The sequence below is a fragment of the Panthera pardus genome, unplaced genomic scaffold (genome assembly GCF_024362965.1).
Source record: "Panthera pardus isolate Hobbes unplaced genomic scaffold, ASM2436296v1 HiC_scaffold_27, whole genome shotgun sequence".
In the NCBI taxonomy this organism is placed as follows: Eukaryota; Metazoa; Chordata; class Mammalia; order Carnivora; family Felidae; genus Panthera; species Panthera pardus.
The window spans coordinates 23,977,667-24,049,755 of NW_026526843.1; the positions used below are offsets into that span (position 1 = coordinate 23,977,667).

At 35.4% G+C, this 72,089-nt stretch overlaps 1 pseudogene; it reads right to left on the reverse strand.

Moving 5' to 3' along the window:
- Window positions 1-23,840: 23,840 nt before the first annotated feature.
- Window positions 23,841-24,647, reverse strand: LOC109250700 (transcription factor BTF3-like; annotated as a pseudogene).
- Window positions 24,648-72,089: the final 47,442 nt, after the last annotated feature.

Sequence of the window (72,089 nt, forward strand, 5' to 3'; positions counted from 1 at the left end):
TAAGTTCTGAGTTTCTTATTTAGTAATTTCACCAACTCTCTTTCTGTCCTTACTCAAATTATGGTTGGAGGAAATCTGCTTTGATTTTTCTCTCTTCATAAAATAGAAATTTTCTTCTCAGCCTCCTCTTCTCCTTCTTTTCCCTTCCCCCACTTTCTACTGACCTAAATTCAGCCCAAAGGGAAATATAAGAGTCCTTGAGCTTCTTTCCAACTTTTAGAGTACATTTTCTTGGCAGAAAACTATAACTCTTGTTTATATGGAAAATCATTTAGCCAAATGAATATTCCTGACCCATTCTATAAAAACAGGATTTGTTTTTTGCTTATATTTTTTTAAAGACTAATTTCTATAAGGTAAAATTGAGGAACAATCTCTGAAAGGGTCTCACAATTATAAATTGCAATTTACATAATTACAATCTTAGTAAGTATCTTATTTTTTAAATGAAGTAAAAAAGACATAAAAAAGTACACAAAATATTGTACAGTTCAATGAATTATCGCATAACTGAGCACCCGTGTCCCTGCTACTCAGGTTAAGAAATACAATGTTGCTAGGACACCAAGTAATTTGACTTATGTTTCTTTAGAGATTGTTCTAGTGTTTCAGTAGCCACCTAGTAGCAGACCATCATTTAAATTAAGTGCAATGAATTTACATGCTTTAAAACTATCTACAGAAGAAGATGGAGCATCTACATGTGATTGTCCTTCATAGCTTTTATAGTCCAACTTAATGCATGGGTGACTTGCTTTATCCCATAAATGTCTTCCTAAATACTGTGTGTAAGTGAATTTTACCAAATATAAAGCATTTAAATGCGATAAGCAAGGAAATGGGATTATTTCAAAGCTGTTGCAAATCTTTTGTAATAGGGCAATTCTCTTTACAAAATAACCACCACTAATTTATCTGTTTTAAAACTGGATTTGTGTACTTTAAGTTTCCTTAAAGTGGAATATATATATTTCTAATAAGGCAAGTTTAACAAACCTTCAGTAGCTTTGATGGAACTGGATGTTCTATATTATTAAAACCTGAGCTTGTTGTGGGTCTAATAGAGCATAGAACAGATATATTGGATTTGTTTAAAATTCTTGTCTATGCCACGCAAGAAGTTATTGTAGGTTTCCTCACTTAAGCCCACTTAAACAAAATGTCAAATTTAAATCCTATAGCAACCCTATTTTTTTCTAAGTTTATATTTATACATCTTAGTTAAGATTTGAACATGTACTGTAACTTTGAATAGAAATACTTTTGAGGATTTCGTTTTAATTAATCTAAGTCCCACAGTATCTTGAAGTTTGCCTCATGCTTATGATTTCTACTGAGAATGTGGTAAATCACTGTAGGAGAAATATATTTAATTGCCTTATGCTTTTGTAAGCTCACGTATAAATCTGAACAAAATCCCTCTCTAAGAATTAGCTATAGTACCCTGTATACTACAAAAACCTTATTTTAAACACCAAAAATTCTTATCTGGTCTGAAAATTCTAGATATGAAATATCCATCAAAGTTTCCTATTGTGAAAAAAAAATCCTAATTTCTCTCTCTAAAGTTACATACAGCTCCACATAATGTTTTTTCTTTAATGCTGTGAAGATTCCTTCCCTCGCCCCCCGCCAAAGGATTTTTAATTAGGCATTTATCTAAGACAAGATAAGCATAATTTTACACATACATTAGCTAATATGCATTTAGAAATCTGTGATTAACAGCTTGAAATTGTGCCAGTTCTCTGTGCACCAATTAAATATTCACAAGTAAATGTGCAATAGCTTTCTTTAATTTTGATAACTTTTCCTTGAAGTTAAATTGTTACCACCTACTGAAACTAAAAATAGATCACCCCTTTTTATTGAAAATGGCAATCACTCCATATTCTTTTTTTTGGTAAAAGTCCTAGTCTAGCTAGAGTTCTCATTAGTCTAGATTATAGGATGCAAATTCAGTTAGCGTTAAGTTAATGTCAGTATGTTTCATGTGGTTAAAATGATCTTAACAAAATTATAAAGGCTGTCTTAACTTAAAACAAAAGGTATTTTATTATTTTTAAAATGTATATTTTTACCACGAATACTAAAATTGTAAAATGCAATTTATAGTATGCATATATCAAAATTATGTGAAAATAAATTTTTGAAATATATCTCTGCTCATTCTGTGAAAGGTGTTTTGTCTCATACAAGTAATTCAGTTGTCCTTTTCTATCCTAATCTTGACAAAAATATCAAGTTATGCATTTTTCATGATTTAAAAATAATTTCTTATGGGATCCTTATAGCTTTTGCATTAATTGATTTGTGTTTTCTTGATATCTGAATGTACTATCCTGTGTCATGGTAACTTATATCAAATATATTAGTGTGCCAGATTTGGGGAGCAATAATACCTTACAGAAATATACTACTTTAAAATTGTCAAAGTGTCTTCACATCCATTATTCATTTGATATTCATAACAGTACTGTGAAGTAGTTATGGCACATGTTACTTCCCACATTTCAAAGATAGGTAAACAAAAATCTAAAATTACTTGACAAGTTATTGTCAGAGCTTAGGGTTTCCAATCCTCAGGGTCCACCATCGAAATGTCAGAGTTTGCCCAGTGACTTGGAGGAGGCAATAAAGACTTTTTTAGATTGTCGCTTGCCTCCCATCACCTTTTTGCAATGCATCTTATCTTTTAGATTAGGACCACACTTTGTTTTATATTCTGCTAAATCACTGTTCAGTAAAATTCAAGTCCTAATCTACAAACATAAACTATGTATACACATAATTATTAGTAATGTCTCAATTATTGTTAAACAGTGATTGGAGTTTATAAACAATTTCTTAGATGAGCCATTTAACTCCCCATCATCATTTTCCAAATTAATATTATTTTATCAAACATGAATAACCAGTGTAAACAATTACTCAGCAAAGCTGTTAAGAACAAAATTACCTTACTAAAATAAGCTCTAAATTATCAAGAATGCCAAGTCAAATTTTCACAATCCTTTTCAAATTTATTTTTTAAACTGCTAATTTAATAAGCTCATGGGCTACTGTATTCAAAACACATCTATCAAGGGGCGCCTGGGTGGCTTTGTCAGTTGAGCCTCCTACTTCCGCTCAGGTCATGATCTCATGGTTGACAAGTTCGAGCCCCCCGTCGGGTTCTGTGCTGACAGCTCAGAGCCTGGAGCCTGCTTTGGATCTGTGTCTCCCTCTCTCTCTGCCCCTCCCCGCTCACACTCTCTCTCTCAAAATAAGCATTAAAAAATTTAAAAAAATAATAAAACACATTTATCAATGGAAATCTTCATTTTGTCCTTATAAATGCTTTGGGGGGGTAGAAACTAAACCTTATAATTACACAAAATAAGAACTAAAATATGTCAGAAATCATGTAGTATCTTAGTGGCCTGGGAGTAGGGACATTACAAAAATGTGATTGGGAATAAAAAGCAACTGAAATAATGGACTCTTTTTAAATAAAATCCCTTCGGTTCTTTGTTCTTGCATACTATTGTTCTTATCATCTTTTCTTTACTCTTGCATCTTCCTTTGTTTCTATATTCATTCATCTTGGCTTGGATCATTTAAAGTAACCTATAGCTCACACTATACATTGACTCAGTGCCAATGTGCATTTGTGATGACTGGATTTACCCTTAATACCTGACAGTGTACTCTTTATTTACCATTTATCCTTGTTATCTATTACCGATCTCATCCATCCTGGCCTCCCAAGTTTTATTTCCTACTATTCTCCCAGGGCTGCAAAGTTGACTGAAGAGGTGCTTACTCCTTTTCAATACCCACAATCTCTAAAACACCCTGACCTATTTGTAAACTAAAATAATAGACACATTTAAATTTTCCTGCATTCTATTTTAGAAGATTATAAACCATGATTTTTTAAAATTTATTTATTTAAATTCAAGTTAGCTAACATACAGTGTAGAACCTTCAGTGTAGAATTCCTTCAGGAGTAGAACCTATTGATTGATCACTTGCATATGACACCCAGTACCCATCCTAACAAGTGCCCTCCCCAATGCCCATCACCCACCTAGCCTATACCCTCACTAACCCACCCTCCAGCAACCCCCAGTCTGCTCTCTGAATTCAAGAGTTTCTTATGGTTTGTGTCCCTCTCTGTTTTTATCTTATTTTTCCCCTCCCTTCCCCTATGTTCGTCTGTTTTTTGTTTCTTAAATTCCACATATGAGTAAAATCATCTATTATTTGTCTTTCTCTGACTGACTTATTTTGCATAGCATAATACACTCTAGTTCCATCCACATTGTTGCAAATGGCAAGATTTCATTCTTTTTGATCACCGAATAATATTCCATTGTATATATACACCACATTTTCTTTAGCCATTCATCAGTTGATGGACATTTGGGATCATTCCATAATTTAGCTATTGTTGATAGTACTGCTATAAACATTGGGGTGCATGTGCCCCTTTGAATCAGCATTTTTGTATCCTTTGTATAAATACCTAATACAGCAACTGCTAGGTCATAGGGTAGTTCTATTTTTAATTTTTTGAGGAACCTCCATACTGTTCTCCACAGTGACAGCACCAGTCTGCATTCCCACCAACAGTGCAAAAGTGTTCCCCCTTTTCTGTATCTTCACCAACATTTGTTGTTTCCTGAGTTGTTCATTTTAGCAATTCTAATAGGGGTGATGTAGTACTTCAGTGTGGTTTTATATTTCTCTTATGATGAGTAATGTTGAGCATCTTTTCATGTGTCTGTTAGCCATCTGGATGTGTTGTTTGGAAAAGTGTCTATTGATGTCTTCTGCCCATTTCTTCCCTGAATTATTTGTTTTTTGGGTGTTGAGTTTGATAAGTTCTTTACAGATTTTGGATACTAACCTTTTATCTATATGTCATTTGCAAATATCTTCTCCCATTTTGTGGATACCTTTTAGTTTTCTTGATTGTTTCCTTGCCTGTGAAGAAGGTTTTTTTTCACCTTAAAGTCCTAGCCTCAGTAATCAGACAACAAAAAGAAATAAAAGACATTCAAATTGGCAAAGAAGTCAAACTTTCACTCTTCACAGAAGATATGATAATGTACGTGGAAAACCCTAAAGTCTCCACCAAAAACTGCTAGAACTGATACATGAATTCAGCAAAGTCACAAGATATAAAATTAACATATAGAAATCAGTTGCATTTCTATACACCAATAATGAAACAGCTTATAGAGAAATCAAGCAATCGATCCCATTTACAATTGCACCAAAAAACATAAGATACCTAGGAATAAACCTAATCAAAGAGGTAGAAGATCTGTACACTGAAAATTATAGAAAGCTTATGAAAGAAACTGAGGAAGACACAAAGAAATGGAATAACATTCCATGCTCATAGACTGGAAGAACAAATGTTGTTAAAATGTCTATACCACTCAAAGCAATCTCTAAATTCAATGCAATCCTTATCAAAATAACACCAGCATTCTTCACAGAGCTAAAACAAACAATTCTAAAAGTTGTATGGAACCAGAAAAGACCGCAACTAGCCAAAGCAATGTTGAAAAAGAAAACCAAAGCTGGAAGCATCACAATTCCAGACTTCAAGCTGTGTAATAATGTTGTAATCATCAAGACATTATGGTACTGGCACAAAACAGGCACATAGATCAGTGAAACAGAAGAGAAAACCCAGAAATGGACGCACAAATGTATAGCCAACTAATCTTTGACAAAGCAGGAAGGAATATCCAAACGAAAAAAGGCAGTCTTTCTAGCAAATGGTGATGGAAAAACTGAACAGTGACATGCAGAAGAATGAACCTGGACCACTTTCCTACACCATACACAAAAATAAATTCGAAATCACTTAAAGACCTCAATGTGAGGCAGGAAACCATCAAAATCCTACAGGAGAAAACAGGCAGCAATCTCTTTGACTTCGGCCATAGCAACTTCTTACTAGACTTGTCTCTGGAGGCAAGGGAAATAAAAGGAGAAGTTAACTAGTAGGAACTAATCCACCATCTTTTTACCAGAATGTGGTTCATTTTGGTTAAAGCTAAGTTGCTGATGAGGTCTCAGTTGCAGGTGGAATCCTCAAAAACCTATTAATTTCACTATTGGAAAAAAATATTTATCTTTGTTTCTGTACCATTGATCCCAGTTTATATTTTTTCTTTAGAAGGATAAACAGAATAAAATTGAATCAATAAGATCTATCTCAATTTATAGAATTCAAGGTGTCATCTTCATATTGTTTAATAAGAAATTTAACGTTTCAAGCTCAACTTCTAAGGTAGCATAAATTAGGTACTGTTCAAACTGAACACTTATATAAAGGAATAAGAGGAAAGGTAACTAGGCTGATACCCGCAAAACAGATAATTAAAAGAAGATGAACCCTAGAAAGCACACCAAAAATTGATTGCCACAAAAGAGAGGCAGAATACTGTGGAAGCTACCAATGAGCAAGTGCACAAACCCAAAGTATCTTAACTAGAGAGAGACATGAAACATCTATGGAGAGAAAAGAATATAGGACTTTTAAGTATTGCCATATTTTGTTAGTTGGGAATCTTTTTGGAAACACATTTGGCAGGAGACATAAAATATTAAAATGCTTTTATCCAATAATCACATTTTCAGAAATTTACCATGGGGAAATGATGCACAAATACACCAAGATGATCATTGTATTTTAATTTATGTTTATGAAAAAAGTAATCAACAAAAATCTTCAATATTATACGAATGGTTAAGTAAACGATATTTCACATGTTATATAATCATTAAAATAATATTATAACCATTTAAAAACAAAGGAAAATGTTAAATGAAAAATATATGTAATATTATGCACACAGTTGTTTGCTATTGAGCACATATATATGATTATGAAAACTGGATTAGAATATCTCAAAAGCAGTTATTTCATTAGAGTTCTGGACTTGTAGGAAAAAAATTTTTCTCCTTTCTTGATGAACTTTCTATAATACTCTGTGTATATTTTAACAAAGGTTTTAAAAGCTGCCTGTACTATTGATGCCTCCACATGACCTTTACCTAGTCATAACTGCATTGCAAGCCAAACACATTTCCCACACTGCTTCTATAGGTCTTCAGTGTGCCAAAGAAAAGAAATACTGGAACCAATGAATTACCATAAAAATGCCTCAATATTATCTAAGAACTATGATATAGTCTATATACAATCTTCTTTTCTTGCCCAAATCCTTCCAAGAACATCAGTTATGCCCACTGACTCTGTTTCTGCTTGATAATGCTATGGAAACTTGTCATATTGAAAGTCACAACCTTTCCTTCAGTTATCCAGTAATGTAGCTGAACTCCTGTCTCTTAGCTATTTGTTAGGTCCTCATCATCCAATTCCATGAGAAACTCCACTTTGTATAGAATGCTCTTAGGTATTTTACATTTATTACCATTTAACCCTCATAATAATTCTATGAAGACTAAAATATTGTCATTAATGGAAAGAAGTTAAAGCTCAAGTAAATAAAATAAATTATTTAAAATTACACAGTTTAGTAGAACTATTTTTTTTAAACCCAGAACTGCCCTAGTTCCAAATCAGTTTTCTTTCTAATACAATTTGCTGGCTATCCCTTAAATCCCCTCCTCATCTCCATTCATTTACTGAGTATCTACTATGGTATAGACACTGGTGAACTCAGGATACATGAATAAATGAAACCGTCTTGTTTTCACGGAGGTTTAGTCTACCCTGTCCTTTGCCATTCATTCACTCTTTCATGTATTTGCACATTATTCAATAAGCAAATACTATGTGACAGGTACTTTTTGTAGGAAATATAAAATATAACATAAACTATTGCTTCATTATAACAGAAGATAAAAGAGTAAAAAGTATGCAGCCACAATAAAGACATAAACATGTGGATAAAGCTGTTCTAATGCCAGACAAATTCCTTCAAATGAATTAGAAATATCTAAAAGCAATAAAACATGTAATCACAAAGAAACATTCTTAAAAGACAATGTGAGGCGAGGTTGATAATAATCCCAAGTAGGAAAGCCTAACAGCAGAAAGCCCTACAACTCATATCATTGACATAGGACTTCATACATGTTTATTACAGCAAAACCCAGCTGACCAACCAATACACATGCAGTGACTTTAACTCTGCCTTGTGTTTTTTTTTTACCTTATGCTCCTTTCCTCACTGTCTTCAAACATTTGTCTTGACCTTTAAATTTTACTTTCTGCAAAATAATACAGTATTGGATCCTATAAAAAGAGAAGCCTAACTTTTCAACATATATGATCCTCTTACTGTATTTCATTATCACTAGAAAAAATGTGTATACTTTTTCATCTCCAGAAAAATATATAAATAATAATTTCTCAGCAGAGTGGTTGAGTTGTGATTTTTATGCTTCTTGTCTGCTTACAGGTGAAAAAGAATAGTAGAAAAAAAAAGAAAAAGAAAAATAGGCTGAACAGTATGCGTTAAAATCTCTCATTTGCACACAGCTGGCTATAGGTGGAAAATCTCATCAGTAGCAGTGGGCCATAATGTTTTTTATTATCATATAGGAAACATAAAATTTGTAAATTTCTTCACAACTTTTGCAACAAGTGTATCATCATGGCTCTGAATAACAGAAGCTGTACACTAATCTGATTCTCCTGTATGTGAATGTTCAAAAATGAATCTTTCTCTTCCTCACTCTCACTCTTACTCTCTTGTTCCCCAATATTATGGCTATTTTGGTAGACAAGGTCAAGATGAACCATCAGAAGTAATAACTAGGTTAAATATATAATGTGATAAAGATCTTTAAAAGTGAGGGCTATTCCAACTCTTTAGATAAGGTAGGACCATTTTGTTATGATGTTTATTTCTCACAATTTAATTGTTACCAGATCTACTAATAAGACTCCATCACAATTAGATTATTCTGCTTACTTTCTCTAGATTATTGTTTTTGAATCAGCTATAACTCTTCATGTTGTTTAGGTGTAACCACCTCATATTGCTCTGAAGGAGTGTCTATACTGATCTGACATAGTTAGCACTGATAGACAGCTTGGTGCATTGGAAAGAGCTTCAGATTTCGGGACAGTTTTGGCCAAATCCTGCATCTACCGTCATCAGCTGTATTCTTTTAAGCAAGTGTGTCAGAGATGGATAGAGTGACTGTCTCCCAAAGTTGGATGCAATGGCTGCTGTTACTTCTTGTTTCCTCAACTGGGGGGAATACGAAATCATCTTTGATTTTATAAAAAATAGTTGCATCATGTTAGTGCTAGAAAGAGAGCTGGTTTTTTTTTCAGTGTATATAAGTTCAAATATGTGTACAAGGGTATTTATAGATGCCAAGTAACTAAAAAGGGGGCTGGGACAGTAATCAAGCTATTAACTCTCAGCTTTAAATCACCCTTCTGTACTCTGTAATGCTCACACCAGGACTCTGCACACCACATTTCTGCTTTGCTAGCTGTTTATATGTTGAGTTTTGCCAATATGGGCATGACTGGGAGACTACAAGGCTGACAGAAAAAGAAGTGACATGCTCCCTCCTGCTTAATTTCTGTTGGTTTCATGTTGATTCCTGTTCCTTTGAGTCTCACACCTCTCCCCAGCAAGCTTCTGCACCTCAGAAGCAGCAGGTCTTTTCCATAGTCACAGATAAATCCAGTATGCCATTTTTCCAATACTTACAGAATCAGCCTCATCCCATCTGCTTCCCTTTCCCCCAAGTAACCAGTACACTGCATACTCTTCAGAGGTCTGAGAATCAGCACCATGGGGCCCTTCCTCTAGGTTTGTAGATTTACTAATCCCAACTTCTTCTACATGTGGTAGCTGTTTCCTGTAGTTGCTAAATCCACAATAATTTAGTATTCTTTTTACTTTTTATACCTGTTATTATTCCTTATATTCAATTGACTCTGCTCAAATAACTAGTGGGGTTTTTGTCCCTTTTTTGGACTCTGAATGCTACAGCAAGGTACTATATTTTCTGGAAATTCAGTTTCCTCATATAAACATAGGGATAATAATGCAGGAAGTCCTCATTGTCCAAGAGTAATTAGCACCAGAAAAATCCACTCAAGTGAATGCACTGTAAAAGAGGACCAAAAATACATTGCAAATTGTGAATAAATAAAATGTTTGCTTGGGACTAACCTTGAAAAAGTAATTGAAATTATATAAAGCATTACCCTACATTTAACAAAGCTGCATTTATAATTAGAACTGGGTACTATTTCTCAGAACAAAGATTTATTTATTTTTACTTTTCTTGTACGTACATGCAATTTTTCTGAAAAATTGTATAGTAACATATTATACCCTGATTTTTTTAAATTTAAATTCAAGTTAGTCAACATATTGTGTTGTCTTGGTTTCAGGAGTAGAACCCAGTGATTCATAACTTACATATGACACCAGTGCTCATCCCAGCAAGTGCCCTCCTTAGTGCCCATCACCCATTTAGTCCATCCCCCTGCCCACCTCCCTTCCAGCAACCTTCAGTTTGTTGTCTGTATTTAGGAGTTTCTTATGGTTTGCCGCCATCTCTGTTTTTATCTTATTTTTCCTTCCCTTTCCCTGTGTTCATCTGCTGTGTCTCTTAATTTCCACATATGAGTGAAATCATATATTACTTATCTTTTTCTGACTGATTTATTTCACTTAGCATAATACACTCCAGTCCCACCCACATTGTTACAAATGGCAAGATTTCATTCTTTTTGATCACCAAGTAATAATATATACATATAATATATATTATATATATATAATATTCAATTATATATATAATATCATATATATGTGTATATGTATATCACATCTTCTTTACCCATTCATCAGTTGATTGGCATTTGGGATCTTTCCATAATTTGGCTATTGTTGATAGTACTGCTATAAACATTGGGGTGCATGTGTCCCTTCGAGCCAGTATTTTTGTATCCTTTGGATAAATACCTAATATAGCAGTTGCTAGGTCATAGGGTAGTTGTATTTTTAATTTTGTGAGGAACCTCCATACTGTTCTCCACAGTGGCTGTACCAGTCTGCATTCCCACCGACGGTGCAAAAGTGTTCCCCTTTTCCGTATCTTCACCATTTGTTGTTTCCTGGGTTGTTCATTTTAGCCATTCTAATAGGTGTGAGGTGGTACCCCACTGTGGTTTTGATTTATATTTCTCTGATGAGGAGTGACGTTGAGCATCTTTTCATGTGTCTGTTAGCCACCTGGATGTCTTCTCTGGAAAAGTATCTATTCATGTCTTTTGCCCATTTCTTCACTGAATTATTTGTTTTTTGGGTGTTGAGTTTAAGTTCTTTATAGATTTTGAATACTAACCCTTTATACTATATGTCATTGCAAATATCTTCTCCCATTCTATTGGTTGCCTTTTAGTTTTCTTGTCTGTGCAGAAGCTTTTTATCTTGATGAGGTCCCAATAGTTCAGGGTAACATATTATACCTTGAACTTTTAAAAACTTTTTCTGTGTACTCATTAATAGGGTCATTCTGAAAAAAATATTCAAGGATTTTATCAGTTTTCCATAGGACTCTATCTTCATTGTTCTGGTCAATGTTCCCTTAATCAACAGTTAGCTGGTATATCTCTGCAAGATTCCCACTTGTCATTGATTTTACTAGTAACTGCCAATATCATTTTCATTCATTTCATGACATTTTGCATCTTTTGTACAATTTAAATTTTATTTTTTTTAACGCTTATTCATTTTTGAGAGACAGAGTGTGAGTGGGGGAGGGGCAGAGAAAGAGGGAGACACAGAATCCAAAGCAGGCTCCAGCCTCTGAGCTGTCAGCACAAAGCCTGATGTGGGGATCGATCTCATGAACCATGAGGTCACAACCTGAGCCTAAGTCGGACCCCTAATTGACTGAGCCACCCAGGTGCCCCTTAAGTTTTACATTGTGATAAATTTGAATGTGTCTGCATTAATATAATGGATTATGACTAGGATATAATGGAAAGAGAGGGATGCTACTATTTTTCGTAGAGGGATAATTAAGTGGGTGTTAATTTTGTACAGTTAATTAGTGAATATTTTTGCATTTTTGTTATGTTTGATTCTCAAGAAACCTTGAATTCTTGGCTAGCAAGGATTACCTATATATAATTGGTAGGATTGCTGTGTCAAAAGAAATCATGTATAAAATTATTTATCACAGTGCCTGAACCACAGTTGGTCATAATAGTTGCCATTATTACATTTTAACAATTGTAATAACATATATTTTATATTATTTCATATTTATGCCTTATTATACCTGACTTGATCTGATTCTTTAATGAGAAAAGGTTTAGATAAGAAGACAGAAAAAAAATGTGGGTTTACCAACCTCCATCAAGAAATAGAAAGTACACTTTTATTGGAGATATGCTATGGTTACTTCTTCACCTTTAAAATAAAATAAGACCTTTATTGAAAAGCCAGTTTGAGACAGAAACAGTGTCCAGGTATTTAGCTGTAAAGATATATCAGTTTTTGGAAACTGAAACTCCTATAAGGGGACTTAAGATTATGTTTTCAGTGCTCGCTTCGGCAGCACATATACTAAAAAAAGATTATGTTTTCAATTCATGGATAGAGTTAAAGAGAAGTAGCAAGGTAATAAAATGGAGTTAGAAACATATTGCCCAATGTTCTAAGAGAAACTAACATGAGCCATAATGTTTTTACTTTGTTTTAAATGGAAACAGGTCTGCTTGAACTTTTGACATAAAAACACTTACTATCCTTACTGCAATTCTAGGGGTTTGCTCATGGCCTGCTGCTACCTAATAAGAAGAGGTTGAAGAAAATTGAAACATGAATCTCAGGAGATGAGTATATATGTCAGGTGTGTTGAGTTAAATTTGTATTTCTGTCAATAAAAACACGTTAGCACATGTGAATGATTTCTTATATCTAAAATTTTTCTTTACTTTTTTTAAACACAGAGCTGATGATTTCTGTAACAGCTTCAGCCTTATATTTCAAAAAAAATATCTCAATACACTAAAATACTGTGTGTTACTAACATCAGTTTGTAATCATTGTGGTTTGGTTTGCCTCCATTTTATAATAGAAATGTGCAAATCAGGTTTACTAAGGACATTAAGCTTTGACAATATAGCATATTTATCATTTATTGTCTTCTAAATTATTATATTTTTCCTAATTTAAGTGGGTTGTTATCAAGATCAGACTTAACAACTGAGGCTGCATCTATATGATTAAAGTGCCGCATGACAAATAAATTCAGTCAAATATGTCATATATACAACAAACATAAAATAAACCATCAGCTGAACCACACTTAATATTATAAAAGTATCAACACAATACCAAAGACATTCCACAAAACTGTTGCATAATGACACTCAAAATAACTGGAAAATATAATGAGTTGAATTGTTTCTTCAAAATCAGTTTCCCTCATGGACACAAGCATTTCTTTATGAAATTATCCCTTCTCTCTGTCCTCAGGCCTATATATTAAAATCATTCTGGATTCTTTTCTTTCTGGAGAGGCTCAACGATAATCTGGCTATGAAATTCATGACTTTGCTTATCATAAATGTTGATTTGCACCATCTCTCCTTTGCATTCCATCAGTCACCAAGTCCTCCTTTATTCCCCTTGTCACAGCCTTGTTCAGACCCTCACCACTGCCTCCTTGGATAGTTGTCATGATCACATGATCTCTTAACTAGTTTTTTTTTTTGCCTTCAGTCTTTCCCCATTTACTAGCCAGTAAACTTCATAAAACACTATTTTGTACACATTACCCTCTCTTTAAGTCCTTCAGTGGCCCCTAATTGCCTAACAAATAAACCTGTAATTCTTCAGTTTCACATTTAAGGTCCCTCACAATCTGGTCAAAATCTTCCTATACGCCTCTGCTTTGCAGAAGTGCTCTTCTCTGCTGTCTTATTTCACTTCTTACCCTAGCCTGAAACCTCTAATGAAACTACAAAGATTCTGTGAAGGCTAACATGTTTGTACCACTGCTTAGTGTTTCCCCCAGTTACCTTTCAGCAAGTAAGGGTAGTGCTGTCAAATCCTATTGTAAAATTAACATTTACTACCTAGCACATTTGTGGACCTTTGTATGATACTTAATTCAATATATCATTTCAATACAAGTACTTACTATAGATGCACAAGTAGTTTAGACTGCAGCTGTCAATAGCAACTGTTAAACCGTTGGTTATTTTGACCTCTATAAAACCTTGATACACTGGGTGCCCTTTGATTCAAGGAAATATACTGAAGTTCAGAAATGTTTTTCATGGCACTGTAGCAAATGCATTTCATGGCACTGTGTCAAATGTATCTCTCTTATGTTTTGTTCTGTCATTTCTAGTGCCAAGTTGGAAAGCCAAAACATTATTTTACAGATTTCTTACTACCAAGCAATGCCATAAACCTTTTTTTCTTTATGTCTTATGCTGCATCTTTCTTGCAGGCAAAATTAGCATGAGTTTTGAGGTTTACCAATGGTATCAGTACAGTCTAATCAAAGTTGTATTTCCTCTGATGCATAGTCGTCTTTATAGCAATCCAGCTCTGCAACAGTCTTATAAATAGTAGTGATTGTGTTTTATTATAATTTCTCCAGTCCAGATTGATTATTTAATATCCAAAATTTACAATGAAAGTGAATCATTTAAAAGTAAGCTGACTGTTCAATGCATGTTCACCATTTTCTTTAAATATAGCTTGGTGTAAATTTTTCCACGAACTGTCAAATAAAAATATTGCAGTGAAAAAAATCATTTTCTCTGTGCTGTTAAGATATTGTTTCCTCAAACTAAAACACTAGAAACCTGACTTTTTTTTCTTCTTTCACTTCATAAAACAGTGAGAACAAAAACAGGATAAAGCCCATAGCAACAAGATATTTCTTTTACCATCTGTTTGATTTGTGTCGAGTTTAAATTGCTTGTATTTTAGAAAGGAATCTGTTTTCTATCTTCAAAAGGATGCAGTCCAACATCCCTCAGCTGCTAATTTTTAGCACTTAGAGGTCCCCTTGGGCTGCTGTCAACTACAACTTATTGCACAGGTACTTTTCACTAAACTCATTATAAAGTGATTAGCCTCCAGCAAGATAGTGCAAGGCTACAGCCTGCTTGCATTATATGTGGCTTTGCAACTGAATTTTGTACTGTCAAATCTCATCAGATAGTGAGTAGAGAATGACTCTTGGGATTCAACACATAGAATGTGGAGAGGGATCTTGTCACTTCTCCTTTAAAACATAGCTTTCCCAAAAGATACGCGCACACATACACAAATACACAGGCAGGCACATGTGTGCACACATGTACGTAATGTACATCATTAGTTTAAAATAGATGCCATTCTCAGCTAGCATCAAACATACTTTTAAAACCCATGAATTATTTTTCAGTTTACTCTTTATTTTTTTAAGTGTTTTTATTTTTATTTAAAAATTTTTAATGTTCTTTTCTAATTTATTTTTTGGAGACAGACAGACAGAGTATGAGTCGGGGAGGGGCAGAGAGTGGGAGACACAGAATCTGAAGCAGGCTGCAGGCTCTGAGCTGTCAGCACAGACCCACAAACCGCGAGATCATGACCTGAACTGAAGTCGGACACTGAACCGACTGAACCACCCCCAAACGCCCCTCAGTTTAATCTTTAAATCCAAAAGCTAATTAAGTAGTTCTACCTTGATTCTATGAATAGTTATTAATTTATGTAAGGGAGCTGCTTTTTTATTAGCACATTTAAGTTGGCAGTGCTTCTTACCTTAAGGTTCCAGTGTTAGTCAATATTTGGGTCTGATAGGCTGTCTCAGTTTCTCCATTGAAACTAAAATTAGTTATGCAGAGGCAAGGATTATTAGAAGTAGAAGGTTTAGTTGGTTATTTATTTCCAAGCCTCGCAAACGAGGTAGGTGTAATCCCAGCTCTCATATTCACCATTGCCTGAAACTAGTGTTACAATGTAATACTGAATAGTCTACTAGAAGCTACCTCAACTACATTGTCCAGTTTATATTCTTTAATTCCTGTCCAGCTCATATGGTAAGGTTAAGCTCATAAGGCACCCGTAGAAGTTTCCAAACATAAGAAGGAAGCTTGTACAGTAATTGGAAAAAAACACATAACTTCACATTCCAAATTTTCTCATGCTATGACAACTTCAAGTGTAAAGGCTAACTCAAAACAAATGATCTACTTTACGTATAAAAATCTAAAGTTATTTCCTTATTTGCTATTTTATCTGTGGCTTAAGCTGAACCATTTATTTTATAGATGGGACTGATTTTTTTAAATGCATAGATTATTTGCATATGGGTTTCATTTTGCAATAAAATTCTTTTGCATATGGAATTCATTTTGCAATGAATGGGTTGCATTTTGCAATCTCTCACTCTTGCTCAAAGATTCTGACTCACTAGAAAGTTCTTATACATTGTCTTTTCACAAGGTACTATGTGAAGAAAGCAGGATGTGGTAGATTAAGCACACAGATTTTAGTATCAGACAGATTCCTGTGGGCCGTTGTTCCTTTATTTTCAATATGAAGGTAATGCAACTAACACAGGTTGTTATTGTGAGGTTTCATTTTATATATATATATATATATATATATATATATATATATATATATTTCAACATCTATAAGTATATATATGCATGTGTATATTTTTTTCCTGGTACACAGGAAACACGAAAACTATTTTATTATTACATGTTAATTTTATAATTATTGGACTATATTTATTTATTAATATTTGCATTTGTTATGAAATATATTAATCCAAAACAAATGATTAGTGATGTAATTTAATGTGTAAAAGATGCATCCTAGATACAATATATATTTTTATTCTCTACACTTCTGATACACATATCAATATAGATATATAGATATACATATGCCCCTAATAATGTTTTGATACTTATAAAAAGTGAATTATGGGAGTAATTACTTTCTCAAATGAAATAGAATATTACTGCCTTCTAATATAAAAAATGAAATAAAAGTATTCTTTAACTCTCCTGTTGGTTAGAATCACAGATATTTTTGGCATTCACTATGTATAAATTCTTTCATTCTTTCATAGGTTTCCAATCTATCTTGCCAACCTCATCATCTACCACCTCCCAATGAACCCTAGGCTCCAGCCACACTTTTATAATTACTGTTCCCTGTGTACTGTTAACAGCAAATTATTTTAACTATTTTCGTATACTGAACCATCCTTGTATTTTTAAAATGAACCCTGGGTTTGATGACTAACTCATAATTGACTTAATTTGATTTTTAGTTAATGCTTTTGCTTCAATATTTGTGAGTCAGACAAAGCTATTGTTTTCCTTACCAAGCTCTCCTTGTTAGTTTTCAGGTATTAACATGTGTTGTTTAAAAGAAGAGGAAGAAAAGAATGTGGAAGCTTTTCTTCTCACTTTATTTTTGGGGGCAGTTGAATAATACTGGAATTATCTTTTGCTTATAGTGTTAATAGAATTTACCATGTGAAGCTATCTTGGCTGACTTTTTGTGTGGGGGGGGGATAGGTAATCTGACAATATTCTCCATTTATTACAACATTATATTTCACTCTTTTTAGTAGGGATTTATAAGTATATCATTTGAAGTTAAAATGGAGAGTTCAAAAGTATTAAAAGCCAGAAATTATTCATAATTTTGACTCTGCCAAGTGGAATTAGAGGTAGAGGTTTGGACAGTAGGATGAATTTTTTACTTTTTCTTTAAATCTTTTTCTGTTATTTATTGTTTTTATATAAAAAGTAAAAACCACTGTTTTAATTTTAATAAAACTAGTTTAAATATCTTTAAAAGATATTTTCACCAGCTGTATGAACATAGTTACGAAATTGGACGTACTTACTTCATATGTTCTATATATCTGTATTATTTGAATGTTTATGGTGAATTTGCATTACATTAGCTGTCCAAAAAAGCTACAATATGTGGATTAAAAATGTAAACTTCTTAGAATACAAAATTCTTTGTTATCTGGCACTGCCCTGCCTCCCTTATTTTTATCTCTTACCTATACCCACCCTCATTCGAGTCATGTTTACCTATGTACATGCAGTTTAACAAAGCATATCTTCACAACCTTACACAATATGTTTCTTTTATCTGTAGTACCTTCCCTAGTCTCCCTGCTTTTTATTCTAGCTAACTCTAACTCAGCCTTGAAACTTCAGCTTTTGAAATACACCGTTTAGAAACTGGGGTGCTGTACACCTCTGTGTTCCCATAGAATGCGATATCCTAACAGATTATCAGACTCTACTGAAATTGTCTATTTACTTCTCTGACACTCATTTGATTTTGAATTGTATGTAGTCTGGTTCTAGAGCACAGAGATAAATGTTTGGTTAATCAATGATATATGTTTGTTTTATACACATACCTACATGTATATATATATATTTCCAAACCTCATTCCAGTAGAATCTTTGCTTTTAAATTGTTACATGTTTATTTTATACACTAGCCAATAAGAAAAACAATGTCTTAGGTAGCTTTGTGTGTTCTAATCCCATAACACAATTGCTTTCACATGTTAAAAATTTTGTTGACATACATATAGTATTTTTAACCATCATTTCATGCCTTGATTCCCCACTGTATATTCATATCTCATAAATAAATAAAAGTTTATTATTTTACTGTGAAAAAGACCCTAATATTCACCATTAATGACTATTTCGTTTGTCCTTCTACCAAGTCCTTATAGGAATGTTATAGTATTATAAATTATATCTTGGCCTTCACCCAGGAAATAATTATAGAGGGAGTTTTGAGAAGGTTCAATGTTTCCCCCAGAGAGAAGAAAAAAACATAATGACTTTGTAACTCTGTGAATTGATTCTCCAGAAGTGGAGACTAGTTTCCATTGAATTTTCAACATTTCCCTATTGTTTCTCATGTTAACAAAGAACACATTCAGTTATTCAATTTACATTGAGCACGAACTATGTGTCAGGCTACACTAAGCCTTGGGAATACATTATTGAACATTAAAGATCATTTATAAAATACAGATCACCATTATTGAAACAATCTTTTGCTATAAGTTGCATAGCAACAGCAGCAGAAATATTAGCAGCTAAAACATATTGAGTACTTAATACATACAATGTGCCATTTATAGCAGTCTAAAGATAAAGTTGGCCCTACCTTCACCGAAACACAGGGAAGGAGTCTCTGCCATCTTCCCCATCCCATACAAACTCTCAGGTACTATCTTTGACATGTTTAGGCTCCTTACATTTAAAACATAGTTAGTCCTTATTTCTCAAGTCACTTAATTTTGAATACATAGTTTCCTTGAACTATTAGAAATGTTAGGACCAAGAGATGGGGACCAGACTTAAATATTCCAATTATATGGGATAAGCCAAAGAGAACTCAGACATTTATCCAAGATTAGCTTCCTATTTCAACCTCAAATAACATATTGCCTAAAGCAAGGCAAATTTTGCAAGTACAGTAAAACCTTGGATTGCAAGTAACTTGTTCTGCAAGTGTTCTACAAGATGAGCATACATTTCTAATAAATTTTAACTTGATAAACAAGCAATGTCTTGCAATATGAGGAGTAAGTGATGCCAAACATTGCATGATCACAGCTAAGCCACTTTTATATAGTGCTTCTATCTCTCTCATGCTGAGGGATTCTGGGTATTCATCTCCCATGCTCAGGTGCTCAGTCTCAGGCCATAGTGTTTGGCAGAAATCAGTGATTTTTCAGAACATTGGAAAGTGTCCACAACTGGCACTAGTGTATTTTTTGTCACTTCAAAGCAACAGTACTTTGCTTTTCCATACAAGAGTAAGCTTAGGAATGCTTTGCTTCATTCTAGGTAAAGCTGCCTGCAGATATAGACCCTTTCCTCTGCTGCCTTATTGCCAGTTACTTAAACACAGTATATGACAAGAGTTTATCAATACTGTACTGTAGTCAACATCTGTGTGAGGTCCCAATAGTTCATTTTTGCTTTTAATTCCCTTGCCTTTGGGGATGTGTCAAGTAAGAAATTGCTACGGCTGAGAGGTCTTTTCCTGTTTTCTCCTGTAGGGTTTTGATGGTTTCCTGCCTCACATTCAGGTCCTTTATCCATTTTGAGTTTATTTTTGTGAATGGTGTGAGAAAGTGGTCTAGTTTCAACCTTCTGCATGTTGCTGTCCAGTTCTCCCAGCGCCATTTGTTAGAGACTGTCTTTTTTCCATTGGATAAAAAGCTTCTGCAAACCAAAGGAAACAATCAACAAAACTAAAAGGGAACCAACGGAATGGGAAAAGATATTTGCAAATGACATATCAGACAAAGGGCTAGTATCCAAAATCTATAAAGAGCTCACCAAACTCCACACCCGAAAAACAAATAACCCAGTGAAGAAATGGGCAGAAACATGAATAGACACTTCTCTAAAGAAGACATCCGGATGGCCAACAGGCACATGAAAAGATGGTTAACGTCGCTGCTCATCAGGGAAATACAAATCAAAACCACACTCAGATATCACCTCATGCCAGTCAGAGTGGCCAAAATGAACAAATCAGGAGACTATAGATGCTGGAGAAGATGTGGAGAAACAGGAACCCTCTTGCACTGTTGGTGGGAATGCAAACTGGTGCAGCCACTCTGGAAAACAGTGTGGAGGTTCTTCAAAAAATTAAAAATAGACCTACCCTATGACCCAGCAGTAGCACTGCTAGGAATTTATCCAAGGGATACAGGAGTACTGATGCATAGGGGCACTTGTACCCCAATGTTTATAGCAGCACTCTCAACAATAGCCAAATTATGGAAAGAGTCTAAATGTCCATCAACTAATGAATGGATAAAGAAATTGTGGTTTATATACACAATGGAGTACTACGTGGCAATGAGAAATAATGAAATATGGCCCTTTGTAACAACGTGGATGGAACTGGAGAGTGTGATGCTAAGTGAAATAAGCCATCCAGAGAAAGACAGATACCATATGTTTTCACTCTTATGTGGATCCTGAGAAACTAAACAGGAACCCATGGGGGAGGGGAAGGAAAAAAAAAGAGAGATTAGAGTGGGAGAGAGCCAAAGCATAAGAGACTCTTAAAAAATGAGAACAAACTGAGGAATGATGGGGGGTGGGAGGGAGGGGAGGGTGGGTGATGGGTATTGAAGAGGGCATCTTTTGGGACGAGCACTGAGTGTTGTATGGAAACCAATTTGACAATAAATTTCATATATTTAAAAAAAATAAACATAACATTTTTTCCATAGTATAAAAAATGATGTTTCAAGGAATAAGATACAACTAAAATGTAAGACATTTAGGGAGAAATAGAACAAAAATTAAGGAAAACATTGAAAACAATTTTAAAGTATTTTTTAAAAACCTAAAGAAATAAAGTAATACCATCTTTATGGAAAAAGAAAACATTTGTGTGAGCATATACAATGGCTCTCTGCAGAAAAAGTTTGAAAAGAAAAGCAGTAAGAAGATGATTATGGTGGAAGTTAAGAAGGAAATCATTGAGAAATATGAACGAGGTATACGAGTGGCCGAAATTACAAGATTTTGTAAGAAGTCTATGTTGACCATTTGCACACTATTAAAGAAGAAAGAAGAAGTAAGGGGGCGAGATGCAGCAAAAGGAGTCACAAGAATATCAAAGCAACCACCATGTCTTCTGGACGATGTAGAAAAGTTGCTTTTGGTTTCAATAAACGAGAAGCAACTAGCAGGTGATACTGTGACCGAGAACTTTATCTGCAAGAAGGCAAATGCCTTGTACACCAACTTTGTAAGTAAACTGCCAAGTATGTCAACAGAAAATGAAGAAGTCTTCAAGGCAAGAAGGGGATGGCTTGATAACTTTAAGAGGAGAGGTGGCATCCATAGTGTTGTGAGACACGGACAAGCTGCGAGTTCGGATGCTAAGACAGCTGAGGCATTCGCTGAGTTCCAGAATATCAACATTTCCGAGTTTTACCTGCCAGAGCAAGTCTTTAACTGTGACGAGATGGGGCTTTTTTGGAAAAAAGATGTCTAAGAGGACATACATTACAGAAGAAGAGAACGCAATGCCTGGTCACAAGCCCACGAAAGACCGTCTCACCCTCTTGTGCTAATGCAGGCAGGGATTTCAAAGGCAAGCCCCTGCTCCTGTATCATTCCAAGAATCCATGAGCCTTCAAGAAATGCAAGGTGCAGAAGAGTCAGTTAAATGTTATGTGGAGGTCCAACAGCAAGCTTGGGTCACTCATATCTTGTCATTGAGTGGATCAATGAGGTCTTCAGTCCTGCAGTGAAGAAATACCTTTTAGGAAAGAATCTGCCCCTCAAAGCCTTGCTGGTTATGGATAATGCTCCTGCTCATACTCCAGGCTTTGAGGATGACTTACTGGAGGAATCTTAGTTCGTTAAGGTCAGGTTCCTTCCTCCCAACACCACTCCAGTCCTCCAATCCATGGATCAGCAGGTCATTTTGAATTTTAAAAAGCTTTACACCAAAGCACTATTTCAGCAATGCTTCAAGGTGACTGAAGGAACAAATCTTACCCTCCAAGAGTATTGGAAAAATCATTTCCACATCGTGAACTTCCTCAAGATCATCGATAAAGCCTGGGATGGGATCACCAAGAGAACCCTCATCTGCTTAGAGAAAACTGAGGCCTGATTGTGTTCTCAGACATGACTTAGAGAGGCCTGCTCATGAACAGGAGCCGCCAGTTGTCGATGAAATCATAACCCTGGGGAAGATCATGGGACTAGAGGTGAAAGAGGATAAGATTCAAGAGCTGGTGGAGGAACATGGCCCGGAGCTGACCACCATCAAACTGATGAATCTGCATTGTGAGCAACAGCAAGAGGTTATAGAGGAGATCTCATGTGCAGAGGAGGAGAAAAAGGTGGAGGAATCTCTCACTCCAAAGGAGATTAGGGAGATGTGTAAAATGTGGGAAACAGTGCAAAATTTGTAGAAAAGCACCACCCAAATAAGGCTGTAGCACTGCGAGCAATGAATCTGTTTAATAACAATGCAATGTCACACTTCCGCAAAATCCTCAAAAGGAAGCAAAAGCAAGTGTCATTGGATAGGTTCCTTTTTAAAGTGGTATGAAAAGAAAAAGATTCCATTGAGCCAATAGATAGCAGTGATCCGTTAGTGATAGTGAAAGTCGTCCTCCCTCACAGAGGGAAAGTCTTGTCTCCCTCACACCAGCCACGAAAGTTTTCAAAGGTAAATGCAAGTTATTTATCTTTTTTTTATATTTTACATTTTCTTTATTATTTTGTATTATTTTACAGTATTGTAATCATTTTATATGAATATTTTTGGGTTGTGGAACAAATCATCTGAGTTTCTATTATTTCTTATGGGAAAATTTGCTTAGATACACAAGTGCTTTGGATTACAAGCATATTTCCTGAATGAATTATACTTTGCAAACAAGGTTTTACTGTATTTTCTGTGATCTGTATAACAGAAGATACCACACTTGAAGGGAGAACAAGAAAGTAGAAAACAAAATTACAGTGGAAGTTAAAACAGACTCTCCTCAATCTAGTAGGATATGGAAAGGGAGAGGCAATGTTTAAAATGATTTCAGGGGTCACCTGGGTGGTTCAGTCAGTTGAGCATCTGACTTCAGTTCAGGTCATGATCTCGTGGTTGACAAGTTTGACCTTGCGTAGGGCTCTGTGCGGGCAGCTCAGAGCCTGGAGCCTGCTTCAGATTTTGTTTCTCCCTCTCTCTCTGCCGCTCCCCCACTCATGCTCTGTCTCAAAAATAAATATAAACATTAAATTTTTTTTTTACTAGGCAAAGAACTTTATTAATCTTGTTTCAAACTTTATTCCCAGGCTTCTTCAGCTTAATTAGCTGCAAAGAATGAATTGTATATAAGCAAAACTGAAAAGAGCTGCAGTGTCCAAGGGGCTTGGGCTTAAAATATTAAAGATCTAGATTTTATCAGATTCATGAACAAAATTTTTAAAAAGCAGTCATAATATAAAATAGCAGCTCCCAGTAACTTCTTCAAGTTTTATCATCTTCAGAAGTTGACTCAATTCAGTTTGCTTCATTTTTGGAAGCCTCACCAAAATTCTCCACAAGATCTGGAACCTCATCATCATCATCCTCTCCGTTAGAAAGTGGTGCCTTTCCATCCACAGATTGGACAGAGCTTCAGCCAGCTTTCTTAAACTTTTCAGACTGCACCAAGTTGGTTTAAGATACTGGGTAGCATTTCTGTCAGCTGCTTTGTCTCAGCATGGCCTGTAATGGTGAAAGTGTTCGCTGCCAGGGATGCCTAAACTTTAGGGTTGTCAAAGTGGACCACTGTTCCTTGGTTTGTGCACATACTCACTTCTTCAATACCAGAGATATTGTTTACCCCTAACTTCTTTAAGGAGAACTGAAGTTTTTTATCATCTGCTGTAGCTGTTGTATGAACCACCTTCTTTCAGCAAGCAGTTCCTTTCCCACCAATGTGTACTCGTGCTTGCAGTTAGCGAGTTTCTCTCGGTTCATGATAGTTTCTTTCATCTTGTTGGAGCAGAAATGGGACCGCGTGGGAGACTAGGGTTGGTGCTCAGGGGGTCTCGGGTGGACCAGCTGAGATTCAACATTAAAAAAATTTTTTAATGATTTCAGTAGTCACTTTTTCTTTAACCTTGCTAATAATTATCAGGAACATGTGATTGATATTTTAAAATATTTAAAGAACTAGTCTTTTTCCACTTAAATTTATTTTTGTTGTTCAGAAGTTTCCAGGTTCCCTGAATTTTTATTCAGAATTTTGAATATATGTTATGTAATAATATGTTATATTAATAATATATGAGATCATTGTTACCAAAACCCGAGTTCAGCTGCCCATCACTCCAAAGACCAATACTCAAGAGATAAGTTTTGGTTGGAAAGGAATATGAGTTTTATTCAGGAGGTTGGCCACCTGGGAAGAAGGTGACTCTTGTCCAAAGGCCAACTCCAAGGTTTCTGCTTGGCCCATGGGTTTTTCTTTTTAAATGTTTATTTATTTATTTTTAAGAGAAAGAGATAGCCAGCAGGTGGGGAGTGGGAGGGAAGAGGGAGAGAGAGAATCCAAGCAGGCTCCATGCTGTCAGCACAGAGCCCGATGCAGGGCTGGAACCCAGGAGCCTTGAGGTTTTGACCTGAGCTGAAACCGAGTCAGACGCTTAACTGACTGAGCCACCCAGGCACTACTGGCCCACGGGTTTTTAAAGGCATTTAGGGTAATTAATCAATAAAGAGAGTACGGGAATACCTAACATTTCTTGATTATGTGCAGACTCAATGGTGCCAGCTACAGATGTTATCTCAGTGCTTGGAGCAAGGTGATCTGGTTCCTTGTGCCTGAGGGTTGTACAGAGGTGCTCTGTTCTTTCTAGGAAAGAATGCAGGTCTATAGATATAAAAAGAAAGGTTAATCAACCATGTGGGCTAAAGGTGATTGCTAAAGCTTAAAAGACTACTAAGTTGGCCAGAGGGTCCTAGGAGGTTTCATCATTATATACCAGTAAATACGATCTTAAATCTATCTATCTATCTATCAACAAAGTGGTTCCTCCACAGCCTCTTAGGCAGGAGCAGGATCAACACCTGTTTCAGGGTTCCAAGCAGTCTGCATAAGGCACCCGTTGATAACAGGTTCAAGATCCAGGCAGTCACTCAGAGACTGGGCACTGAGCAGAGGCCTCAGATCCAGCAAGTGTCCACACTGCAGGCTTCATCCAGAAGCAACCACTGTGTCATTCCCGCCAGGGTTCCCAACCAGGTCTGAGCTCTGGGGAGGTTTGCTCAGAAAGCAATGGACCAGGCTTGGTGCCCAGGGCCTTTGTTGAAGGCCTCTGCTCACAGTCCGAATGAAAGCTCCCGCCCTTCGAGACCACCTGGAACAAATGTGGGGCTACCTGGAGCTAAGTCACCAGGAAAACCTGGGTCCTGGAGAAGGGCCTCTGACCTCTGTCCCATGTCTCCACTGGTCCTCCAGTGATTTGGGATATTTTGCTAACAGTTTTCAAATTAGCTCTCAGTGGCATGAGGCTGGAGATAGCTACTTCATAGCTACTTCTGGAAGATTATGAAGATAGAAACAAACATTATTTTGCCATGAAGTGGAATTACAGATTCAACACTGAACTGGATCAAACACAATGAGTAGTAACATTTCAGCACAGAGGGGAAAAACTTACAAACAAGCAAAAAATCTTGACTGAAATGAAAAGAAAAATAACTTCAAAGGCACCTGGGTGGCTCAGTCTGTTGAGCTTCTGACTCTTGATTTCAGCTCAGGTCATGAACTCAGGGTTTGTGAGTTTGAGCCCTGCATGGGGCTCTGTGCTGGCAGCGCTGAGCCTGCTTGGGTCTCTCCACCTCTCTCTTTGTCTTTCTCTCAAATAATAATAATAAATAAACTTAAAAAAAAACTTCACTTCAAACTTGAGCTTTCTGCTGGGCTATAGTGATCTCATTAGCTGAGCAGTTGCACTTTAAAGTAGATGAAAATGCAAAAAGTCTACAGCCTGGTTACTTGCTGACTGAGAAATAACACTGATACTTGAAGACAATTGAATTGGCATACATATGTAATTTTATTTAAATAACGATGAGGCTGGTTATTCCCAGGGAGCCCATTTTGTCTGGGTAAGAAAGTTACTATTCTGGAATTTAATGAAAGTGAAAGTGTCAGGAGTATGGAGACAGAGAGAGAAAATGTACTTTGTGTGACTTTGCAGGACAAAGAGAAGGAAAAAGTCTGCACCAAAGAATCAAACAGTGTTGCAATTTTTACTTTTTATCAGACAGAATTCCCAAGGGAGGCTTGGGAAAACAATGATAAAATACGTGTTGTAATTGGTACTCTGTTGGACCAAATGGTCTCTATTGTCCAGGGGGAAGATCCCAAGTTCATCTCCTATCAGATCTCTGTGGTAAGATCAATATTTGACTGTATTTTTAAAGCGAGAGACTAAAAGGCTAAAATTATTTTGGACAATCTGTTTCCTGAAAATTAAAGAATAAGAAACAATCCAATAGCAGTTGTTACCTATATTTCTTAAGAGTAATGCTGAGTTAACCAAATATACAGAGAATGTGACTCTCCTCAGGGCATGATTTTAGAAGTACCAGATATGCCTCTTTTGTAAAACAATCCCTCAGTTTTCTTTTGAGGTAATCGTTTTGAATGTTTTTTCTAGTATTATTTTTCTGATTCTAAAGTTAAAAGTTTCTCAGTATACATAATGTAGAAGATACACAACATTTTAAAAGGCAAATAATCATTCATCACCACATGCAATATGCTAATTTCCTTTAAGATTTCCTTTGTTGTCGCATTAAGAGGTGTTCCTCACTCCAATATTGCACAACTAGTTCCTTATATTTTCTTTTTAAGATTACTTATTAAACATTTGTCTTTAATCTGTATTTTGGTGACTGGTGATAAGTAACTATGTAAAATTTGGTAAATAACCAATTGCTCTAGCACTGTTTATTGGCTTATCTTTTCTTTTCCTAATATAATATAATGCCACGTGTATAAATTAGTGTTTGTACTTACATTGGAGGTCATTGGGAACTATTTTTTCCCATTAAACTATATTCTTGCATTAGTAATAAGCTATTATACTTTTTTAAGCATTGTAGTGTATCTTCTCAGCTATTCCAAAAGTTTATTCTTTTACATGGATGTTAACATCACATTCTCACACCCTCTTCACCCTCCAAAATAATCATTGTTATTCACATTATTTTCATAGCAATTATCTATAAACCAGAGAATAAATGATATCTTTACAATATTTAGGAGTTTTGTGTTTTTTTCCCATCTATATAAAGGGTACAACCCTCCCTTGCCCAAGTCTTTGTTACTGCTTCAGCTGAAAACATCTTTTCTTCTGCTCTTCTATAGCTCGTTTTAAAGTCTCAGTTTAAATGTTTCATTGTAAATGTTCAAGTCTCAGTTTAAATGCCACCTCTTCAGAGAGGAAATCATTCTTTGAACACTCAATTTAAGTAACTATACCCCCAACAACTACACACTGAATCACATTGCCTTGACTTGTTTCTTTTGTAGCACATGTAACTTGTAAAAATTATCTTATTTCTATATTTGTTTACCTGTTTGTTTCCCCAGCCAAATAAATAAAAATCATAAAGGATTTTGTCTGTCTTTTTCAGTGCTTTGCCCCCATCATCTAGCACAATGTCCAGTAAACACTGATATTCAATAATTATTCACTAAATGAACAATGAATGAGTGAATAAATTCAGCTCAGACAAAACTCCCTCTGCTTTATGCTTGATGTATACTCTACCAAGCCTAGCACTGCTACCATTGGTTGTTGTGTAGAGTGTATCTAGAGCATAGTGTGGTATATAGTGAGTGGTATCCAGATTTCCAATGGCTCACCATTCCCCAACTCAGACTCTATTATTGACACTATCAAATCATAATTGTGATCTGGCCCTTTATGAGGTCCTTCAGTCTCTTCCCACTTCAAGATATTTCACAGAGATCTCTCAGAGTTTGTGTTGTAGTTGGCTCCTTGGATGTGAGGCATCTCCTCTACTATTTTGTTTTTCTTTCACTTCATTTGAATTCTAGAAAAATGGCTTCTGGGCCATCTTTTTGACAAGACCACGTATTAATTATAACATTGAATTCCTCTATACCCCAACTTATTATTTTTTAATTTATTCTGTTTATGTGATCTGTAAAATAGTTGCAGGGCAACTTAAAATGCCTTTCTATAAATATGGTGGTTTTCTCGATTTTTCCTATAGTTCCACTTATTTAAAACTACATTTAAAATTATATTTCACTTGGCGCGTTACAGCTCTTGAGTATTGAACATTAACATTTATTTTTAAATTTTATTTATTTTTCTGGCTTAGTGTGATCAATGCCTTTAGAAATTCAAAATTTTTCTAGAGATTCAAAATATTTCTAGGTGTTAAGTCTGTTTTACCTCTCTGTCCCTCTTTCTTTTCTCTCCTCCCATCCCACAATAAATTTGACTATTAGGCCATCTTTTATTCTTTTTAATGTCTATTTTTGAGAGAGAGAGAGAAAGAGAGAGAGAGAGAGAGAGAGCGTGTGCACGCAAGTAGGGGAAAAGAGGGGGAAAGGGAGAATCTCAAGCAAGGGCTTGAACTCATGAACCACGAGATTATGACCTGAGCAGAAATCGGACACTTAACTGCCATCCAGGCACTCCTAGTCATCTCTTTTAAACAAAAGTGTCAAATATTAGTTCATCTCAGGAAATTTTCTCTCCACTGTTCTTTGATTTTTGCTTCTGTTACATCATGTCTATTCTCTTCTTCTAAAATTTCTATTTTGTGTGTCTTGGATTCCTTGAATTTGTCCACAACATATGCCATATTTTTTCTTACTCTTTTTCACCAATTTGCCATTTCTTCAGAGTTCCGGATGAATTTCTTGAATCTGTGTGCTACTTTTAAAATTCAATTATTACCTTATTATATGGCACTTTCGTTAAAGTTTTAAATTTAATAATCCTACAATAAAAAAATCTGTGTATTTAACTCCAATTTATCTCTCATGATTACTTGCTCTAGCATTGTTTGATTTATTTTTGGACCAATCATATTCTTAAATCTTGTGAAAAATATCATAAAACCTCCCTAGCATTCTTCTGTTACTTAGAATACCTGTGTTTCCAGTGAGGTATCTCTTCTGATTCTTGATAATTTCCTTTGTTTGAATTGAAGTATATCTTCACACATTGGGTGGTTGTTCTCCCTTTTTAAAAATTCTCATATCAGAGTATCTATGGTTGCTCATTACTTTGCCATAGTTAAGTAGAGATAGGTTCTATAAGAAATTGGCATAGATCTTTGCATGAATCTTTGAGATCGAGATGCAAAGAAGGGGGACATTTTATAATTTATCATAAATTTATATCGTTAGTGACTTCATAGTCTAGAGGGATTGAGAAAGGATTCAGAGTTCTAAATAGACCAAGTAGGAAACTTTGCCACTGTGTTATTTCTTCATTTGTGAGAGCAAATAGTGCAAACAAGCCTAGAAGCAAGCCCACAATAATCAGTTTCCCTGTACCAAGAACAATGGCAATCCTCAGCTTCCTTCTTAGTGAGCTGCCTGTAGCATTGACCTTTGGCTTCTAGTAGCCTTCACTGTCAGTTAAGTTACTCTCACTTCTCCACAGGTCTAATTATAGGTGTAGATGCTGTGCATGAACACAGGTCAGGCAGTAGTAATGTGATATGCCCTTTAAAGTTCTTTGGCCCTCTCTAGCAATTAATTCAGCCTTCTTTAAACTTTAAGAAGCACTATTCAAGTTACCTCAATTTACTTCTCAGACATTATTTTTTCACAGGAGGCATTTTTCTGTTCAGGGCTCTAATCTTTCCTTCACTTGGCCTCTTCTTATTTAAACTAACAGGAAATCCTCAAAGTTTGTGGTACATCAATTGGCAGGTTTCCACCCTGTTTTTACATCTTCTAGCCTTCCCAGTGGAAATATGGAGAACTTTGGTGCTATCACTGCAATTTTACTGAAAAGCATTTCCTTCATTTCTTCTAGGATTCCCTTCTACTTAATTTCTTTTGAAATCTTACACTTGTTTAAAAAATGGGAACTATGCAACAAATACAGTATTGACATTCTGACTTGTTAAAATAAAATAATCCTGGTAAGGTAATCCATCAAGGCATTATCAGACATTATACTTTTTAAAATTCAACAAATATTTATTCATAAAAGTAAATGAGATACAACCCCTCTTTTAAAGGTGCCCACAAAAATGAATATATTTGTTGTCATTTAACAGGAAGGGGGGATTAGGCAAGGAAAATAGTTTTATTTAAGGATTATTAATAAGAAACGTATGATACCATGAGCAACTATATAAGCAAAAAAAAAATTCAGAACAACTCTAGTGACAGATTTCTTACCAAGCTGCAGCATAAGGATTCAGAAGCCTTAAATTGAGACAAAAAGCAAAAAGCAAAAATAGGGTTACCGAAATGAGGACTGGAAAAACAAAAATTGGAAGGGAACTGGGAAGACATTGTGCTGAATCACAGTATCACCTAGGATTGGATGAACTTTTTTTTTTCTTTTTGGCATGCATCTTTATGTTACAGTATTTCCAGGACTCTAAGATTAGGATGTTTTCTTAAAGGTTTTCCAGTTAGTATTTGTACATGTACACAAAGGTGAATGCTGAATGACAAGAAATCAATGCAGGTCAAACCTAGTTATTTACTTGCTGAATAAGGATTTTCTATTGCTTTCCATATGGCTGTCCTCCAGCAACGGTAGGTCAAGTCTTTCCTACACTTCAAATCTTCTCTGACTTCAACTTCTGCCCCATATTTCTGACTGATTTTTTGTCTTTTTCTTCTGCTTTTATGGGTCCATTTGTATATTCTAAGATTCATGATATTATTCCCATTTTAAGTTCAGCTGATTAGCAACCTTAATTACATTAGCAAAGTCCCTTATTAACAGTATTGTTCATGGGGATATCAGGTAAAGGACATCTTTAGAATTCTGCCTTTAGAATTAATACTGAAAAATGTATACAGGATAGACTTTCATAAGGAAGAGACCTATGCTTCATAGCTTTGCTAGCTTTCTTCTTTACTCACAGCTATTGTTTGTTTTTATACATTTTTACATTAATAAATATTATAGATTTCCAAGGCTTACTTCTTAACTTTGACTTGGCCACACACACAAAAAAGGAGAAATTCTCTTTTTTTTTCCTCCAAAAGTTTGAATCATTGACCAAAATGAAGTCCTGGAATTTATCAGCCTTTCAGTTTTACATAATTTTTTTATGATATGAAATGCACAAAATGTTCTATTAAAATATAACTGCAAGTTAATCATGAACAGACCCTTTAGAATTCTTAGAGATGCTAATTTTGTAGAGAAATGGGGAAACAAATGTCAGCACTGGCAGCTGAAAGGGTACAGATCTCCTGGTAATAAGAGAAGCAGCTGTTTCAATACAATTTTTTTTTGAAGTAAAATGCCCCATTGTGCCCTAGAATCCCTAATTAATTATAGTGAAGAACCAGAGTTTGCTATTTTGTACCATCTGGAAAAAAATGATCTTAAACAATAAGGTGTGATCTAAGGAGACTTCTCACTAGAGATTTAAAGTGATCTAAGATACAGATCAAACCACATGGCAAATTAGTAGTTTCCAAAATAGAAAGTCAGACAATGGTTTATTTTTTTTAATGTTTTATTTATTTATTTTGAGAGAGAGAGAGAGAGAGAGACTGAGTTCATGCGGGGGAGGGGCAGAGGGAGAGAATCGCAAGCAGGCTCCTCACTGTCAGCACAGAGCCCGAGGCAGTTGTGAGATCAGGACCTAAGCCAAAATCAAGAGTTGAATGCTTAACCAACTGAGCCACACAGGCACCCTATGAATTTATTTTGTAATTATACATCTCTAGAAATGTAAGTAAACCATTGAAACATTCCCTCTTTTAAATGTTTAAAACTCAGGGGCGCCTGGGTGGCTCAGTCCGTTAAGCGTTCAACTCTTGATTTTGGCTCAGGTCATGATCTCATGGTTCATGGGATTGAGCCCCATATCAGGCTCTGTGCTGATAGCATGGAACCTGCTTGGGATTCTCTCTCTCCCTCTCTCTCTGGCCCTCCTCTGTGCACTCTCTCTTTCTCTCAAAATAAATAAATAAACTTAATTTTTTTAATGTTTAAGATTCATAATAAGTTCCTGGATGCTTTAGACAGTATAATATAAATAATAGAGCATAAGTTTTGGAGATAGATAAAACTAGGGCCAAACCTTGGCTTTCTCACTTAGTAAATGTAGGCATATGAGCAATTTACCTAATCTTTCTGTTTCAATTTTCTTCACATTTGAGATAGAAATAGTGTTACCTCCTTTGAAGGATGTTGTGAGGATTAAACAATATGTTAATTTTCTTCTCAGTAGCAGGCACATAGTAAGTGCTGAAATGGTAGCTTGCATTTATTTGCCTAAACCTATGCAACATAAATCTTGGTTGCTACTGAGTAACACATGAGGCAAATGTTGAAGGTGGTATTATGATGTGATAATATTTATCATGAATAAACCCCTTTCCTTCTTCTCTACTTTCATGTCCTCTCCCTCTTCCTCTTCTTTGGTCTCTTCTTTGTCTCTTTTCTCTCTCTTTTGAGCTTTCTTTCACTCCCTTGCTTTTTCTTCTATTTTTTCCCACAGTGGTTGGAGAAACAGGAGTAAAATAAGTACTGTGTAAAGACCAAAGGGAAAAAATATTTCATGGGGTAATTTGTTATTAGTGTCAAATACAACAGAGAGATCAAGGAGAATGAGAACAGAGAAGATAATTCTGCAGATTTGGCAGGAAGACAGTCTGGTGATGACTTTCATGAGAACAATCGCACTCCAATGGGGATATTAATCTGATGAATCACTAATTTTCTAGTTTCAAGGGGATATAAAATACAATGAGTGGACTCTTATATACAGACACAGGCTCACCAGATAATATTAAAAACTCAAACCAGCTTTATTCCAGTCACCTATTCCTCCTGAGACATAATGGGGAAGAAAGAAGAGTCCTTGCTAAGGAAGCAAATTAAGGTTTAATAATTTTACACATCTTCAGGCAAGGCCTTCAGAAAGGTTAGAGAAGAACAACACTCAAATGAGAGGTTCCCAAAAGTACACTATCTTCATCTACTCTGGGCTAGTTTATGGTCTGTTGTGTAGAGCTGTCTCAGAGACTTCAGCTGACTTTCATCAGCTGACTTACTCCAAATGCTACCTCTAGACCCAAAAACTTGTACACATTTATTGAGTTAACTGGGTGTAATCAGAAATGGTGAGGAAATGATGGACTAAACATTTACTCCTTTTCATCTTCCTTTGAATTGCTTTCCTTCTCTTTGAAGTCCCAGACCACTTCCTCTTACTCCTTAGTTCAGAATGACATATACCATATTTTGCCTGTCATTAGAATCTCATGTCTATGTGGATTCCCTGTACATATGTAACTAAATTTTATTTCCTTCTGTTAATCTGTCTCTGTTAATTTGATTCTTAGACCAGTTGGAAGCCCCTTGAAGGGTAGAAAAAATTGTTTCTCCCCAACACTTGAAAAACAAAGGGTTAAGTTTTCAGCATGTGAAATGGGAGGTTTGGTGAAAGAAACAATTTCATGACATGAGGAACATACTCAATATTTGAATTGAGCTATTAAATATATGGGATGTGGTGAAAAATAGAAAAAAAAAACCTTCATTAACCTTGAATTCCTTGAATTTGGTTCTGTCTGAAATCAGAGTAACAAATTGTAATCAGTTAGGATTTGTGCCACTCTATGAGTTTACCCTTTAATTTTTGTTCTTATTGAAAATAAGGCGGGGAGGGGGGTGCTCAGTTAAGCATCTGACTTTGGCTCAGGTCATGATCTCATGGTTCATGAGTTCGAGCCCTGCATCAGGCTCTGTGCTGACAGCTCAGAGCCTGGAGCCTGCTTCAGATTCTGTGTCTCCCCCTCTCTCTCTCTCTGCCCCTTCCCCACTCATGCTTCATCTCTCTCTCTCTCTCTCTCTCTCTCTCTCTCTCTCAGAAATAAACATTAAAAATTTTTGTAAAAAAGAAAATAAGGAACAAAACAGCAGAAAAACACATTATTGCAGAGTAGTATGGGGACTCTGATCTTGTCTCATCCTTAAAACACAGCTAGATCAGCATCAAACAATTTTGAACACCTAGGAAAATGATATGAAGATTAATGCAGCAATCTGCATGACTTGAGGAAGAGAAATTGGAAGGTATGCAGTGCAGAGAGGTGAACTGGGGAAGAGAAAAGCCATGGTGCCCTGGATGATAGGGAGCCCTTTTCACAGAGAGACAGAGAGAGAAAGAGAAAGAAGGATAGTGTGCAGGACATCAGGACTGTGCAAGAAAAGCACTTCTCCTGAAAGTAGCTGGAGATACAGAGAGAGAGAAAGAGTGAAAACATTCGCAGGGGACTGGACAAGAAATCTGTTCCATAAAATCATTGACAAGGAAAAAGGACAGGGTTTCTATACCACCATTTTTCTATAAACAGTGGAATACAGAGTTTGACATTTCAGAACTCAGTGCCTGATGGTGCTTGGCAAGAAAGCAGGGAGCAGCAGGCAGTGCAGTCTCGGGGGCCTGAGTGACATACAGGGAGAAGCTGTTCCTCTGTTGGACTAAATTTGGTACAGGAGATATGGCTTTCCCCTGGGCAAAAGTCTACCAACCCCAGAGAGCTGCCATGTTTACTGATATTGGGACAAAGATGCCAGCTGAGTGCAGCAAAACCTGGCGCTGGCTATGTGTTGTTATTCACTATAAACTTTGAGCCTCTGCTCAATCACACCAACGTTTTCTGGGACAAGTCTGTACCTGGCCATTGCTTGGGGAGACCCTCCCCCAGAGAATTAACACAGGCCCAAGCCTCCGAGGTCTCTGAAGTGTGAGGTTTTGAAAAACAGCTCCATCAGCGATAAAACTCTTGAGGGAGGCATTTCCTAGCAGGTATAGAGACAGCTTGTAAAAACATAGAGTAGAGAAAGGGAGCAATGAAGCCTGAGACAAAAGGGGGGGGGGGTTGATTGTGTCTGTGAGGGCATAAAATTCCCACACTAGAGACTAGAGAGTGGAAGTGAAGCCATTTTCACCTCTAGCACACCCACATCAATCAACCCCAGTGAGCTAAGCAGCACCACCAAATAGGGAACAGAGCTTTTACACCAAGCCCTGCCCACTAGCACCTTCCAGGCACATTCCCCAGAAGACCAGCACAAATCCTTTCTACCTGCTTAGTCTATGGACCATAGTGTGCTGCAAAATTTCAGTTTTAAAGTAAATGGAACTAGCTTCATTCAGGTTTCATTTTGTTTGCTTATTCATTTGTTTGTTCATTTTCTTTGTTTCTGTTTTTGTTTTCTTTTTTCTTTATTTCTTTCATTTTTCTTTCCTTCTTGGATACAGAGAGAAAGTTTTTTATTCTATTTAATTTTCCTTATTTTGTTTTTAATTCTATTTTATTATTTACAATAATTTTTAAATATTTTCTTCTCTTTTTTTGTCAAGCTTCTCTTTACAAGCAAACTGAAGCACACCTAGGAACTAAGTCCCTTTATTTGGTTTTGTTTTGTTTTTAATTTTTAATTTTAATTTTTAATTTTATTTTATTAATTTTTTTTCCTCCAAAATGACAAGACAGAGGAATTATCCCCAAAAGAAAGAACAGGGAGAAATGACGGCCATGGATTTAATCAACACAGATATAAGCAAAATGTCTGAACTAGAATTTTAACCAAGAGTATAAGAATACTAGCTGGGAATGAAAAAAGCATAGACACACCAAAGAATCTCTTTCTGCAAAGATAAAAGAATTAAAATCTAGTCAGGCCAAAATTAAAAATGTTGTAATTGAGATGCAACCTCAAATGGATGCCATGACAGTGAGGATGGATGAAGCAGAGGAACGAATTAGTGATATAGAACATAAAATTATGGAAAATAATGAAGCTGAAAAGAAGAGGGAAACAAAGGTAATGGATCACAAGGGTAGAATTAGAAAACTCAGTGACTTTTTAAGGGGAATAACATTCATATCATAGGAGTACCAAAAGATAAAAAGAGATAGAAAAAGAGGTAGAGGGTTTATGTGAACATATTATAGCTGAAAACTTCCCTAATAGAGGGAAGGATAAGACATCAAAATCCAAGAACAGAGAACTCCCAATAGATTCAACAAAAGCTGCCCATCACCAAGGCATATCATAGTAAAAGTCACAAAACACAGACAAGGAAAGAATCATGATAGCAGCAAGAGAAAAAAAGTCCTTAACCTACAAGGGAAGACAGATAAGGTTTGCAGCAGATCTGTTAACAGAAACACAGCAGGCAAGAAAGGAGGGGCAGGATATATTTAACATGCTGAATGTGAAAAATATGCAACCAAGAATTCCTTATCCAGCAAGGCCATCATTCAAAATAGATGAAGAGATAAAGAGTTTCCCAGACAAACAAAAACTAAAGGAGTTCATACCGCTAAACCAGCCCTGCAAGAATTTTTAAGAGGGACTCTTTGAGTGGAGAAAACAAAACAAAACAAAACAACCAAAAGCAACAGGTAAAAAAAAGAACCAGAGAACATGACCAGAAAACCAATGCTATGGGTAACAAAATGGCACTAAATTCATATCTTTCAATAATCTATCTGAATGTAAATGGACTAAATGCTCCAATCAAAAACTACTGGGTATCAGAGTAGATAAAAAATCAAATATGGGGCGCCTGGGTGGCGCAGTCGGTTAAGCGTCCGACTTCAGCCAGGTCACGATCTCGCGGTCCGTGAGTTCGAGCCCCGCGTCGGGCTCTGGGCTGATGGCTCGGAGCCTGGAGCCTGTTTCCGATTCTGTGTCTCCCTCTCTCTCTGCCCCTCCCCCGTTCATGCTCTGTCTCTCTCTGTCCCAAAAATAAATTAAAAAAAAAAAAAAAAAAAAAAATCAAATCTATCTATATGCTGCATACAAGAGACTCATTTTAGATCTAAAGACATCTGCAGATTGAAAGTGAGGGGATGGAGAATCATTTATCATGCACATGGATGTCAAAGGAAAGCTGGAGTAGCCATACTTATATCAGACAAACTAGACTTAGAACAAAGACTGATAAGAGATGAAGGACATCATATTATAATTGAGGGGTCTTTTGAGGATGAGCACTAGGTGTTGTATGGAAACCAATTTGACAATAAATTTCATATATTGAAAAAAAAAGAATAAAAAGTATACAATTCAAAAAAAATAATTAAGGGGTCTATCAACCACAAAGATCTAATAATTATAAATATGTATGCCCCTAAATTGGAAGCACAGAAATATATAAATAAAATACTAATAAACATAAAGAAACTTATTGATAATAATATAATAATAGTAGGGGACTTTAACACCTCATTTATAGCAACAGACAGGTCATCAAAGCAGAAAATCAACAAGGAAACAATGGCTTTGAATGACAAACTGGACCAGAATGACTTAACAGATATATTCAGAACATTTCATCCTAAAGCAGCAGAATACACATTCTTCTTGAGTGCACATTTAACATTCTCCAGAGTAGATCACATACTTTGTCACAAATCAGCACTCAACAAGTACAAAAGGATTGAGATCATTTCATGCATATATTCAGAACACAATGCTATGAAACTTAAAAACAACCACAAGAAAAAATTGGAAAAACAACAAATACTTGAGGTTAAAGAACATCCTACTAAAGAATAACCAGTTAACCAAGAAATTAAAGAGGAAATTAAAAGGTACACAGAAGCCAATGAAAATGAAAACATGACAATCCAAACCCTTTGGGATGCAACAAGGTCAGTCATATGAGGTAAGTATATAGCAATCCAGGCCTTCCTAAAGAAGGAAGAAATGTCTCAAATGCACAACCTAACTGTACACCCAAAACAGCTGGAGAAAGAACAGCAAAAAAGCCCAAAACCAGAAGAAGGGAAATAATAAAGTTTAGAGAAGAAATCAATGATATCAAAATTAGAAAAAAACAGTAGATCAGATCAATTAAACTAGGAGTTAGTTCTTTGAAAGAATAAACAAATTGATAAACTCCTAGACAGATATATCAAAAAGAAAAAAGAATGGACCCAAATAAATAAAATCAACAATGGAAGGTGAAAGATCACAACCAACACTGGAAAAATTAAAACAATAATAATAGAATATTATGAGCAATTATATGCCAACAAATTGGGCAATCTGGAAGAAATGGATAAATTCCTAGAAACAAATGAACTAACAAATGGAAACAGAAAGAAATAGAAAATTTGAACAAACCCAAACCCAGTAAAGAAACTGAAACAGTAATCAAAAATCTTCCAAAAAACAAGAATCCAGGGGCAAATGGCTTCCCAGGAGAATTCTACCAAACATTTAAAGAATAATTAATAACTATTCTTTTGATGCTGTTCCAAAAAATAGAAATGGAAGGATAACTTCCAAACTCCTTCTATGAGGCCAGCATTACCTTGATTCCAAAACCAGACAAAGACCCCACTTAAATGGAGCACTACAGACCAATTTCGCTGATGAACATGGATGCAAAAATACCCAACAAGATACTAGCAAATCAAATCCAACAATACATTAAAAAAATTATTCACCATGATCAAGTGGGATTTATTCCTGGGCTGCCAGGCATGGTTCAATATCCACAAATCAATCAATGTGATACATAACATTATTAAAAGAATAAGAACAACACGATCCTCTCAACAGATGCAGAAAAAGCATTTGACAAAATATAGTATCCTTAATTGATAAAAACCCTCAAGAAAGTAGGGATAGGAGCATACCTCAACATCACGAAGGCCATATATGAGAGACCCATAGCTAATATCATTATCAATGGGGAAAAACTGAGAGCTTTCACCCCAAGGTCAGGAACACAAAAGGGACATCAAATTTCACCAGTTGTTGTTCTAAATACTATTAGAAGTCCTAGCCTTAGCCATGAAACCACAAAGAGAAATAAAAGGCATACGAATTGGCAAAGAAGAAGTCAAACTTTCACTCTTCACAATTAACATGAAACTACCTGGAAATCCCAAAAGACCCCACCAAAAAACTGCTAGAACTGATACATGAATTCAGGAAAGTTGCAGGATATAAAATCAATGTACAGAAATCAGTCATATTTCTATACACCAATAATGAAGCAGCGTAAAGAGAAATCAAGGAATTGATACCATTTATAATTACACCAAAAACCATAAGATACCTAGGAATAAACCTAGCCAAAGAGGTAAAAGATATCTATGCCGAAAAGTATAGAAAGCTTTTGAAAGAAATTAAGGAAGACAAAAAGAAATGGGAAAACATTCCATCCTCATGGATTGGAAGAACAAATATTGTTAAATATGGATACTACCCAAAGAAATCTATATATTCAATGCAATCCCTATCAAAATAACACCAGTATTCTTCTCAAAGCTATAACAAAAATTATAAAAATTCTTTGGAGCCAGAAAAGACCCTGAATAGCCAAAGCAATGTTGAAAAAGAAAACCAAAGCTAAAGGCATCACAATTCCAGACTTCAAGCTATATTACAAAGTTGTAATCATCAAGACAGTATGGTACTGACATAAAAACAAAAAACATAGATTAATGGAACAGAATAGAAAACCCAGAAATGGACCTGCAAATGTATGACCAAACAATCTTCAACAAAACAAGAAATAATATCCAATAGAAAAAAAAGACACTCCCTTCAGCAAATGGTGTTGGGAAAACTGGACAGTGACACGCAGAAGAATGAACCTGGATCAGTTTCTTACACCACACACAAAACTAAATTCAAAATCAGTGAAAGACCTAAATGTAAGATAGGAAAACATCAAAATCCTAAAGGAGAAAACACACAGCAACCTCTTTGACCTAGGTCACAGTAACTTCCTACTAGACATGACTCCAGAGTCAAGCAAAAGCAAAACTAAACTTTTAGGACCTCATCAAAATAAACAATCAACAAAACTAAAAAGCAACTGATGGCATGTGAGAAGATATTTGCAAATTACATATCCAAAATCTATAAAGAACTTATCAAACTCAATACCCAAAAAAACAAATAATCCAGTGAAGAAATTGGCAGAAAACATGAACTAGACACTTTTCCAATGAGGACATCCTGATGGCTAACGACACATGAAAAGATGCTCAATGTCACTCATCATCAGACAAATATAAATTAAAACCACAGTGAGATACCACCTCACTCCTGTCAGAATGGCTAAAATGAACAACTCAGGAAACAACAAATGTTGGTGAAGATACAAAAAAAGGGGAACACTTTTGCACTGTTGATGGGAATGCAGACTGGTGCAGTCACTGTGGAGAACAGTATGGAAGTTCCTCAAAAACTTAAAGTTAGAACTACCCTAACTACCCTAGGCCCCAGCAATTGCACTACTAGGTATTTACCCAAAGGATACAAAAATGCTGATTCAAAGGGGCACATGCATCCCAATGTTATAGCAGCACTATCAACAACGACCAAATTATGGAAAGAGCCCAATGGCCATCAACTGAGGAATGGATAAAGAAGATGTGGTATACAATTGAATATCAAAAAAGAATGAAATCTTGCCCAAATCCGTATCAAAAAGAATCAAATAAAAAAGAATGAAATCTTGGAATTGGCAACAATGTGGATGGAACTAGAGCATATAATGTAAGCGAAATAAGTCATTCAGAGTAAGACATAAATATCATGTGATTTTACTCATATGTGTGTAGAATTTAAGAAATAAAACAGATGAACACAAGGGAAGGGAAGAAAAAAACAAGATAAAAGCAGAGAGGGAGGCAAACCAGAAGAGACCCTTAAATACAGAGAACAAACCGAGGGTTGTTGGAGGGGAGGTGGGCAGTGGGTGGGATAAATGGGTGATGGGCATTGAAGAGGGCACCTGTTGGGATTAGCAGTGGGTGTTATATATAAGTGATGAATCACTGGGTTCTACTCCTGAAACCAGTACTGCCCTGTATGTTAACTGACTTGAATTTAAATAAAATCAAATACAATGAAAAAATAAAAGTATTTGGTACATAACTTTTAAAATAGTTGGTAAATGTTTAAGGAATAAATCACTTGAAATTAAAAAAAATAAATAAATAAACTTGGAAACAATTTCAAAAATTAGATATAACTTCAGTATTGGGGAAGACCATTATCTTTATTTGTCAGTGATATGCAAAAAAACATTGGGGTGGAGGATGGTTGGTGGATATGGCCATTTAACTTGAATTCTGGGACCTCAGCTAGCTGGTTTATTGCAGATATCCAGGCATAAGTTGATATGGGTTTGGGCAATTTTGATAGTGGCAAAAATGGAAGGAGAAGAATAAATACCACTGATGACTCACAGACTAATTGGGAAGACTCATGACAAAGTATAAGAGATAAATGAGCAATTAAACAAAACATAAGTACAGGAATTTAATTCTGTTGGTTCTATTATTAAGGCTGTCACTAACAGGAGAAAAACTCATATATGTCTAATATATATTATATATTGTTTATATTTTATGTTATATAATATGTTATCTGCCATGTTTTGGCTATCCTTATATAATAAAAAAACATGGGAAGGATGTTTACAAGGAATGACTTCAACATATAAAAAGCTGCATTTGTTCTTCTAGAGATAGTAGAAAGTATATTTGGGTACAATTTGGTTGAAGTTAATACAGCACTGAGCAACTGAACCTATACGTATTTTATGCCTGTTTTTGTGTTGCCAAAATAAAATAACATTACCACCAGAACTGAAAAAGAAAAAGAATACATTATCATGGAAGCTATATATGTAAGTAAAGTAATAATGTGTGTTGGAGAACTAAGAATTAGAAGATTCTTCATTTTTAGGACTTGTTCCTATGGGTTTGTACCTTTGGATAATTTATTTGAGTATGACGAATCTGTTTTCTCAACCAGAAAATAGAAGATATCCCTATCCCCACTTAATTCATAAGCCAGTTTTTTAAAGATCAAATGATTTAACAGTTTGTGAAACTGTTTTGTAAGCTATAAAATTCTAAATAACACAAGCTGTCATTGTGAAAATCAGTACTTTTCCTAATATTTTAATTGAATGCAGTCCTATAACTGTGTAGATCCCTTGTGCTCGTATTTTGGGTTAGACCCTTAGGATATCTTAAAAAGTGAGATAAGAAAAGGTCTATAATTTTTTAAATCCATCTTAAAAATCTAGATTAATTAGGGGCGCCTGGGTGGCTCAGTCGGTTAAGCGTCCGACTTCGGCTCAGGTCATGATCTCACGGTCCGTGAGTTCGAGCCCCGCGGTGGGCTCTGTGCTGACAGCTCAGAGCCTGGAGCCTGTTTCAGATTCTGTGTCTCCCTCTCTCTCTGACCCTCCCCCGTTCATGCTCTGTCTCTTTCTGTTTCAAAAATAAATAAACGTTAAAAAAATAAAATAAAATAAATAAAAATCTAGATTAATTAGAAATATATAAGAATAGAATACAGGGGTGCCTGGGTGGCTTAGTCAGTTAAGCTTCAGACTTCAGCTCAGGTCTTGATCTCCCTCGCTCTCTTTCTCTGTCCCTCCTTGGCTCCTGCTTTCTCTCTCTCTCTCTCTCAAACTAAATGGCTGAACACTAAAAAAAGAAAAAGAAAAAGAAAAAGAATACATATCCATATACCAGTGAAGCATTCTAAAAGCAAGAAATATGTTCACCTTAAAAACTTTAACTTTCTGATTTTAATAACATTTGGAGGCTGTTTTATTATCATCTAGTGCAGATATAGCTGTGCAAAGGATTTGATTCAGCTGATTAAATATCTATCTAGACATCAATTTCCCCCTCTAACTCTTTAGTTGAATCTAGTTTTTTGCTACACTAAAGAGTAAATGATAACTGGATCTTGCATCAAAAAAAGAGGGAAAATTTTCAAGGGAAGACCTTAACGTTGTCACTGACCAGCAAACTCAGTGTTCCACTTTAATATTTTCTCACAAACAGGAACAGAATTGTGCTCTTCTAATGCTATGTGACTCCAGATTTGTTTGGCTCACAAAAAGTATTTCTGTAGAATCAAGAATGCTTACTGTATAAATATATGAATTGATGAAATATTGTGATACTGTAAACATCGTCTTTTTGTTTGCTTTTATAAATGTGTTTACGTGTACTGTCTTAACAACTAAGTTAAAAATCACAGTTCAGTTTAATACAAAAGTATCTATTTAACATGACTAAGCCACTTGGCAGATGAATACTATGGTGCAGGTTTTATAAAATTGCTCAACTTCCTTTACACTCTAAATGGTTCATATGCATTTAGGAAAAATTAATCTAAACCACATTTAAATGACTGGCTCTGAAATATCCATCAAACTCCAGAATGAGGATTTGAAAGTTATTGTTGACTATTTCATATACAGAGGAGACCAACACATATCCTGTGTTGAAAAACTAGAGAACATCTGTACTTGGAATACTGCATCCAGTTATAATCACGGGATCAAAAGGAAGACACAGAACTGGGGCGGGGGAGGGGGAAACTTAAATCATCACAGGAGAGAGACATTGCCATAGAACAACCTTAAACAAGGACTTTCCAGTAAAGTGTTACTGTCTAGGATCTTGCTTTATAGAGCGAGAGACAATATTTAAAATTATAAAACAGGTCTTTTAATAAGATCATGAGAAAAAAAAAAACTATTTTCCACAGGAGATTGCATGGTTTAATAAAAGAATATAGATGTCGGAGTAAGATAGGTTTGAGTGAAAATTCCAGCTCCAACACTTATCTGCTGTATGACTCGGGGCAGGTTACTTTGCCCCTGAATCTCAATCTCTTCATTTATAAAGAGAATTATAACTGGTTTGGGGAATTAAATGAGATAGTATTATTTCCAGTCCCAGATATTTAATGGGAGTTCACTAAATGTTACTTCACCATTTAACACATTAAAAAAAGTGGAATTACTATTCCAAATAAAGAGGAATTACTATTTAAATAAAGGGAATATTCTAAATAGTTTAAAGAAGCATAATTATGAGAGTGATACATCTATAGTAGATTTTTAAACAGAAATTAAGGATATTTAGAAAGGCTACAGATTTTCAGTTATATGAAGAACACGTTCTGAGGATCTACTGTAGAGCATGGTGGCTATAGTGAATGACACAGTATGAAACTTGCTGAGAGTAAATCCTAAACATTTTCGCCACACACACACACACACACACACACACACACACAAAGTTAACCATGTGAGGTGATGGACATGTTAATTATCTTGATGTTGGTAATCATTTTACAATGCATACATATACCAAATCATCACATTGTGTACTTTAAATGTATACAATTATATTTGTCAGGTATTCCTCAACAAAGTTAATAAAGAAAAGAAAAAAATATCCCAAGCCTTTTGAGGTAAATGTTTAAGGTGTTTTAGAAGAAATTTTGACCAAAACGTTAGCAGAAAAGGCTTTTTTTCCCTCCCTCTACAGCTGGCCCTAATAAACAGATTCTTTTTATAAAGCAGTGAATGAGAATTTCAGAGATAGACATTGGTCAAAAGAGATTTACACAAAGCTCTTTTATTTTCTATTTAGGATAATATTTAGCAAGAATTAGATATGATTTCTCAGCCCTTTAATGATGAGGTTTCTCTACTATATGTTTAACGGTTTCAGATATCTAAATAGAGAATGAAAACAGTCTTCTGTCTTAGCCTAAAAGTTTGTCCATGTTCAGTCATTATGGACATGGCCTGGTCTCTGCTCCTCTCCCTCTATAAAACCTACCTCCCTTTTTTTAGAGCCTAAATTGACTGTCAGTGGAGACAATTATATTTTTTCCTTAATTAGGGCATTGATACATTGCCTTAATTAGGGCATTGATGCATTGGTTTCCTACAATTACAGAGATGTTTACAAATTAACATGTATGTAAAAGTTCTCATGGTATTTTAGGGGCCAAGGGCAGACCTTCCCAAGATGAGTCACTTTGGCATGCAGATTATTTTAAGTTAAAATAAATCAAAACCTAGAAGATTGAAGAAAAGCTCTTTCCTTCCCCCTCAACTGCCTAAAAAGGATTTGGATGGAGGGCCTGCTCCATGAAGAGAGCTATCATCATAGATAACTACATTATAATATGAACTAGGTATGGTAAAGAGGAAGGAACCTAGCAAGGCATGTTTGTCAAAGTCCTCTATGTTTCATTGTTTTTAAATTGCCCAGCAAACATTTGTTTACCATACATTTGCTCTTTTTCATCTTCCTGTGAATTGTATTCCTTCCCTTTGAAGTCCCAGACCCCTACCCCCTTCTCCTTAGTTCAGGATGACATATACACCTCATTTTGCCTGATTGTCTTTGGAATTTCTTTGGAACTAGATTTGATTTTTTTCCTGTTAATCTGTCTGACATCAATTTGATTCTTAGTACAGCCAGGACCTTGAAGCGCAAAGGAGATCCTTCCTTCCTGACAGTATAATATAAACCATAAAGACTACAAAATACCCCATGATCTCTTCCAGTTCTTGTTTATAACATAAATAAGTTATGTCTTAGGTATGAAAAGGCCTAAACCTTGCTATACTATTCCAGCCTGGTATATTTTCAAATCCTTATGCTCCCAGATGAAGAATTCACTGTCTTGTGGAAAACAGCCAAGAAAGGCCTTGATTTTGTAGGATTGTCCAAGAGTCTCTGGAACAAAAGACAGTCAGTCATGCTTCTCTTTGGACTTCTCTTGTTTCACTGGTTGTATTGATGAGGGAGTATGGAGCAAGCTGAGGGCAAAATATAGGCTGACACACACACCCACCCCAGGTGGAATATGTATGATATTCCTTGGACACTCATGGCTACCCAATCACAAAAGAAAGGGGTTTAAGTGCTTGCCATGGTGATGTGGGAAACTAAGGCAAATGAAAAATTAAGTTCCTTTACTGCCTACAGCCCATTGACAAGTCCTTGAAACCCACAGAGTGACTTCCCTCTAGGAGCTCAGCTGCCTCCATGATGACACTTTACTAGGGGCAAAAGGGAATCTTGGCGTAACATTATCCAACCTCGAGGATCCTGTAAGTCTACTTCCTTTATCTCACCTGTCCCAAGATACATGCCGGCAATCATACTCCAAGCTTATGCCCCCCACCATATACATCTGAAGGGTCTCATGACTGCGGTTTTATTAAATGATAATAAGTGGTGTTTCCCTAGCAACAGCTAGCCCCTCAAGGTCCTGGAAACCTTGTTTCTAAAATACCTTAGAGACTTACTCTATCCCTGACTCCCTCCCAACCTAAGGGTATATAATGAGTTACTTGTCACAACTCCAATGCAGCTCTTCCTGCCCCTGGGTCCTGTCCCCATGCTTTAATAAAATCACCTTTTTGCACCAAAGATGTCTTCAAGAATTCTTTCTTGGCCATCAGCTCCGGATCTCCCCACCATCACCCCAAATCATAATCAGTATGAAACATTATTCCAACCCAGTTTGCTATTTGCTCTTCTTAGATAACTATTACAGAGTTAGTTTGCTCTCTTACAGAGCAAATAAAGCCTTAGTGTTCCATTCAAGAGTGGTTGTAGTGAACAAAAACAGAGTGGCTTATTACTAATTCTGGTTCTGTCTTTCTACTTGCAACTTTTGATGAAAAATCTTTTGTACATAGTGCTAAGTATAGAAAGAACAATATGCAAAATTGAATGTATAGCATGATCGCAATCTTAGAATATTCATAAGAAAATATAATAAGGAAAATTGTTCATAAGAAAATGTAATAAGGAAAATATCCTCAAATACATTGAAAAAGTAAGCTTCATCTGGTTTTAAACTTCTTTTCAGGACATAATCCACTTATAATTAAAAAAAAGAAATACACATTGAAGGGAAAGTCTGTACAATCAATCCCAAGAATTGTGAAACATTGTGGATGCCATGACATCTGCTGTGTCTGGAAGCGGCTGTGTAGGAAGTAAGTCACTTCTTAATTGTGATTTGAAAGTAATGTGGGGATGCCCCTCTGCCTCAAATTAATTCCTCCACAAACTTACATAGAAATGCCTGAATCCCTGCAATTAGGACATTACCTTTCTGGACTGTAGATATTTTCCTTTGTTAAAAAAAAAAGTACATACTTTGAAAGGGGAAAGCTATCCAACATATCTTAATAAAGGTTTAAACTGAAACCTCAAAAACAAAAATATACAAACCCACAAGACCAAGTACACAAACGATTTAGTTAAGGTTTTTAATTGCAGGCAACCAAAACTGTTTTAGGATAATTTAGGAAAAAACATATTTTATTGAATCTATTTGATATCTCATGAAATCACAACAAAAATTTAAAAAACAGGCTTGGGTAATGAGCAGGAAAAAATGAGCTAGGGTATAATGGTGAATGCACTCTATTGATGAATGACAAAAACAGTGAGAATAACATCAAATTCAAAACTATGGTGGGTGACAAACCTATCATATGCATATCCCCTAGCTAAAAGGTCGGTTGGAGGAGGAGGCAAACTTCTCAGCTTCTATAGTGTGAGGTGTGCTCTCTCTCCTGCCAAAATTCATAAGGCAAGAAATTCATCGACATGGGAATTCAGGTAAGTACCCAAAAGTAATGACAAATGTTCACAGCAAATGCAGTGAGGGCAGATAATAACATAGTGATGTAATAGGGAGATTTATGTGGGAGGGTACAATATATTTATCTTCCTTGTATGTGGTATCAAAATAAATTGAAGTAATAGATATGATATAGAGGGGAAATTTAAGTCAAATCTGAGGAATTTAGTGTGAAGTTCATCTGTAGATGTTTACGCAAGTGTAATCTGATAAAAGCAATGTTTGAAAAGATTATCCTTGCTACAGTGAGAAAAAGATGTAGGAAACAGAGACAGGAAGTGGGATATCGAAGTTTCAATTATCAACGTTCCATCTGTTAATATTTCACCAGGCACAATTTGAAAAGAGCAAAAACTTCTGATCCTTAGTTGCTCCTCTTACTCATTCTTACCTTATTGCTTCCCCCACTTGTTATGTCATTCTGAAAAGGCATATTTCCTGCCTCCTATGATTAGTAGCAAGGTAATGAAGTTCCTACAACACCATTTCACATGATTCTAAATTCTCGATATATGTAGCTGTTGAATAAAATACAACCTTCTACACACCACATATACGTTCTGAAACACCTGCTTTTTTGAAAAAAAAAAAAGAAATCTCATTTTCTATTGACCTACTTTAGAATTTTGTTGGCAACTCATTTTCATGTCAGAAGAATCTTTAATAAACTATTAATGTTAACTGCTTCCCATAAGCATATCTCTAAGCAATGCCTTATATAACTTCACTTCACTACTGAAAGGAGCTTTACAGCAAATCTTTATGTGTTTACTCCCCAGCTTATATATTTTATAAACTCTTATGTCGGAATGTTTGTTCATAAGGAGAGAAACACTTATAACGTCAAAGCTTGTTATTCTTAGTGCATTGATATAGGACCTTTAGTCCTTCACATTTATCAAATTATCATATTGATTTTAATATGCCAGACCCAGTGCATTCTGGGAAGATTTGGGGATGGCAAAGTTAAAAATATTTTTATTAAATACCACTTTCCCATCTACTCCAATCACAGATCCTTTAAATTTTACCAGCTCAATATTTTACTCAATCAAAATCATCAATATCATCCTTTCCTTGTTTTGCACAGTTAAAACATATTAATTTCACCTTCTGTAGAAAATCTAGGTTGGCATGCCTTAATATGTCAGTGTACCTTTTAAGAACGGTATTTCATTTTATTTTATTTTATTATTTCATTTCATTTTATTTTATTTTACTTTATTTTATTATTTCTTAAATATTTATATACTTAGAGAGAGCAGGGGAGGGGCAGAGAGGGAGACAGAATCCCAAGCAGGATCCACGCTGTCAGTGCAGAACCCAACACGGGGCTCAATCTCACAAACCATGAGATCATGACCTAAGCCAAAATCCAGAGTCCTATGCTTAACCGACTGAGCTACCCAAATGTCCCAGGAATGGTATTTTAAACACTATATTGAGATATGTGCATTAAAAACTCAAGTTATGGACAATATGAATTGGTACTGGTCAGGGATATCAAAAATATTTAAAAACCAAATGCCAAAAACAAAAACAAAACAAAAAAATAGCAACAACAACAAACCAAAAATAATACTATAGTTTGTCAGAGAAGTTGTCATGCTCTATGAGCAACATTTTATGGCATAATAAAAATGTGTACTGTAACCAGTCTTTGCCCATAGTGTTAGGTTAGCTTATCTCAGTATGGAAATGTTTTAACATAAAGCTTTTCACAGATATGGCACTAAGTGGATGTGAGGTAGTGGCAGGGGCAAGAATATTGCATTGCATGGAATATACTTTTGAAATATAACCAATTTGGCATATAGACATTTTAGTCTGCATCCTATTCTGTGTATTAGTGAACAATGGCTTTTATCATCCAATAGCTGGGGCATATTCTGGACATAGCAGAATTCTATGAGCTTGTGGTGTAGATTTTTTTCATGTATTCATCATTGGTGATTTCAATATAGGTGAAATGTCCAACAAAGATCAGAGAGTTGTTTCATTGCTAATCTTGTTTAATATTGAAACTGTTAGAAATAAGACCCAAAGGGAAAAAAAGGAGGATGAAATACACTTCTTCCAATGAAGAAGATATGTTCCTTCATTCTTAGTGAATTAAAATTATTCGTGCTTAGAGAGGGTGAAAACATCTCATCCCAAGCTAACAAATATTAGTGTATGTCAAAAGGGGCCTTTTCCAACTGCTAGTATTACCTATGGATGAGATCAGTCATGTAGGAATTCATAAAATGAGAGATATAAACTATGGCATTATCTGACTAATCCCACTTCATTTAGGCCAAACCATTCAGGATGGATGATTGTCTACTGTTTTAAAGATCTCAAGAAGCATATACTGCCTTTCAGTATTTCATCAATCTTCTCTGTTTATCTAAAAATCACATTTCCTACTTCCACTTAAGTGAATCTCTTCTTGTTTGATAACACATGCACATTATTTTTCAATATTCTTTTCTTAGAAGCTTTTTATGATATCGGGAATTACAATCTAACCAGTTCTTAATCCTTCATTGTGTAAGCTAAACAACCTTAATTTCTTTAACATTCCTAAAATAATATATCACCTATTACACCAATTATTTCTATTATTCTCTGGAAAAATCACCAGTTCTTCATATCCTTTAAAAATGTACAACTAAAATTTCACATAAGGTATAGAAAAACTACAATATCCAGAGCAAAGAATGGATCTAGAACATGGGTTACAAAGAGGTGGTAGGTCTGGTCATCAGGGACATGAAATAAGCTAGCAAGAATTTTAATAAAAAATTTTAATAGCATATATTTTAATAAAATAACACATCACTTTGCAATATGCATTTCCCAACAACAATGCCAACATGATAGTTCTCACCATAGAAACAAACTTAGAATTTTTAAGTTTATAAATTAAAAATCAAATAGCATATATACTGAAAAGCATCATTCTTGAAGTGAAATCAAATTAACAAATCATCCTCTATGTCTTACTTGATGTGGAAATATTTTTGTATAATGTCATTGAGTCATTCAAGCATCAATTTCTAGATAATGACCCTCAATGTCAGGCCACTAAGGCTTCCCTCCATCATGCCAACAAAGAGTAGAAAATGACCATATGATGCATATTAGAGTTAATTGATAAGACAGAGAAATATATAACAGGTCTGAGATGTTGGGAGCATCAAAGCATAACAATGACAATGTTAAACAAATAGCAAAGATGAATTAAATCAATTGAATCAAGGTTTATTTTGAAAGCTAAACTTAAAATTCTGATATAACATTTACATCATCTGTATAAGTCTTGAAACATTATAAATAAGTCTAATAGCAAACATCTTTGTTCCTTATTTAAGGGGCATGTACCTAGTATTTCACCAATAAATAATCTAAGTTTCTCTTAAGATATGTGTGTGTGTGAACATACATACTTTCATTTGCAACAGGCATAGCATTAAATCAAGATTTCAGTATCAGAATCATTAAATCTTTGTGGAATAAATTGGGCTGATTTTCATTTATGTAATAATGTATACATGTCTTCATGCATGTATATATGTATTATAAAATAAACATGGGCACAAGAAAAAAATCCAAACAGTACATGAGGGCATTAAATTAAAATATACAAATAAAATTTCTTATTTATGCCACAGAACAGTGAACTAGATATTCTGAACAACAACAACAAAATTCCAGTGCAAAACACATAGATGTTACTTAAAATATTAAAAATGTACTTTTAAGTACATTGCTGATCTTTTAAGAAAGAGAAATGCCCAAGGGTCACAAAAATTAAATAAGGAGTTGAAACAGATGTGGTAAGTGAAATACGGGCTGCCCATACCAAGAAAAGAAAGCTTCAGAGATAAATGGCCAATCCCAACAAAAATCAGAAATTAGATTTAAGACTTATACAAAGTGAGACACTGCTGAACTGGAAACCCCAGCAAAAATCCAGATCTTTGAGAAGGATGCATCCTCAATGAAATGGTTTTGTGTGACTTTTATTTGTTTCAATAAGAAGGTAGGATAATTATTTAACAAGAAAGTAAAATAAGAGGGTAATACTTATTTCAAAGTGGTAGAAGCAGAACACTAACTCCTAACCCCAAAATATATAAGACATGGAAGTACAAACATTTCACACTTAATTGAGATGTGAGAGAAGTGGTATTTTCTGGGGAGAGTCAGGTTTATATTAAAGCAACCAGGTAGATGGAAAGCCCAGAGAAAATGTTGAAGACTGAAGCATCGACTGATGGAGACAGGATGAGAGATATATGAAGTTCATCCACAGTCCTTTTCATGGGAAAATATCTGGGATTTTAAAACTGAGTGATGTTAAGTATAAATATATAAATGTAACAATAAAATGCTATTCTTGAAACAAGTTTTTGTCTTTACATAATGTACATATTCCAATGAGAGGTAAATAACATAGTATTATAGAGTAACAATCCTAAATCAATTAGGATGTTTGAATATCATATTCAGACATTCCATCCAGAGTTTTTCTCCTTAGTATTAGTAAGTCAAGAGAACAATGAGAGATATAGAGAAATACAAGTGAGAAAACCCTTGTATGGATTATCCACATACAAATAATTAAAAGTCAGTTGTTTGCCTTAATTTTAGCCACATGATATTGACTAACCTATTTATTTCTTTTTTCTGAAGAGATGAAAACACATAGGAAAATCTATTATTCGCTGTAGAACTGTAATGCTTAATACAGAAGATACAGCTATGTTAAAAAATGAGTAATTCTAACTTGTCTTTTTCTATGATGTTGATATAAGGCATTTTTCTATTTTATTATTTCTTATTATAGTAACTCTATGATTTTGCCCAGCTAGCAATCTTAGTAATTCTTTTATCCAGTGATGGAATTCATTTAGAGGGAATGAGAAAGATTGGATTTTTTTGTTCAAAAGAAAAACCACTGTGAGGACTTCTTTGATATACTTAATAAGAACAATAGATAAAATGTCACTATATACAATCAAGAAACTTTCAGAGGTTGTAATAAAAAGCAGTTTTAAAGATTGATTTTGACATATATACATAATGAGGGTCTGAATTGGGGGCAAGGTCACTGCTGAAGAAGACTAAAGAGATCTTTATACTCCAAACCCTTTTCCACTAAAGAGACTTAGCCCTTGAAACTCTGGCCATATTACTTAGCACCATATTACCAAAGTATACTTGCAATAATAAAAATAAAATTAATAATTGGATCTATTGTAATTAATATAAAAATCTAATCAAATGTAAATGTGAGATGAGAACTGGCATAGAGTAACACCAGCAAAAATGGCAGAGTAAGGACCTTCGAAAATTCTCTCCTCCCTAAAAGGATTGGAAAAACTGGCAACAATTATCAGAAGCAACTTTTTAAGAAATCTGGAAATTCCCCAAAAGCTTGCAGCAATTCAGAGTTTACTTAAGTAAAAAAGATGAATCTCAGTAAAAGCAGCAAGTTTTGTGGCATTTTAACTTGCCCTATTCTAATACCCACCTCCAGATTTTCACTAGCTTTGAGAACTAACATATCACAATGACCATGCAGTCACCAGGAAAACTCACAGACCTGCAGTCATCAGAAGGTGCAGATGGAGTTGGAGCTCCTTCAGAGCCTCATTCCAAAAGAATTCATATTTATTTGACCTGTTTGGTGTTTCCCTGGAACACCCTAGCTGTAAGACTGCTTATTTGACCTGACATGGGGGTCACCAGGAGTAAAAAATCTTTTCCCAAGGGGAGTTTGTAAAAAATAATTATAAGCAATTGATTAAATTCATGGCTGCCTGAAGCAGTGGATGACAGTTGGGACACAGAACAGGCTAATCAAAAACCTTAAAAGGAATAGCTGGGGAATGAGTTGTCTGTACAAGTCCTTGTAAAGATCACACATATTCCCGGAACTCTAGAAGGCCGTACTTACATGTAGGACTGCGAGCATATCATGGTTATGTGAATGCTCCAGAAAGACCTGAGAAAGTGCTAAGCCTTCACCTCAGGCAGACACTGAGATTCTGTACAAGCAGGAAGTGAGAGATAAAGCACAGTTGTCAACTTCCTGGCTGACTCTTAAACATGCCCTCCAACATCTAGACACAGTCCCTAGGCAAAAAGCAGGAGACTTATTCGTTCCAGGATATTATGAAATCTCTGCATAAATATCTGGCCACTAAACTAAGGGAGAAGATACTTCCCTGGCCACACATAACAAAGAATATCTGTTTCTGAGGTGCAGATTTACCAAATCCATAATTCTTCTTGCATTTCACTTCTGTTAATTTTCAGTCAACCAATTTCTTGTATGAGAAATTTGGGACTCATCTTCATCTTCTCTCAGTTACTTACTCTCCCCACACCAAATCCAATATATAAGTTTTAACTTCTGAATGTATAAGACATAGTCCCTTGCTAAAGACTTTTCAGTCTCCTATCATTTCCTACCTGGTACATTAACAATTAAAAACCCTCCTTAATTTTATTCTATCTTTAGCCTTTACTTTTTTATTCTATTCTTCACTTTTCTGCCAGTTATTAAACATATATAGTTGAATACATATCATATTATGTATTATATATCTGTATTCATTTTCTGGGGCTACTGTGACAAATTAACACAAACTGGGTGACCTAAAACAGCAGTTTGTTCCCCTATAGTTCTAGAGGTCAGAACACCAAAATCAATGTGTTGGCAGGGCCATGCTCCCTCTGAAGGCTCTAGGGAAGAATATTTCCTTGCCTCTTCCATCCTCTGATGGTTTCAAGCATTCCTTGGTTATTGGCAGCATAACTCCAATCTCGGCCTCCATCTTCAAATGGCTATCTCCCTTATGTGCCTGTGTCTCAAATTTCCCTCTCCTTTCTCCATAATGACCCCTATCCTTGGATTAAAACCCACCTTAAATCTAGTATAATCTCATCTTGAGATCCTTAATTTAACCTCACCTAAAAAGACCTTATTTCTAAATAAGGTCACATTTTTGGGTACCTGACAGATGTGGTTAGGACTTAGATATATCTTTTTGGCAGCTGCTCTTTAACCCACCATATTATATGAATATATTTACATATTTATTTATAATTAATTTTATATGTAGTTTTTCATTTGCTTTAATAAGTCCTTGCTTCAATAAATGCTTGATGCCTACATTATGAAGTCCATCCATTCATTCATTCATTTATTCAATAGGCACTGTGCTATGAACTGGAGATTTGATGGTGAGTCTGACAGACAGACTCTTTGCCCTCATGGATGTTAGAGTCTAAAAACAGTGAAACTACAACGTAATTAAAATATGGTAACTGTTAGGGGCACCTGGGTGGCTCAGTCAGTTAAGCATCCAACTTCGGCTCAGGTCATGGTCTTGTGGTTCGTGAGTTTGAGCCCCATGTCCAGCTCTGCACTGACAGCTCAGAGCCTGGAGCCTGCCTCAGATTCTGTGTCTCCCTCTCTCTCTGCTCCTTCCCTGTGCATGCTCTGTCTCTCAAAAATAAATAAACATTAAAAGAAAATTAAAAACTATGTTAACTGTTATAAGAATAGATGCTCATAATGCTATGGAAATATATAGCAAAAACACTTGCCCTAGTTAAAATGTTATGTTGAGAGTCAGAGTTTAAGAGACACTATCTGATCATTACTCACTTTTTAAAATCCATGATCTCTACTCACCAAAATGAACTCCATACTCTACTCATACTGACCTCTTTGGAGTTCTCTGAACATACCATTTCCTTCACGCTTCCTGAATTTATACATTCTCTTTTTTATTCTGGAACATCCTTTCCCTTCTCTTTTTTATTCTGGAACATCCTTTCCCTCTTACAGTTGTACATCAACAATCTCAGCTTCCAAGACTAAACTCGAGTGCTACTATTTCTATGGAGCCTAATCTTTCCATTATCTGTTCTCAGTTATTGTTTTCTTTCTCTGTGTTCTCAAAGAACTCTCTACATATTTTTGGGAGGTATATCAATGTGCTATAGTTATTTGTTTACATACCTGTTTCTACAAATAGATTATGAGTTTCTTAAAGACTCTAACTTAGTATGATTTACATATTATGATTCAAGATCTAAAGAAGTACCATAGAAGTTCAATACACACATGATAAATCAATGATGAATAAATAGAGCTAAAATAAAGTATGCAACTTGTTCTACACTTTATCCTATTATATTTTATATTCTTTCTGTTACCTTCTCAATCATCAAATAAATACAAACAGAAATAACTCTTTGCCTATCAAATTAACAATGATTAAAAGGTGTGACATACAGTATTTGGTTCAAAGTGATGAGCATTTTTATGCTATGTTGGTGCAAATGTAAATTAGCAAACCCCTCATGAATTTTAAAATATTCCCTGCCCTTGCCTAGCAACTAAAGGTTCAGAAATCAACCTTAAGGAAATTATCAGAGATGTGAACAAAGATGGGTAAACAAAACTCCATCGTCTGTGATATGTGAAAGAACCTAAATCTCCAACAATGGTAAAATGGCTAAGTTAATTATGGTATATTACTAGGGTGGAATATCAGGCAACAATTAAATCTCATGCATTTTAAGCATATTAATAAAATTTGTTAAATATCACAATGAGAGAAGAGTTGGTTATGAGTCACTAACTTAAATAATTACCTGTTTTTCTAAGAGCAACAGATGGGACAGAGTAGTTCTTTTCATGGGACCATGTTCATCTTCCAAAGCCTTTTAGATTCCTTCTCCAAATGAAGACGATTTTGCTTTTACTTTTGTTTTTTTTATGTTTGTAAAGGCAGCCTACTCCAAATTTGTTTACTTATGGAAGGAAAAAAGTTGTTGGCACTTTAAATTTGGTTCACAGCTCCCTCACCTGCACTTGCACCTCTCATTACCTCCACCTGCAGTTGAGGAACCTGTGTGGACTGTAATCTTAGAGTCATTTACTTCAATAGGCCCACAGATATCCTCCTTTTCCATGAGTCTCATCTTGCTCAGAGGAGAATGAACTTTTCCCTCCTTCATCTAAACTTACTTTGACTTACTACTATGGCTATTCTATTAGCATTGAAGTAGCAGCTACTTCCAAAGCTTAGCACTCCACTCTCCTATCTTCCTTGCACTGCTGCATAGATGGGATTCCCCAATTTTCCTACAAAAAGAACACTCTACGGTCAATTTATTCAGTACCATATTTCCTACAGGTATTCTCCTTGGGAGATTTTTAAGCTAAACCTTTGGGCCTTTGACTTCTTTCATTGCTAGTGAACTATTCATTAATAGCAATGAAGGCTCATCTCACTAAAACATTTTTAGTAAGTGAGGAATAAAAAACTTTAAGTGAATACAAAAGTTGACAGCCAGCTCACTTAAAAATGTGCTATTTCTAGCATAACTGATTCAAATAAAACTGTTACTACCTTTTGTTTCAGTACAGAAGATCTTGAAAAGAAAAAAAAACCTGAAAGATTTAATTAAAAATCTGTTCTTTCACATTTAATACCTTTTAACGCTTTTAATTAATCTGAATATCCTTAATTACTTCTGTAATTTTTCCATGTGTAAATTCCTAATTAAAGTATTAAACTACCCTGGAATGTTGCACAGAATTAAATATATAATTGTTCCTGGGTTGATTAAAGGATTACATAAAAAAGGTAGTAAGGCTTGAGGTAAAGTTTTTGTTGTCTGATTTTAAAATTCTGAATACCTTTAAATACATTTTCCTCAACCTAATTGTTCTTGGAGTACAATCTTTCATAGAGATAAGCAAAAAGAGGCTTTTTTAAACAGTAACTTCAGATTTGTGAAACCATTAGAGGACCTAAATCCAATTCAAATAAATATAAGTGAGTCATAAAATGCCAGATAAAGAAGAGAAAGGAATCAAGACGGCAGAAATGGTTTCCTAGCCTCAGGGTATCATCAGCCTAAGAACATTTATATCGATGCTATACTTTTTTTAAACTTGTCTTCTCGTGGCTTAGAGTTGCCTATCAAATTACATCCTTCTGGCAAGCTGCTTGGATGAAATTTTGCTGGAAGGCCAAAGTTCTCTGTTTACTGACAAAGATGAATTAAATCTCATAATAAGCTCAGTCAACTTTTAAACTTGAACTAGTGTCATCTGACACATTATATCAAACGTTATACAATAAATAGTGACTAAAAAACTATGAAGTTTACTCATGTAATTAGTATTTCTTCATCTTCAATTATTCTGTGGACAGTAATTAAACCTAACAATGTCCCAATATGTAATATTAGAATCAGTTTAGAAAAGACAATAGCAGTTATAATACTTTTAGCAAGATCATGAAGAGATCCCAGGATTATTCTACTTACTGAGTATCTTTCTATTTAGTAGTGAACTTCAATTTAGTAGTAAAAACTTCCACATATAAGATAATTTTTAAATGCAATAGGACAATAAAAGCAATATTTACTAAACAAAATATAATTGGTTCTAAGTTGTTCACATTCCCCCCAAGTCCCTATTTCTCTTACTCTAGGAGCTACTGTCTTTAATAATATGGTCTGACTTATACAACAATGTCCCAAAATTCCAGTCAGTTGACACTGGGCTTAAAACCTAGTAAAAGGCTTGTTTGTTCTAGCTCTGTGAAGAATGCTGCTGTTATTTTGATATGAATTGCATTGAATATGTAGATTGCTTTGGGAAGTACGAACACTTTAACAATATTTGCTCTTCCAATCTCCATGAGCATGGAATGTCTTTCCATTTCTTTGTGTCTTCCTTAATTTCTTTCATAAGTGTTCTATAGTCTTCAGTGTACAGATCTTTCACCTCTTTGGTTAGGTTTATTCCTAAGTATTTTATGGGCTTTGGTGCAATTGTAATTTGGATCAATTCCCTGATTCCTCTTTCTGCTGCTTCATTATTGACGTATACAAATCCAACTGATTTCCGTACGATGATTTATATTCTGCGACTTTGCTGAATTCATGTATCAGTTCGAGCAGTTTTTTGGTAGGGTCTTGGGTTTTCCACATAGAGTATCATGTCATTGTGAAGAGTGAAAGTTTAACTTCTCAAAAAACCAATAATCCAGTGAAAAAATGGGCAGAAGACATGAACAGACACCTTTTCCAAGAAGACATCCAGATAGCTAACAGACACATGAAAGGATGCTGAACAACACTCATCATCAGGGAAATACAAATAAAAACCACAATGGGATATCACCTCACACCTGTCAGAATGGCTAAAATGAACAACTCAGGCAACAATAGACGTTGGAGAGGGTGTGGAGAAAGAGGAACCGTTTTGCACTGCTGGTGGGAATGCAAACTGGTACAGCCACTCTGGAAAACAGAGTTTCCTCAAAAAATAAAAATAGAACTACCCTAAGACCCAGCAATCGCACTACCAGGTATTTATCCAAAGGATACAAAAATGCTGATTCAAAGGAGCACACACACCCCCATTGTTTATAGCAGCACTATGGACAATGGCCAAAGTATGGAAAGCCTAAATGTCTATCAACTGAGGAATGCATAAAGAAGATGTGGTATATATATACAATGGAATATTACTCAGAAATCAGAAAGACTGAAATCCTGCCATTTGTAATGTAGATGGAACTAGAGTGTGTTATGATAAAATAAGTTAGTCAGAGAAAGACAAATATCATATAATTTCACTTATATGTGGAATTTAAGAAACAAAACAGATGAACGTAGGGGAAGGGAAGCAAAAATAAGATAAAAAAAGAGAGGGAGACAAACCATAAGAGACTCTCAAATACAGAGAACAAACTGAGGGATGCTGGTGGAGTGTTGGGTAGAGGGATGGGCTAAATGGAAAATAGGCATTAAGGAGGGCACTTGTTGGGATGACAATAGGTGTTATGAATTGATGAATTGATGAATCACTAAATTCTATTCCTGAAATCATTATTACACTACATGTTAGCTAACTTGGATTTAAATTAAAAAATAAATTAATTTAGGGGTACCTGGGTGGCTCAGTCGGTTATGCATCCGAATTTGGCTCGGGTCATGATCTCACAGTTCATGGGTTCAAGCCCAATTAGGGCTCTGTGTTGACAGCTCAGAGCCTGGAACCTGCTCCGGACTCTGTGTCTCCCTCTCTCTCTGCCCCTCTGCCACTCACACTTGTCTCTCTCTCTTTCAAAATCAAATAAACATTAATAAATAAATAAATTAAAAAAGAAAGGTGATGTGTGTGTGTGTGTGTGTGTGTGTGTGTGTGTGTGTGTGATGGAATATTACTCAGCCATGAAAAAGAATGAAACCTTGCCATTTGCAATGACATGTTTTTTTTACAGCTTTTTGTTTTTTAAATCAATTTTTTATATTACTTTTCAGACAGAGAGACAGAGCACAAGCAGGGGAGGGGCAGAGAGAGAGGGAGACAGAATCCAAAGCAGGCTCTGAGCTGCCAGCACAGAGCCCAACGTGGGGCTTGAAACCATGAACTGTGAGATCATGTCCTGAGCAGAAGTCAGATGCTCAACTGACTGAGCCACCCAGGCACCCCTGCAATGATAGATTTGGACCCAGAGTGTATTATGCTAAGCAAAATAAGTCAGTTAGAGAAAGACAAATACCAGATGATTTCACTAACATGAAATTTAAGAAATGCAACAGATGAATATTGTGGAAAAAATAGAGAGGCAAACCATAAAACAGACTCTTAATATAGAGAAGAAACTGAGGGTTTGGGGATGGGAGGTGGGCAGGGGAATGTGTTAAATGGTGATTGGTATTAAGGATGGCATCTGTTGTGATGAGCACTGGGTGCTATACGTAAAGTGATGAATCCCTAAATTCTCCTGAAACTGTTATACTATATTTTAACTAACAAGATTTTTTAAAAAATACTGGAAACAAACAAAAGAAACCCAAATAAAAGGCAACCTCTCAGGTGTCAGTTGGGGTATGGATTTACTCTTAATCATATTCACACTGCAGTTAACTATGTCCTCAAAACTATGGTCAAAATCAGGCTCTCCCACAAAGGGTTATTTTACTTAAATATTTTAGTAGATGAGAAATTTATGTGATTTAGATTTTATCATATCTCAATGGCAATGTCAGTTTCCTCTGTGTATTGTCTCACTATCACCAAATGAATATTTGAATACTCAAATATCCTACATACCAGTGATGTTCTACTCCACCTTCTTAAGTTTAGTGTTTGGGGCTTACTAATTAAACCAATGAAAGATAGTTAATTCATATGCATATAGCAGCTAACAAAAGAAGTAGCTAGCTTGCTAAATGGTTAAAGTTAGAGGCTCATATACCTAACTTAAAGGAATGGATGGTGCGGACAAAAGGCTTCTATGGGAAAAACAAATAAGGTTTCTTTAGGAAAGAAAAATTAATTTTTAGGACAACAAATGGGAGATAAGAAAGTTTGTGATATTGTTATGCAGGTGCAAGTGGTCTTTCTGACTTCTTCATGGCCATGAAACTCCCCCCAAAGGGGGATTTATGATAGGTTTATTCTTGGTCTCTCTCCTGGCAGTAGTCCCACCCCAAAGAGGGAATTTATGGCAGCTTCGTTTCCTATAGATTTCTGCTTTTAGTCAGATAAGGAAAATAATGAGAAAGCTTCTTTCTGCATCTGTTGATTATCAAATACTTTCAGTTTAAAATAATCTGCACACTAGGGGCACCTGGGTCGCTCAGCTGGATAAGCTTCCGACTTCGGCTCAGGTCATGATCTCACTGTCCGTGAGTTCGGGCCCCACGTCGGGCTCTGTGCTGACAGCTCAGAGCCTGGAGCCTGTTTCGGATTCTGTGTCTCCCTCTCTCTCTGACCCTCCCCCATTCATGCTCTGTCTCTCTCTGTCTCAAAGATGAATAAACGTTAAAAAAAATTAAAATAATCTGCACACTAACTCTGGGGTTCCAAGTGGGTCCACACAGCAGTTACTGAGAGTGTGTGTCCTACACTTGATAAAATGTATTGCAAGTAAATTTGCTGTTCAATGTGTCAGTCATCTTTTGATATAAATTTGAGAGGAAGGACAAAATCTCAAAGGACCTGATATTTCAAGGGACCTGTGATTTAAACAATCCTAAAGTGGTTACATTCTTCAATGGAATTTGAAATTCTCTTCATCTATTTTACTTTTTTAATAATTGTCTTCATATTATTTCACCCTTATTCCCAATTCATTCCATGATGCAGTTTAAAGCACACCATTTAAAAAACACATTTATTATCTGTCATTGCCTGGGTTCTGGAACAATTCAATGTTCTAGATGATGACATATGGTACCACTATAATTAAGGCAAGATCTTTCCCTTTCAAAAGCTCATCAAGCAAGTAGAAAAGACAAATACAGGTAAACACATAGTGACAATGCAATAAAAATGTGAATAAGGTCTAGGAGGGAGGATGCCATGGTAGACTTTAGAGAGGAGATAGCATATGACTTTGGTCAAATTTACTGCCATTCCTCTGTCCTCGAATTTCTTTTTTATTTTTTTTTTATTTATTTTTTTTTTCTTCAACGTTTTTTTTTAATTTATTTTTGGGACAGAGAGAGACAGAGCATGAACGGGGGAGGGGCAGAGAGAGAGGGAGACACGGAATCGGAAACAGACTCCAGGCTCCGAGCCATCAGCCCAGAGCCTGACGCCGGGCTCGAACTCACGGACCGCGAGATCGTGACCTGGCTGAAGTCGGACGCCCAACCGACTGCGCCACCCAGGCACCCCTCGAATTTCTTTTTTAGATCTGAATACAATACCCACATATTTAGCTTGTAATTGCTCTAACTTTCCAAATGACTATAATTGCTTTCTGGGTATAAATGCAATCATTCATATGGATTAAATATGCCATACACTGGCTTCCCTGTATTATATTCTTAGGACTGCACTTGAAAGCCAGCCCAAGCATTTTATTATTAGTGATTTACTTATGAAAGGATGTCACCACCAATCAGCATAACATGAAATACCATAATAATGACCACATTTACCAATGACAGTTTCTATCCCCAGAAATGACATCACCATATAAATTAATTTCAGAACAGTGGACTATTTTCCGTTAGAATTAATATCATTCAATTTATTTCCAATTTTCCTTCCATAAAGCTTAAATTTAATCAATTTCTTGTTTAATGAAATTATACCTGTAAAAAATTCAATTGACTAGGCTGAAAAATGCAAAATTCAATCGTGTAAAATATAATAGATTATAAAAGATTATAGTTTTGCCAAGCCAGCTTATTTATATTGAAAATCCCATCCAAAATATCACATAGTTATATATATTAATATTGCCTATAAAGAAATATGTCATAGAAATTATAACACCCAAATGTAATTGTATCTATTAATTTATACTGGTTAATATAAAAGAGTAAATACTGAGGACCAAATTAAAAATAAAGACAACATGCTAGTTCATACCATCATCCCAAAAGGAATTAATTATTCATAACCATGGTTAAGAAATGTAGAGAATTTCAATTGTTCTAAAAATTTGACATTTTATAAGTGAGACAAGATGAGTAGCATCTTTTGGGAAATTACCCATGGTAGACTTTAGAGAGGAGATAGCATATGACTTTGGTCAAATTTACTGCCATTCCTCTGTCCTCGAATTTCTTTTTTAGATCTGAATACAATACCCACATATTTAGCTTGTAATTGCTCTAACTTTCCAAATGACTATAGCTACATAAGCATTAGCTCTTATTATCATTAATAAAGTCTTTACATCTACAAGTCAAAAGAAAACATTATACAATCACTTCAATAGATGCTGAAAAGTGATTTGATAAAAATAACATTTCCTCCTCATATAGAAAAAAAACTTTCTAGGTAACCTAAAAAACATTTTCTTAGCATGAACATTGTACTTAATACTAAACATTGGAAGCATTTAAATTAGAGATCTAAAACCATAATTTAAAATTGTTATTGTTTTTCTACTTAGTGCTGTAAGATATGAAACAAAAAATAATAATTGTTTGAAAAAGAGGCAAAATTATCATTACTTATAGGTCATATCACTATCTAACTAGAATAGTAATTAGTAGTAACAAGAGAGGTCAAGGAGCTAGCACAATACAAAAATTAGATCAAAATTCAAATATACCAGAAACAATCACAAAACAAAGTATTTACAGTAAAAATGGTATTTAAACAAAGAAACCAAAAATACATAAAATATATAAAATTCCTAAAAATAATCACTTAAGAAGAAATGTGCTAGATCTACATAAAAAGAAAAAAAAACATGAAACCTTGCTGAATGACACAAAACAACTTTTAAATCAATCAAAGGGCATACCAGAAATCTAGATAGAGGGGCCTCTGGGTAACTCAGTTGGTTGGGTGTCCAAGTTCGGCTCAGGTCATGATCTCACTGTTCATGGGTTCAATCCCTTCATCAGGCTTTGTGCTGATGACAGCTCAGAGCCTGGCGCCTGCTTCAGATTCTGTGTCTCTCTCTCTGCTCCTTCTCTGCTCTCTCTCTCTCTCTCCCTCTCCCTCTCTCAAAAATAAACATTAAAAAAAATTTAAAAAATTTAGATAGAAAGAGGAAGAATTGTAAATATGTCATTTCTTTATAAATTACAAATAAGGCAATTCCAATGATAATTTCAATTACATATACTAAAGTGACAAATGATTCTGAAATTCTTTTATAAGAATAGAAAAGTAAGAAAAACTAAGAAAATTATATAAAAAAGATAATTAAAGGGGAACTCGGCTGTGTGTGTGGGGGAGGGTGTGTGTAGAGAGAGAGAGAGAGACAACCTCTAAATTGGCATTTTATAAAGCCATTTGACACTGGCACAGATTTAACAAATAGAACATTAAAACAGAATAGCTAGCCAAGAATGCATATACATGACACAGTAATTGTACATCTATGGAATTATTCTAAAGATATTATCAAAATACCCTCAGCAATCTATTATAAGAAAGACTTTTTATTGCAGTTTCATTCATAACAGCAAAAACTTGACCCCTTTTTTGACCACCTAAACATCAAAAATTGTGGAAATAAATAAAGAAAATATTGTGAGAATAACCTTTTGCTGAGCTGTTAGGCAGCTACTCAAAACTGTTTTTGAATAATATTTAATGTTGTAAGAATAACAACCTAATTTACAGGAATAGGTAAATAAATTATGGTGCAATCCTAAAATGGAATTATATGGAGCTATTTACATTTGTGACTTTGAATTTCATGATATGAGAAAAAAAGATACAATTTTAAAAAAGAAGATACTATAGTACAATATAGTTGGTTTTATGTGGAGTTTATAAAAATAAAAAATCATGTTCAGTGTGCACACATATATACACATACATGCACACACATATGTACATATGAATATATTCCAAAGGAAAATTAAATGAGGATAGTGGAATTATTGGTGTGATATTTTCTTAAGTTTGTATTTATTTACTTATTTTGAGAGAGAGAGAGAGGGTGCACAAGCGGGAGAGGGGCAGAGAGAGAGCATCCCAAGCAGGCTCCACACTGTCAGCATGGAGCCCTACGACTGGACGCAGGGCTCAAACTTAAGGACCAGGAAGATCATGACTTGAGCTGAAACCAAGAGCCTGGGGATTAATGACTCAGCCACCCAGGTGACCCTTTCTTCTTTTTTTTTTTTTTTATGTTTATTTTTGAGAGAGAGGGAGACACAGAATCCAAAGCAGGCTCCAGGCTCCAAGCTGTCAGCACAGAGCCTGACACAGGGCTCGAACTCAGAAACCGCAAGACCATGACCTGAGGGGAAGTCGGACACTTAACTGACTGAGCCACCCAGGTGCCCCTGACCCCTTTCTTTTTTTTTTAATTTTAAGTAGGCTTCACACCCAACGTGGAGCTCAAGCTCACTACCCTGAGATCTAGAGTTGCATGCTCTACAGACTGAACCAACCAGGTGCCCCAAGATATTTTCATTATATTAATTTATTTCCCTACAGTGACAAACTTCCTTGATACCATGAAAAATGTTACTGATGAGCAATAACTTTCAAATAGACCCTAATATATTTATGAACTTATATGATAAAGGAGGGATCATAGATTATTGACTGGGAAAAGAAATTCAAATGGTCATAGAATAATTGCTCAACAATTATTAACAAATTGTTATAGCAATCAACAATTGCTTAACAAATGGTTATAGAATAATTGCTCAGTTAATAAAAAGAAAATAAAAGCATATCATTTAAATGTAAATGACACTTTTTGTGACAATTTCCTAGTAATCTATTCCTTTTTGCCCTTTTCTCACTTTGCATATACAGTACTTCTATGATTCAGTTAGTATTATTTCAGTAGTAAATATAAAAAATCAAACCCTGGTTTAAGGAAAAGAAAAAGGGTGAGGGATTATTAGCTTCATGAACAGCTTGAATCAGGGACTATAATGATGTCGTCAAGGCTGAGTGTCCATTTTTTTTTTTTTTTGGCATTTATTACCTTTACATTGGCTTTACTCCAGGGTAGGCCCTCTCCTTATGGCGACCAACTGCAACTTCAGGCTTATATTCTCTTGGTAGTGCCTGAGAAGGCACAGGATTTATTCTTAGATCAACTTGGCCCTAATGTCCTGAGACAATCACTATGGTTAAGTCCAGATTGGCACGATCTGTATCACTGACCTACTGCTAAACTAGTCTCTGTGTTTAGGAGGAGTAAAGTACTCTGGTAGGCAGGGCTTGCAGTTGCTGCAAGAAAGCAATGATTTGAAGAGTGGAAGTTAGAAAAAGAGAGATTTTATTTTCATGGGACACAGATTTTCCTTTAGTATTAGAGCAGAACTAGGCATGTAGAAATCTACATGACGTTCTCATCCAGGGTAGGAGTAAAGAATTTTAATTTAAGAACTCTTTACTCAAATAACAGAAGAATAATACAAAAGGTTTCCATAGATTGGTTTATTGGTCAGAGACTTTTAAGACAAGGGGCACCTGGGTGACTCAGTTGGTTAAGCTTCTGACTTCAGCTCAGGTCATGATTTCACAGTTCATGGGTTCGAGCTCTGCATCTGGCTCTGTGTTGACAGCTCAGAACCTGGAGCCTGCTACAGATTCTGTGTGTGTCTCTCTCTCTTCCCCTCCTCTGCTCATGCCCTGTCTCTCTCTCTCTGTCTCTCTCTCTCTGTCTCTCTCTCTTTGTCTCTGTCAAAAATAAATAAACATTAAAAAAAGACTTTTAGGACAAAAGAAAAGATAAGCATTGAGGAAGATAAAATACATGCAATGTATTTGGTGAAAAACAGAAAGTTTCATAGTGTTTTTCAGATATTACACAAGAATTGTTCCATCTTTGCAATGATGGTGCTATCCTATGAACCATAAAATTAAATGTATTTATACCTATCTTTTTCTACAAATATCGTATAACTTCCCATCATAAAAACAGATGATATATGTTGGCAAATGCTGGGGATTTTTTGTATTATCACACTGGAATTCTGTGGATCAATACCTTTGCAACACAAGATTTACAGTCTCTTCCAAAGAAAGCCAGAAACTGAACAGTGGTGCAGTGCTATAGACACTGCTATAAGGATGCATATGAAAGACTGCAGTCCTAGAAACCTTCCATAAACAAAGACTCTTAGTTACTTAGGTTACAATTAAAAGGTCACTCAACCAATCAACAACAATAGTGGACCACTAAATCTGCTGGCCTGACACAGCTCTCCACTCTGCTGCATATTCCATCACAGAACTACTGTCAACAATCTGGAAAGCTGCCTGATGCAGTAGCCTCAGCCCTGTTACTTCTGACCTTGCCACACAGTCAGCAATTGTACCACTTGTTGGACCAGTTGCAATCATGATGGTACTCTGAGATGTTGATTTCCATGGTTATTTCCCCCTAACAGAAATCACACCCAACAAACTAAGCAAATGCTTCATAGAAGATCATTGGGCAGAATTTTCTGGAGTTTAAAACAGTGTTGCTTCTTTTTAAAGGTGAAACATTGCAAAAAATTAAATAATACTAGACAAAGTTTATTCTAGCAATATTATAAAATTAAAATGGCCATTGTAGAATATTTATAAACAAAACTTTGAAGAAAAGAGCAATCATGCATAATCTTACCATCTAGAGATTATTTTTTTGACAAGCAATATGTATTTCTTTCCAGTCATTCATCTATGTATATGTATGGAATAATAGATTATTATAACAAAAATAGCTGCCTTTTTTATGAACGCTAAGTATCTCAGGCTTCTTCTTTGTTTAGTATTTGGTAAAACTATTTCTTTTTTTTACTTTAAATGCTTTAAATGGATAGTATCACTAAATCTTGAAACAACCTAAATATGTTATAGTAATTTCCTTCTTTACATAGGAAAAATACTTTAGAGATAGAAAATAAATTGTTCAAGATCAGAGAGCTTTTACATTTTGGAGGCCAGGCCCAAACTAAAGTCTGTCTGATTCCAAAGCCTGTGAATTTAACTCCTATGCTATACTTCCTTATAAAGCATAGTCAAAATCATGCTGAAAAGTGTACATCTCAGTAGCTTTAGTTATATTCACAGATGTGTATAACCATCACCACTATCTAATTACAGAATATTTTCACCCAAAAGAAACCTCATGCTACTTATGAGCAGTTACTCTTCATTCCAGGTTTCCTCCAGGGCAGGCTATTGATAATCTACACTATATGTGTATGGATTTGGCTATGCTGGACATCTCATATAAATTGTATTATACAATAAGGGGCTTTCTGTGTCTGACTTCATTCACTTTGCATAATGTTTTCAAGTTTAACCCATGTTGTACCATGCGTCAGTACTTCATTCCTTTTTTTAAAATTTTTTATTGTGGCAAAATGCACTTAACATAAAATTTACCCTTTTAATTAGAGTTATAAAATTCAATGGCATTTTACATACATGTTGTATTTTTGTTTTCATTTGCCTAAAGATAGTTTTTTTATAATTTTTTAATGTTTATTTATTTTTGAGAGTGAAATAGCATGAGTTGGGGAGGGCCAAAGAGAGAGGGAGACACAGAATCCAAAGCAGGCTCCAGGCTCTGAGCAGTCAGCACAGAGCCCAACGCAGGGCTTGTGAGATCATGACCTGAGCTGAAGTCAGACACTTAATCAACTGAGCCACCCATGCACCCCTAAGGATAGTTTTTTAACTCCCTTTTGATTTCCTCTTTGCTCCAATGGGTGTTCAAAGATGTGCTGTTTAGTTTTGATGTACCTGTGAATTTTCACATTTTCTTACTGTTATTGATTTCTAGTTTCATTCCACTGTAATTGGAAAAGATACATGGAATTATTTTGATCATCTTAACTTTGTCAAGACTGGTTTGTGACCTAATATGTAGTATATTCTAGAGAATGTTCTGTGTGCACTTGAGAAGAATGTGTATTCTTCTGCTGTTGATTGGAAATTTCTAAATGTGTCTGTTAAGTTCATTTGGTCTATAATGTTGTTCATGTTTTCTATTTATTGATTTTATATCTGGATGTTCTATATGTTAATGAAAGTGGGGTACTGAAGTCTCCAACTATTATTGAATTGCTGTCACTTTTCCCTTTGGATCTGTTATTTGCTTTATATATTTAAGGTGTTCTGATGTTGGATGTATATATATTTGTAATTGTCATAACATCATGTTGCATTAATCCTTTTATCATTATGTAATGACCTTCTTTGTCTCTTGGGCCAGTTTCTGACTTAAAGTCTATTTTGTCTGATATAAATATAGCCAACCTTACTTTACTCTGGAATGAATTTGCACGAAATATCTTTTTTCATCCTTTCACTTTCAGACTATGTGTCCTTAAATCTAAAAATGAGCCTTATGTAGATAGCATATCACTGGATTTTTTAAATATATTTAGCTACTCTACACATTTTGATTAGAGAGTTTAACCCATTTATATTTAAAGTAATTATTGATAGGTGAGAACTTACTGCTGCTATTTATTGTTTTCTGTTTTGTAGTTATTTCTCTCCTCTCTTGCTGCCTTCTTTGTTATTTGATGATTTTGTGTACTTATTTGCTTTGGTTTTTTCTCTTTATCTTTTGTGTGTCTATTACAGGTTTCTTTTTATAGTTACCCTGAGCTTGCATAAATTACCTTGAAATTATAAGTTTAATTTAAGTTGATAACAACTTAACTTCAGTCACATACAAAACTTTACATTCTTACCTTCACTCCCACCCAACACTACTCTTGTAGTAAAAGTATTGCTCACCCAGTAGAGTATTACTTTTTTTGTATTTGCCTATATATTTAACATTACAAATAAAGTTTATGTTTTCTCTGATTTATTTATTTATTTATTTATTTATTTATTTATTTAATTTTATTTATTTTAGAGAGACAGTAGTGGGGGGGACAGGGACAGAGGGAGGGAAGGAGGGAGAGAGAGAGAGAGAGAGAGAGAGAGAAAGAGAGAGAGAGAGAGAGAGAGAGAGAGAGAGAGAGAATCCCAAGATGGCTTCATGCTCAGCACAGAGTCTGATGTGGGGCTCGATTCCACTACCCTGGGATCATGACCTGAGCTGAGACCAAGAGTTGGGATGTTCACCCAGGTGCCCCTAAAGTTCATGTTCATATGCTTTTACATTGGTCTTTAGCATATTTTCATTTCAATGTTAAGAACAATTATTTTAAATTCTTTGACAGTTAATTTGTAGATCTTAACTTTTTGGGGTTTGGTTATCGTATCCCTTTCATGGTGCCATGTTTCATTGATTTTTCGTGTTCCTATTGCTTTGCATTGGTGTCTATACATTTGAAGGAGCAGTCACTTTTTCTAGACTTTACAAACTGGCTTTAGTGAGGAAAGATACCAGTACAAGTGCCCTGGCTAAGTAGGGTATGCAGTGGCACCAGGTCTGGTGTTGGGTCTGAGCATGTATGAAAACACTAGTTCCAGGAGTGTACAGCAGCACTGATTCCAGTGTATTCTTCTGCTCTGGCTTTGGGTGGTTTAGCATGCAGCAGAATCTCCTGCTCTGGCAACATTGCAGCAGTAACTCTCACTTCAGGGGGGCACAGTGACATGTATTCTAGGCAGCTTTGTTGGCTGCAATCAGAATTGGCAAAGATTACAAGGGTACTCTGCAGTGAGGGCTGTGGGTGTTTGTGGCACCAGTATAGACTGTTGGGATCCTCAGTGGTGATAGCTGCCGGCATCCTCCTTCTCTCTTTTTCTCCTGAGGGGTGTGATGCACACATGAAGGTGGTACCAGGGTCTGGGACATGGGTGCACACATGGTATGGCTCATTTTTCTATTGAATTATCCAATTTTTATTAGTGATCTGTATCAGTTCTTTACATATTGTGGATATTAGCTAATAGAAAAACACTCTTTGTATACTCTACTCTTGTGACATCAAATGTGTAGGTTTTTCCACACCAAGAAATTTTCCAGTTCTCAGAAGACACCAGCCAGGTGTCCTATAATTTAACTCAATTCTGATACTAACTTCCTGGATTAGGCCCAGATTCGACAGATTGAAGGCTCAGTTACACAAGACTGCTTCCCCCAACCTTCAGCTGTCAATTTTATGGCTGGGCCACCCAACCTTCTGATTGACTGGCTATAAATCAGTGAGTTCTCACAATCCCCTTCTCAGATTTGATAATTTTCTAGAATGGTTCACAGAACTCAGGGCTACACTTATTTACATTTACCAGTTTATTATAAAACCTACAACTCAGGAACAGCCATATGGAAAAGATGTATAGAGCAAGGTGTAAGGAAGGATTACAGAGCTTCTGTGTCTTTTAAAAACTTTTGTAAATTATTTTATTGTGGTC